The sequence below is a fragment of the Sturnira hondurensis genome, unplaced genomic scaffold (genome assembly GCF_014824575.4).
Source record: "Sturnira hondurensis isolate 20B ecotype Veracruz unplaced genomic scaffold, ASM1482457v3 Scaffold0020392, whole genome shotgun sequence".
Taxonomy (NCBI): domain Eukaryota; kingdom Metazoa; phylum Chordata; class Mammalia; order Chiroptera; family Phyllostomidae; genus Sturnira; species Sturnira hondurensis.
Window position 1 is genome coordinate 220,342 of NW_028093023.1, and position 72,089 is coordinate 292,430.

Sequence of the window (72,089 nt, forward strand, 5' to 3'; positions counted from 1 at the left end):
TGATGGGTGCCAGCCTGCAGAGAGGGCCTGCTTGTCACATTCTCAGGGAATTTCAGGATATTGTTTGAAATGAAGACTATCCCGCACATTCCAGCATATAGGTCACTCTCTTTTGAACCCCATCTTCTTTCTTCCCAGGTGTGCAGAGGCCATATGATTCTGAAACTGAGAACAGAGACTCTGGCCCCAGTCCACGAAGGCTGGAATCCCTCTGTCACTTAATAGCTATACAGGACCCTGAACAAATGACTTATCCTTGCTGTGCCTCATTTTTCTCACTTACAAAATGTGGAGAATAGAAAGGATCTGTATTGCAGAGTTGCGGCAAAGCTTTCAGGACAGTACCCAGCACAAAGAATGTGCTATTGTTACCATTATTACCAAACATCCAGTCAATTCTCAAGCACCTAGCTGATTGCAGGAGTCTCCAGCTGCTGTCATTTCTCTATGGATGCTGCGCACTTTCCCCTCACTAGTGTTCTTTGAAAAGCCTTTTCATCATGTTCTGTTGAGTGACTTGTCCCACACTCACTCTTGTTTATTGAGCATGTACTATGTGTCAGGCATTGTGTTGAGCAGGAATTTCCAGCATTTTATTCCATTCCCCTGCAAGGCAGCAGGCATTTGCATTCCCATTTCACACCTTACATGAAAATTGAAAAAAGAATATAAGGCCACTAAGGACAAATGGTTTGTAAGTGGCAGAGCTGGGTCCAAATGCAAAATCATCTGACTCTCAAATTCTCCTCTCTACACGCAGTCTCCCTGTGAAAGTTGCCACTCCTCAGCCCAGCATTGAGGGTTTGCAATGTCCAGCCCCTGCCGGCCCTTCCAGCCTGACCTTAAAAATCTCTCAAAGAACCAAAGAACAGCGTTAAGTGTCTAGCAGGCCCATCTGGCAGGCTCAGGGGAAATTGAGAAGCAAAGGCAGTTTAAATTTTTTGGCAAAGTAAAAAATGCATAACTATATTAAGACATGGAAACAGCATCAATTTAGTGACAAATATCTGCTGGAGTTTTATAAATATTTAGAGAAAAGGAGTGGGCAGGAAGTGGATCCCAGCAGAGATAAAGGGTTGGCTGAATCTTCAGTGACAGTCCAGATTTGGACAAAGAGAGGCTCTTAGTGTAAGACCTGATTTCATCACCACATCTTCTCTGACATTTCTCTGATCACCTCTATACCAGATGGCCCTTCATTCTGCACTCCCTGATCTATGCTTGCTCATTCCTTTCTGGGCACTTCCTCCCTTTCCCCCTTACCAGTTTGTAAGTGCCAGACAGCAGAATCCTTGTCTTTTTTATCTTTTATAGTCACCCAACAATACCCCTTCCTAATACCACACACAGATGCACACATCTAGCAACACAGCTAAAGGCAGCCAGTACTTGTATGTTGAACCAATTAAGCAAAAGTCCCAAAGTTCTCATCCCGGTTTAACAATTTCATGAGCTCTTTTGGTACCATTCCACCAGGCTGCACCGATCCCAGGCTGGGCCCTGCTGGTCCAAACAGGTCCCCGGAAGATTCTGTGATGTAGCTCCCTCCTCTGTGAAGAGCTGGGGGTGGCCCAGCTGCAGTTTCCTCCTATGCCTGCATAACAGTCATAGGAATCACCAATGAAGCTCATTAGAAGGTACATTCTCAGGATGGATCCTTCTCCCAGGGAGTCTGTCACAGAAGGTGGCAGCAGAAATCTGGGCTTCTGTATGTATCCCAGGGGACTCAGAAGCAGATGGTCACTCAGCTGCTCTCAGAGAATCCCTGCCTTAGGTGACCCAGGTAGTTTCTATCTAGAATCTAAAATGCAGTGCTGAAATTAAAAGGGTGGCAGACCCTGTGTTTGGGGCTGGTGAAGGCATCCGTCTGTGGACAGGCCTCTCTGAAGCACAAACACGTCTTAATTTTCAGAGCCATCCACTCGCAAGCTAATGACTTGGTTGGAGAGGAAGGCTGTGGGACAAACCAACATCAGGCCCCCCACCTGAAGAGATGGTGTTTCCCCAGGGCCTGCCTGCCTGCCTCACTGTGCCCCAGGGCTGGTTCTGATGAACTTCCCTGCTGTTTTTGTTTGTTTGTTCTTCACATGAAGGGGTTTTTCTATTTCTGCTGAGGACCCTCTGGCTGAGTCAAAAAGTTTGGGAAAGGCTCCATTTGTTAAACCCTGGGAGGCTCCAGAGATGGATCAATATCCTCATGGTCTGGGAGCAGGCCTTTGTAGTGTGGACTTGCTGTTTGTGTTTCAGGTTCTAAGGGCGGTTTGCTTCTAATTAAAGGCATAAATGCTTTAATTCTTGGCCTGAGGGCTTCCCATATTGCATTAGCATTAGCTATTAGGAAGGAAATGGATTATAATCCCTTTAATACAAACTTGAAGAACTCAAGGGCTTTTGGTTTGAGAGAAGAATTTCCTCCTGTGATTTAACAATATTAACACTCTGAATTTGCATAGACAGAAACTTAGGGCCCAGCATTCCCTCCAGGAAAAGCCAAGTGGAATCTTGCATTCAAATGATTGAAGGTTGTAATAATTAAACTATAGCATTCTAGACCATATGCCAAGTCATTGTGCATGTTTTTCTCCTTTAGTTTTCCCATTTAACACTATGAATATGTATTGGGCCAACTATGTTCTCAATAAAAATGAAGATTTGAAGGTGAATATCCTCACTGGAGGAATGAGGGGAGGATCTGGTAGAGAACCCAGGGTGTGCTCTATGCTTTGTATACACTGTATTGAATCCTGTCCACCAGTCTTTGTGTGTGCCTGTGCTTTTAAACAATGTTTGCTACACTGGAACCATGCTTTTATATATACACTCTTATCAGTTTCTACTACACAATTTAGATTATCTTACTCCACACAATCTGTACCCAAGTCTTGTGTATAATTTAGACCTAAAAAAAGCAGGATTTGCTTTCCGGTTTATTTTTAATCTTTTATAAATATTGAAAAGATCTGTCCTCACATGCTGCTGAGACAGCAATAACCATGAGCAACTTTCCTGTGTCCTGTGCTTTGGAAAAATAACGTTATCACACTGTAAAAACTTAAAAAGTGGTAGGTACACTGTGACATTTTGCAATTTCAGTGCAAACTTACAAAAGTTTATAACTATGCTGTTGTCTGGATGGAGGAAGCATTTCAATTTGGGGACACTGACTGAGGCTCCTGAGGAGGGTGGCTTGCCCATGCCGAGTAACTTTGTTCCTGTAGGTTGTTGCATGAACATTGTTGCATTAATTTGGAAGCAAAGAGATTCAGCAGAGACCCAATCACAGTGAAGGCAGCAAGCACAGGGGACTAAAAAGAGGTACACGGACCCCATGACCTTTTCACTCTTCTGGACTGATTTCCTCTCCTGCTGCCCTTGACTTCTCCATTAGGGAGGCTAAGGATGCTCTTTGAGGAAACAATGTAGCACAGGGCTGTGTCAGAAGCTATGGTGCCTAAAAACAATAAAATCTCTTTGTTAGCTTCGAATGCCACCCATATCACCAGCAATTTCATAATGTGTATCACATGTCTAGGGTGTTCTTAGCTACACATTGTTAGGGTGGGTGGGGATAGGAGGAAGCTCCAGCTGGACTTTGCCAAGAAGGACATCCTCACAGTAACCTGAGTCTGGGGAAGAGACCACCAATGCTGTATTGCTTCTTTGTTGAGAGGGCACCAATCCCCAGCTCCCACAAGGAGCCAATGAAAATAAAACCCCATGACATTCCCTGCTTGGGTGCAACTTCTGCAGCCTCATCCTGCAGACCAGGGAACCTCGCCAGGGGAACACAAACCCCAATAAAGCTCTTTATTGCCTACTTTATGGCTGATGGGCATTTCTTTCTCGGTGGAGCCTAAGAAAACCTTTCACACATCCTTTTACCCAGGTGTAAACTCACCTTCTTCACTTGGAAGCCACACAGGCTGCACAACTGCAATACCAAGGTCTTACTCCCCCAGAAGGTCCCACTTCATCAAAGGGCTGTCAACCCCCAATGACTCATTCCAAATATCTTATACCTCTCTGTCTTGTCCCTGCTTTTCCCTAATACTGATTAAATTCTTTTTTTAAAATTTAGATTTATTTAATTATTGTTCAAGTACAGTTTTCTGTCTTATATTCCCAATCCTGCCCACCACCCCCCAGTGCTCCCCACCTCCCTCCCATTCCCCCTCCCCAATTTAGTTATTGTCCATGTGTCCTTTATACTTGTTCCTCTGAATCCTTCCCCTTTTCCCCTGTGATTCTCTCCACTCTCCCCTCTGGTCCCTGTCAGCCTGTTCTGTATTTCAGTGTCTTTGGTCATATTTTCCTTGCTTGCTTGCTTTGTTGCTTAGGTTCCTGTCAAAGGTGAGATCATATGGTATTTGTCTTTCACCGCCTGGCTTATTTCACTCAGCATAATGCTTTCCAGTTCCATCCATGATGTTACAAAGGGTAGGAGCTCCTTCTTTCTTTCTGCTGCATAGAATTCCATTGTGTAAATGTACCCTAGTTTTTTGATTCATTCATTTATTGATGGGCACCTAGGTTGCTTCCAACTCTTGGCTATCGTAAATTGTGCTGCTATGAACGTTGGTGTGCAGAGGTTCTTTTGGATTGGTGTTTTAGAGTTCTTAAGATATACTCCTAACAGTGGAATTGCTGGGTCAAAAGGCATGTTCATTGTTAGTTTTATTAGAAAATTCCATACTGTTTTCCACAGTGGTTGTACCAGTCTGTAATCCCACCAACAGTGAACTAAGGTCCCCTTTTCCCCACAACCTCTCCAACATTTGTTGTTTGTTGCTTTGTTTATGATGGCCATTCTGACTGGTGTAAAGTGGTATCTCATTGTGGTTTTAATTTGCATCGCTCTAATAGCTAGTGATATTGAGAATCTTTTCATGTGTCTCTGGATACTGTATATGTCCTCCTTGGAGAAGTGTCTGTTCAAGTCCTTTGCCCATTTTTTAATTGGGTTGCGTGTCTTCTTAGAGTGGAATCGTGTAAGTTCTTTGTATATTTTGGAGATTAAACCTTTGTCTGAAGTATCACTGACAAATATGTTTTCCCAAACAGTTGCTTCTCTTTTTATCTTAATACTATTTTCTTTAGCCATGCAGAAGCTTTTTATTTTGATGAGATCCTATTTGTTTATTCTTTTTGTTATATCCCTTGCTCTAGGGGACATATTAGTAAAAATATTGCTGCGTGAAATATCTGAGATTTTCCTGTCAATGCTCTCCTCTAGGACTTTAATGGTGTCACGGCTTATATTTAAGTCTTTCATCCACCTTGAATTTATTTTGGTGTATGGTGTAAGTTGGTGCTCAATTTTTTTTTTTTTTGGCACGTAGCTGTCCAGTTCTCCCAACACCATTTGTTGAAGAGGCTATCTTTACCCCATTTTATGTTACTGCCCCCTTTGTCAAATATTAATTGACTGTAGAGAGTTGGGTTTATTTCTGGGTTCTCTGTTCTGTTACATTGGTCTATGTGCCTGTTTTTATGCCAGTACCAGGCTGTTTTGATTACAGTGGCCTTGTAATACAGTTTGATATCAGGTAGTGTGATCCCTCCTACTTTGTTCTTCTTTCTCAAAATTGCGCCTTCTATTTGGGGTATTTTATGGTTCCATATAAATTTTTGAAGTGTTTGTTCTATGTCTGTGAATTATGTTATTGGTACTTTAATAGGTATTGCATTGAATCTGTAAATTGCCGTGGGTAGTATGGACATTTTGATGATGTTAATTCTTCCAATCCATGAACACGGTATATGTTTCCATTTGTTTGTGTCTTCCTTGATTTCTTTCTTCAGTGTTGTGTAGTTTTCTGCATACAGGTCTTTTACCTCCTTGGTTAGGTTTATTCCCAGATATTTTATTTTTGTTTTTGCTATATTGAATGGGATTTTTTTCTTGATTTCTGCTTCTGCTGATTCATTGTTAGTATAAAAAAGTGCCTTTGATTTCTGGATATTGACTTTGTAACCCAGTGTTTTGCCAAATTCATTTATTAGTTTGAGCAGTTTTTTTGTAGAATCTATAGGATTTTCCATGTACACTATCATGTAATCTGCAAACAATGACAGTTTTGTTTCCTCCTTTCCGATTTGGATGCCTTTTATTTCCTTTTCTTGTCTTGTTGCTGTGGCTAAAACTTCCAATACTATATTGTTAATACTGATTAAATTCTATAGAAGTGATTTTCAACCAGTGTGCCAGAAAAAAATTAAAACATGTAATAACTGACCCTTCAGTCAGAGCTACTGACCTCTTTTCCCTTATGTAGTCAAATTAAAAATTTATCAAAATTATACCTATTTTTGTCAGATCAACAAAAAAAATATGTGTTTCTTAGTGTGCCACAAAATTTAAGTAATTAGTTTATGTGTGCCATGAGATGAAGAAAGTTGAAGATCACTGTTCTACGGAGTTTACTTCCAAAGCATGTCTTGGATCTACCCATGCTTCTCCATATCCACCTCCATTTCTTCCAAACTGCTCCAACCACCATTGGCACTCAGGGTCCTACAAACTCATGTCATGGGATTCTCTCATCCCCTTTAAACACACTGTTGTCCAACAGTGTGCTTTTTGATATGCACATCACACTGCATAGTTTCTCTGCTTAACCTCCCCAGTACTTCCCATTATTCTCAGGATAAAGTCAGCCAGCTAGACAAAGCCACTCTCCATCACCAGCCTCACCTGGAGCCACACTTGTCCCACCACACTTGGCTGTGGCAGAGCAGCCTCTCTCTTCCACACAAGACCCTTCTACCTTTAGCCCTATAACATCATACAGCACTTAGAAGTCTCCTTCCTATTTAGGACTGAGTTAAAATGTCACTACTTGAGGCAAGTCCTCCCAAACCAGCCCTCAATACTGGATCAGGTTCCCACACTCTGTATTTGTCCTTCAGGGTACTTGTCACAATTGTAATTAAAGACTTACTTATATAATTATTTATATAATATACTTTTCTCCAATTATACAGTAACTTCATTAAGACGGAGATCATTCCTTTTATCTCATTTCTGTAGACCCTTACACAATAACTGGAATCGAAGAGAGACTCAGAAATTATAGGTGATTATTTGAATGGAGCCATGTGACTTCACACTTTCATTTCAGGTGGATATTATATCCCTGTTTTACAGGTGATTCAATTAACTTTTGAAATTACATGATTTACCCAAAGACATGAAGATAGTAAGTCTTGGGTTTTGAAGTCAGGACTCCAAAACCTACTGGGTAATATTTTCCTGAAAAATATATCCTTAAGGCACAAAAATCATTTGTTATTACCTAACTGTCCCCTCTGCTTCTATGTCTGTGGCCATTCTGTTTTTACCCTGTTCTTTGCTATTTCTCTCAGTTTTATTAAATTAACAAGTACTTCTTAATCCCTAAGTTTAAGTGACATGGCACTAAGAGCTATATAAGTAAGGAAGAGCCTTTATATAGGATTCTACAGTTATTATGGAAAAAGACTACTTTAGTTCTACCACCTTGAACTTGTTGAGAATGCTTCAGCTGTAAGTTACATAAATGTAAGCAATTGAAAATTGGCTTTAGCAAGAAAATAAATATATTGGTTCACATAAACTGAAAATTCTATATGTAGTCAAGCTTCAAGCATGGTTGTATCCAGGCACTCAGTGTCCTGGTGATACAGTCACTGTCTATATCTATCTCTGGGGTCTTGTTTTCCCTGCTAATTTTATTTTTGGCCAACCTCCCTTCACACAGTGTGAATATGGCTTCAGGCAGCTCCAGGCTCATGTGGTCTTTGTGTCCACTCTCTCAGAGAGAGCCTCTTCCCCAGCAGTTGAGGATGATGCTCATTAGCCCAGCTTTGTTCATTAGCTTCTCCCTAAATCAATACTATAGCCTAGAAGACAGAATATTCTGGGGACAACGTGCCCATTCGGAACTGAAATGGTGTCAGCACCACCCAAACTATATACTTCCTAAAGAAAAAAAAAACCAGCATAATGCTTTCCAGTTCCATTATGCTGAGTGAAATAAGCCAGGTGTTGGAGGACAAATGCCATATGATCTCACCTTTAACAGGAAGCTAAACAACAAAACAAGCAAGCAAAATATAACCAAAGACACTGAAATAGAGAACAGGCTGACAGTGACCAGAGGGGAGAGGGGAGGGAATCTCAGGGGAAATAGGGGAGGGATTTAGAGGAACATATATAAAGGACACATGGACAGCAACTGAGAAGGGTGGAAATGGGAGGGAGAGGGGGAGCACGGGGGTGGGATGGGATGGGAGTAATAGACAGAAAACTGTACTTGAAAAATAATTAAATAAAAAAATTGGAAAAAAAGAAAAAAAAACAATTCTTGAAGTTCTCTACAGGGAAACTGGCTTCCTATCTTCATGCCCTCACCCACACCTTTCTGTTCCCTTCTTGCTTCAGGTAGTACTGTCTTACAGGCTTTGAACTTGCTGATTCCTGTGGTAGAATAACTCCTCCTCCAGGTCCTGGCATGGTTGACTCTTCCTATACTTCAGATATCTGCTTTCACAGTACCCATTCAGAAAGCCCTTCTCGACTCCAGTCTGAAGTGCCCACTTCGACTTCCATCCTTTCACATGTCACCATCTGCTGCAGGGTAGATGCTTATTAATTCTGCTTTGAGTTTAACTCTCATCAGAATGTGATCTCTGTGCAAACAGAGATTTCCACCTATTTTGTTCATTGTTGAATCCACAAGGTCTACAGCAGTGCCAAACACACATTAAGTGTTCAAAAAACATTGATTAAATAAATGAAAGGAGTCTCTGATGACATCTGGCAAGAGATCAAGAAGAGCTTCATGGAGAGGGGTGGGCTGAGATGGGAGTAGAAGACAGAGAACTGTACTTGAACACCAATTAAAATAAATGTTTAAAAAATACACAATAAAAAAAAAGAATAGCTTCATGAAGAAGGTGGCCCTTAAATAGAGTGGCACTTTAAAAATTGTAAATAGCATAATTTTTACCATTTTGGAAGAATTTTTATGAGTTTACTTGAGCCAAAACTGAAAATTGCTAGAAAGCATAGTCTCAAATGTTTCCCTCATTATGACCATTTTTAAGGCACAGTTTATTGGCATTAAGTACATTTACAATGTTGTATAATCATTGTCACCATGCATTTCCAGAATAAGTTCATCTTCCCACACTGAAACTCTATATCCATTAAACACTAACTCCCCAATCCTCTCTCACCTCAGCCCATGGTAACCACTATTCTTTCTGTCTTTACCAATTTGATGACTCTAGGTACCTCATAGAAGTGGCAGTGTAAAATTTTTGCCCTTTATGTCTAGATTATTTCACTTTTTAAAAAATATTTATATTTTATTGATTGTGCTATTACCATTGCCCTGGCTTTTCCCCCTTTGGCCCCCTCCACCCAACACCCTATTTCACTTAGTATAATGTTTTTCATGGTTTATCTATGTTGTAGAATGTGTCAGTACTTCATTATTATTTTTTTAATTAATTTATTTATTTATTTACCTTTAGAGGGGAAGGAGAGAGAGAGAAATATCAATGTTTGGTTGTCTCTTGTGTATCCTGTGCTGGGAACTGGCCTGCAACCCAGGCATGTGCCCCGACTGGGAATGGAACCGCGACCCCCTGGTTCGCAGGCCCGTGCTCAATCCACTGAGCTACACCAGCCAGGGACAGTACTTCATTATTTTTTAAGGCTGAATAATATTCTGTTGTCTGTATGCACTGAATTTTGTTTATCCATTCATCTGTTGAACACTTCGGTTGTTTCCATTTCTGGCTATTGTGAGTAGTACTTCTATGAACATGTGTGTGCAAGTATCTCTCCAAGCCCCTGCTTTCAATTCTTTTGGGTATATACTCAGAAGTGAAATAGCTGGATCATATGCTTAACTCTATGTTTAACTTTTGGAGGAACTGCCAAACTGTTTTCCACAACTGTTGCACCACTTCACATTCCCACCAAGAATGCTGGTTTCAATTTCAAGGGTTCCAATTACTCCATTTCCTCACCAACACTCCTAATGAGTGTGAAAGAGGGTGGAATTTTGACATATGGAAGAAGGAGATGAGGCAGCCTTTCAGGCCACAGTGGTCTGAAGGTGTTATGGTATGCCATAGATCTAATCACACACAGTCTGATGTTATAATTCACATGGGGTTCAGTTTGCCTCTGTCTCCTGGAAATAGACTGACTCTGTAGCCTGTTGGAAAGCCACTGTCTCATGGGTATCTTCTGATGCTGCTAGAATTCATGTTGGCTCAGGTGTGCTGGGACACCAGTGGCTCTTTGTGAGAAAGGGTGAGCCAGGGACAGAGGAACTGACATGCAGAAGGTTGGCCAGTCACCTAATCACAATGACCAGGGACTGTGACCAAAACAGCCCGCATCATATAGGTAAGGGTTCATCTCAAATACAGGTGTGGGTGTGGGACATGCAGCTGTCTCCAGGCAGCAGGGGCACCTGGAGTTGAATGGGCAAGAGCATCATTTTTCTCTTGGCAGAAGGACAGGTAGGTGCTGTGTGCACGGTGGCTGGTCCCCAGCACCAAGAGATGAGCTGTCCATACACAAAAAGAAGGGACACAGGGGCCTATTGAGGTCTGGCAACCACAACCTGCTGAATGGAGTAAGGCTTAGGGTGGGGTTCCATGGGAATGAGATAATGAAGGACCAATCAAGAACCTAGGGGTGCATGAACACAAGCTAGGGTGAGCTCAGGGAGTTCCCCAGTGCCCTGTAGTAAGGCCTCCCCAAAGGACTTCCCAGCTGGGAACAAGGGGCAGGGTTGGGCCTTCACATGCTATTGTTCAACTGGAAATCCAGAGCCTCACATTGGGGAAATCCAGCCCCACTGGATACCCCAATCTCTATTAGAAAACACGGTTTGTGCTCCTAAGTCAGGGTGCCTCTAACTCCTAGGCTTGCTTCCTCTAGGTAGTTCAGAGCCATGATTCAGTGGGATCTGTGTGCTGGAGTCAGCTCATCCTGACTCTGAGAGCCCATTCTGTGCACATTTTCAAAACTCTGCACTAGTGACATTGTGTTTAAAGCTCAAAATTGGCCATGGTAGAAGCATTAATACCACAGAAACTGGCAAATGCTGTAAACCTGGGCTTATTTGCTAATAACTGTTAAACATTAGCAACATTCCACTTGCCCTGCATGAGAGGCAAACCTGATGTTTTTGACAGCTCTAATTCCTTCTGGATCCTGCTGCAACCCCTTTGTCCCAAGGCCCCTGTCCAGCAGCTCACATATCCCTGCCGTCCTCACCAACTCCTGGATGGCTGAATGATGTACAGGGTGGAGCAAAGAGGCCTGGGAAGCTGTGCTTGCTTGCCACCAATTTGCAGACAGTGGCTCCTTTCCCTTCCTATGGCAGAAGCAGGGCTAACCAGTTTCTTTGTGTCTAGGTCATCTGCTATGGCAGGTGTGGTGTACCCCAAACAGGTGAGTGTTATGGATTTCTGTCCCCTGTGACCATCTCAATGTTGGGCAGCAAATAGGTCCAAGGTTCTTGTGCTCTTTGGGGCTCCCTCTGGTAAAAGAATACTAAGGGTTTACAATTGTCTGGAGGCTCCTTTATTTATTCAGTATGCATTTATTAGGCACCCTCAGTGTGTTGAGCATTCAGCTGGGTTTTGAGGCTGCAGGAATGCCTAAGATTAGGTCCTAAGCTAGTGTACTCATTAAATCAATTATAATACACCATAATAAGTGCTGTAGTGACGAATGCAAAATGTGCTATGAAAGCAGAGGAGAGAGTTTAATCCTTGAGTGGGAGATACATTTTGGGGGAGAGAGTTAATCTGGGTCTTGGACTTTGGGTTGAAGTTTGCCCCCTGGGTAGGAGTTTGCTAATTGGTGAGGTATGCAACTAGCATTTCCACCAGAAGATAAGAGAATGTGTGCCAGGCACATGTGAAGAGAGAAAAGAAGTGAGGCTGGAGGATAGAGGACTTCAAGGGCAATGAGGAAAGATGTGGGAAAGGCCAAGAGAGGCCTGATCACAAAGGGGTCCAAATTCCAGGCCACTGAATGCCTGTGTGTGGAATAATGAGATAGATCTCTTTTTCCCCTTGCCTTTAGGCCCCTGTGGATTTAGACATGTACCAAAGCTCCTACACAGTCAACTATAAACCCTATGGGAAGCACAAGTACTCCAGAATCACACCACGAGAGGTAAAAAGTAACTCAGTGTTGTATTGTCTTCAACTGCCCAATGTATACATTGGAGACACTTATTTAGAACAACATCTGATACCAAGAGATCTAAGAGGTGTTTTATATATGTGTGTGTGTTTTAAAATGCACATCAGATATCAGTCATGCATACAGAAGAATGTAAATAATATACACTTGATGCCTTAAATAGCACTGATAACACAAACACTAATGCACCCATTCTCAGGAAGCTCACACAGTACAGTAACAGGACCTCAGAGCCTGTGCGTGACCCTTACTGCTTATATGCTCCCCTACATCCAAAAGAGCTGCTTTTCTGAGTTCTGGGCCAATCATTCTCTTGAGTGTATGTGTGTTTTAAAGAAGAAAGAGTTTTACCCTGTATGGACATATACTGCTAAACAAATTGTTCCATTTTACCTTCTATTAACTTTATTATATGTTGGATCATATTTTTGGTACTCTTTTGTGACTTTTATTTGTTGCTGAACATTATAATGCTTTCTTCGTTTTCTGCGGCATAGAATTGCATTGCATGGAGAGGCCACCATATATTTGTTTTTTTCTCCCACTGGCAGACATCTGATTATTTACTTTTTTGTTACCCTGATGCCCCCAAATATTGCAGTGAAGATGAGGTACAGCCTCACATGCAAGAGTTCACCCATCTGAGGAGTTGAATTGGTTGCCACTGGAGTCATTACTGTTTTCCAAAACCTCGCATCAATGCACCTTCTCCCAAGCAGATGCTGTCATTCTTAATTCTCTAATCTTACTACTATTTGGCATTACCAGACATCTAAAATTTTTGTCAATTTGGTGCATTTGAAATAACATTTTTCTGTGGTCATAATTTTCATTTCACTCATTATTAATGCAGTTTAGCATCTTCTCATTGTTTATGAATATTTATTATTGTGTGAAATGTCTGTTCATGTCTTTTGACCATTTCTCTATTAAATTATGTATCTTTTATTAATTTGTAGGAGGCCTTTACATTCTGGATATCTTTCACTTGTCAGTTATATATGTGGCAAAACTCTTCTACAGTTGCTGCTTTGCCTTTCACTGTCTTTCAGGGAATAGCAATTCTTGTTTTAATGCAGCCAGATGTGTTAGTTGTTCCCTTTATCATTTGCTCTTTTAAAGTCTTATTTAAGAAATTCTTTTCTATCTTGAGGTAGCTCCATTAAAAATAATAATAAGTGTATACAAACAAAAATGGAACAACTTCTGAAATAAATTATTTAGTGGAAGCAAAGTACAGAATTCAATTGCAATGTGCATTGTTTATGTATAAAACAGGGGTGCAGATATATACAATTATGTTTAAATGTACAGAAAATATTTATAGAAAGATACAGAAAACGCTCACGACAGTGGTTACCTCTGGAGATGGGGACCAAGGGAGGAGGAGGGTGGGAGAGAATTTTTTCTCTATTTTTTAATAGTTTATTTTTATTGTATTTTCCAGTACCATTTATCTCCCATATACCCTTTTCCACCTCCAACCTCTCTACCCCCTGTAATCACCACCCTGCTTCCCATATGCATGAGTTCTTTTTTTTTGCTTGATCCCTCTACCTTCCCCAATGACCCCCAAAGACACTTTTCACTCTTATCCCTTTTGTATTATTTCAGCATTTTGCTCTATTGTATTCAATATATATTACTCTTCAAAAACTAATACATTTTTAAACAAAAAAAAAGTGTGTTTTGCCTTGGATACTTCCAACCAAGGAAGCTACATTGCCTTTCACTCATGTGTGATTTGTTCCCGCAGCAAGTGAAGATAGAGACCCAACTTCAGGAAAAAGAATTTTATATGTGCATACCCAGTCCCAACCCCAAGCTAGAGGATGGATACCCTGCCTTCAAAAGACCCTACATGAATGCCAAAGACCTGGGACACCCCGGCTTCTTCCCATCAGTGGGCCACATGAGCACAGTGAAGGATGAATGTAGGTTCCCCAGCATCTGCCCTTCTGTGCACCCAGTTTCCCATGCTCTGTATGTGGCCCAGGGCAATCCAAACCAGGTCCACCAGAGTGCCAGCTTTCTGTGCCTCATGGAGCCAGAGCACCAACCTTCTGCAGAAGAAGGCAAAGGCTACCTTCTACTGCCTGGTTGCTTCTGTCCTCATCACTGCACAGTCAAGGTCCCCATCATAAACCGATGGGGCCCTCTACTGCCATTCTACCAGTAGAAAGGATAAGAACACCTTTGAAGGTCACTGTGGAAATCCTTCACTCTCACAAGCAGATCTCTGCTCTGGTTTTGGATTACAGAAAGGAGGACTGAGAATAAAACCTTGGAAAGATGTTGCAGCATGACTGGGAGTGTAGTTGTTTTGCCTTACTGCCTGGCTCACCCTAGGACATAGCATCCCCACCACAGGAAGAGAAAGGGAGAGGAAAAAAAGAAAGAAAACTGGATGTATGGAGGGCCAGACCTTGTGTGGTGTTTCATTATAAGTAAGAATCTTGCTGTAAATATTCTTACTGTTTTAGACATTTACTTACAAACTAGGAAAAATTATACTTCCCATAATCATCTGAATATTAAGTGTAACAGTGAAACTTGAAATGCTGTTAGCTCACTTTTCTCCTCACTACTCTGGTACAATCAAGAGTAACCATTTAGAAGCCATCAGTAGGGCTTTTATAAACATGTTCATGTATGAACCAGTTAGAAAATAAGCTAAGCTGCTGTAACAAAGAGAACCACAATAGAGCAACTTGAACACTATGAGGTGGGCAGTCAAGGAAGGTGTGGCATCTTTTCTATGGCTTCCATTGCTGGGTCTAAGATGGCTGTTATGACTAAACTGTGTGCTCCCCTCAAATCTATATGTTAAAACTCTACCCCCCAATGTGACTTATTTGGAGATAGGGACTTTACAAGTTAATTAAAGTTAAATGAGGTCATAAGTGTGGGGCCCTAATCCAATAAGAGTGGTGTCTTTCTAAAAAGAGAAAATTTACTTTCAATGGTCTAATAAATAAAGTGTTGGTGGAATAGAGGAATAGGTGAAACAATCCCAGTGGCAAAACAATACAAATTGTAGCTGGGTGATGGGTACATGGAAGTTCATTATCCTATTCTCTCTACTTTTGTGTGTTTGAAAATTTTCATCAAAAAACATTTAAAAAGGAGTGAAGGATAAAGGAGGGCAAAAAGGAAGAAAGGAAAGGGGGATAAAAGATGTGCTCCTTTAGATTACCATTAGCCATTTTAAGTGCATCTAATTTATAATATTCTTCTCATCCTTGCTATATACATTAAGAAAAATAAGGAAGGAAGGAAGGAAGGAAGGAAGGAAGGAAGGAAGGAAGGAAGGAAGGAAGGAAGGAAGGAAGGAAGGAAGGGAAAAGAAGAGAGGGTGTGGGAGGAAGAGATAGAGACAGAAAAGGAGAAAGAAAGAAAAGTCTGATAGTTTGATCCCTGGTGAGGGTGAATAATTCTGCAAATGATCTTCATCTCTTCATCAGTTGTAAAATGTTTCCTCATCAGTGTGTTCCCTTCTTCCTTAACTGTACAATCTTCAGTGAATCTGTTTTATGCATAATTCCTTCTAGTGTGTCTACACAAGAAAGTGTCTATGAACTAAAGTTCACAAGCTCTCAATGCCTGTTAATAAGTAACATTTTTTTAGCGTTGGGTCATGTTGACATTTTTAATACATAGATGTTTCCAAAAATGATTTAGTTGAGCTGAAATCATTAATAATAACAAGAACTGCTCTTTGTTGATCACTTAGCACATACCAGGCTCTCTGTGCACATATCACAAACATCCTTTTATCCTCACACATGGCTGCAGAAACTGAGGGTCAGGGAGCCCAAGGCTACACATAGCAGAGCCAGAGTGTGAACCCCAATATATCTGATTCCAACTCCAAAGCCTCAGTCATTTTTAGAATGTTATGTTATTTTTATTCCAAATAAATTATTGGAATTCCTTCAGTACAATAGCTCTCTTCCTCCTAATGTCCATGTTTCATTGAGTGAACATCCATTGGAGTGAACAACAAGCTGGACCATGAAGATGGGCTGGAGTCAGAGTCCTCCTCCTGGAAGTCTTAATCTGAAGTGTTCGGGAGGTCATAGACTTCATCACTGACTTACGAGGGGCATGACTGTTTATGCTAAAGATATAAAACATCACCAAAATGTGCCTGGATACCAGCTTAGGAATGGCCAGAGCAAGAAGGCTGGCTGTAACCTGGGTCTCTTGGAGCAGGAGAGGACAGCAGCAGGAGAGCCCCAAAAGCAATTACTCAAGAGGGGGATGTGAGCTGAAACCCCCACAACACTCTGCATTTCAGGCGCTTGCTGAAGCCTGGAGTCTGGGGAAAGGGCTGTGCCTGCAAAAAAGCCATTGAAGTCCAGATTGTGCCTCAGAAATCTCTGTCCAGACCCCAGTGCAGCAGGCTTCCTCTGTTGGCATCCAGGAGCACCCTGCAGTTTCTCCCCATGTTACCCTCAGGGGAACCCACACACATCTGATTATTTTTCATCTCCTTACATCACTGCCCATCTTCGGCCCTTCGAATATGACACAATCCTTTCAACTCCACCACTCTGCCTTCCCTACATGTGCATTCAACAGTTCCCATCTCTGTACCTTTGCATTTGCTGTTTCATTCTTTCTGCTAGGAAGCTGTTGTTCTGCTCCCCACTGCTGAATCATTCCTTCTTTTGACAATCCCTTGTCCCTAACAGTTTTCTCTTCCAGGTGTTCCCAAAGATCTTCATTGCTACATCTCTTAGCAGGGTGCTGTGAGGATTACATGAATGAATACCTATAGCCTGGCAAATAGTGGGGGTTCAATAATTATTAAATCTTTAAAAGTTTTTATTATTTTTAGAATTATTATTGTTTTATTTATCTCAAAGAGTGTTTTATGTATCTTTGCTGCTCCTGGAACCTGGTATATAGCAGGTGCTCAAAAACTACTAAAGAAATGAATGGGGGTGTGGCAGAGAAAGGGCTTTTTAAGGGAAGGCACAGGAATGGGGTGGCCCAGCTCTGCTGCAGGCATTTTCTGTAGCAGCTCTCCAGGCCTTTCCCATTAGCAGCTGCAGCCTCTTGCTAGGGTTGTGCATGCAACTTCAGCCACGGAAGTCCTCTCTCTGTACCTGACAATGTCAGGTGAAGGGACTTGGACAGATATCCCCAAGAATGGCCCACAACTTTGCACAATGAATTCTACTCTCTACCAATTGGAGTCACCTGTGGGAACAGGCAGAAATGATGGTGGGAATTCCAAAATGTGTTGTCACCCTTCCCCCTCAACCCCAAGTGCCTTCCTAGTCCCAACTTTGGCCGGGCTTAACATCCATGTTTAATCAAGTAGATCCAAGAGCTGCCTGATTTGGTTGACAGACATTTTAATATTCTCAGGAGATGACTCTTAACTGCTTGCTCAGTTTATTCCTGGGACACAACATGGCTAGATGCCAAGCAGAGCACTGACCTGGAGCAGCTGTGGAGGTGGACCTGAGGTGCCACCAGGATGTGCAGGTCCATGTCAGGCACACCACAACCATTGAGTTAGTGTAGTTTGCACTCCCATTGTATAGCTGAGGAAATCCGGGGGTCAGGTGATTGGGCCAAATGTCACAGGATTTCAAGCTTCTTTTTTTCCCCCATGAAATCTCACTTCCATAAAACCTTCATTTTTCTCATTTGTAAATTACACCTATCTCATAAGGTATAAATAAAAATGTATGTAAATATACTTACTTTTTTAAAAGGTAAATAAAGTATTCCTTTCAATTATTAACATAAAAGAGAATGAGCTGACACCTCTGTGGCTGCACTTGTGGATTTGCCAGCACTGTGTCCCTGTGCACTAAAGGGGTGTTTTTGTCATTTCTTGGTGAAAGTGAGTATGGGTAGAGTAGGGAGATTGAAGGTGGGCTGATAATGAAGTTGCAGAAACTGGACTGAGAGGCTCCAAGATAATGCAGACAGCCCTTACATGTGTATATTTTCAGAGCTTACAAGATAAAGTCAGAGACAGTATCTTTTAATTCTTCTTTCATCTCTGTGACAAGAATTCATACCCCCATTTCACAGAGGGGATAAGTTACTAAGGCTGACTGGGGATGCAGACGCCAGGCCTGCACTTCTGGATCAAGCTACTGCCCACTGTGGAGCACTGTCTTTGGAAAGCTGTCTAGCAGGGGAGCACATGAATGCACCATGGAAAATGCTGATGACTTAGCTCTACCAGATCTGCATGGAGAGTGACTAGGTCTGGAACAAACTCCAAGAATCTGAATTTTTATCCAGTTCATATGGAGGTTTGGGCTCTGAATCACACTTTGCAAAGTAACAAAGGAGTATACAATATTCCTAGGAGCCTTCAGCAGACAGCAGCAAATCTCTGCTGGACAAAAAAAAAATAGCTGGGAGTGGTGGAGGTGAAAGGCAGTCTTTGGGGAGATCAGAGCATGCATATATGGAAATATATCAAGAATGTTTTGGCCAAGCAACATACCAGAATGTGTATATTAATTTCAAAACTTTAAAATATATACCTTTTTAAAAATTATATTTTATTGATTATGCTATTATAGTTGCCCCAACTTTTCCCCCTTTGCCCCTCTCCACCTAGCATCCCCCACTCTCTTAGGCAATCCCCACACCTTTGTTCATGTCCATGGGTCATGCATATAAGTTCTTTGGCTTTTCATTTCCTACACTATACTTTACTTCCCCATGACTATTCTGTCACTAGCTTCTTAATCCCTTCACCTTTTTTCCTACTTCCCCAAATCTCCTTCCCATCTGGCCACCATCAAACCATTATCCATATCTATGATTCTGTTTCTGTTCTGTTTGTTTGGTTAGTTTGTTTTTCAGCTTCAATTGTTGATAGATATGTATTTATTGCCATTTCCTTGTTCATAGTTTTCATCTTCTTTTTCTTAAATAAGTCCCTTTAACATTTCCTATAATAATGGTTTCACGATGATTAACTCCTCTAGCTTTTTCTTGTCTGGGAAGCTCTTTATCTGCCCTTTGATTCTAAGTGATAGCTTTGCCAGATACAGTACTCTTGGTTGTAGGTCCTTGCTTTTCATGCCTTTGAATATTCCTTGTCAATTCCTTTTAGTCTGTAAAGTTTCTTTGGAGAAATCAGCTAACAGCCTTATGGGAACTCCCTTGTAGGTAACAACCTGCTTTTCTCTTGCTGCTTTTAAAGATTCTCTCTTTATCTTTAACCTTTGGCATTTTGATTATGATGTGTCTTGGTGTGGGCTTCTTTGCATACAACTTGTCTTTGCTTCCTTGATTTGTATGCATAGTTCTTTCACCAAAGTTTTTTTCATTATTTTTTCAATATCTTACTCTTTCTCTTCTCCTTTCAGCACCCTTATGATGTGAATGTTGGTACACTTCAAGTTGTCTCAGAGGCTCCTTATACTATCTTCATTTTATTGGATTCTTTTTTCTTCTTGCTATTTCATTGTTTTTGTTCATTTGTTTGTTTTGCTTTCTTATGTTACAAATCATTGATTCAATTCTTGGCTTCATCCACTCTACTGTTGATCCCCTGTTAATTGTTCTTTATTTCAATTAGTGTATCCTTCACTTCTTACTGAACATCTTTTATGCTGTTGAGGTCCTCACTAAGCTCCTTGAACATTCTTATAATTGGTATGTTGAATTCTGCATCTGCTACATTGCTTATCTCTATTTTGTTTAGCCATTTTTCTTAATACAACAGCAATCAAGGCTCAACTACAAGAGGAGGGTATACTCAGCCCACATGGAGGGTGCACCTCAAGCTCCCAGCTTGGGTGATAGGAGAGGCTGTATCACTGGACCCTACAGGACACCTACTACAATTGGCCACACTACCAAGACAGGGAGTGATAGCAGCTCTACCTAATACACAGAAACAGAGAGGCCACCAAGATGAGGAGACAAAGAAGCATGGCCCAAATGAAAGAATAGATCAAAACTCCTGATAAAAGTATATCTTTATTGTACTTATGTGAAGTACCTAGTGAAACCCATAGAGACAGGAAGTAGAATGGTGGTTGCCCTGGGCTTGGCAGAGGGGTGAATAGAATGATGAAAAAGTTCTGGAAATGGATGGTGATGATGGTTGCACAACAATGTGAATGTACTTTATGACACTGAACTATAGACTAAAAAATAGTTGAAAGAATAAATTTTATGTCGTGTGTATACTTTATCACAATTATATTTATGCACACACACACAAGGAATCCTCTATAAGTATAACATAAGATCTAAAAATTATAAATTTACAATGACAATGTTACCTGCATAATAACAAAAATTTCTGCAAGGACAACACTACCATAAACAAAATCAAAAGGCAAATAATAAACTGGGAAAACATTTGCAACACAAATGACAAAACCATCTGAATCCCTTACATGCCAGAAGAAAAAAACAAACAATGCAGGAGAAATATTATTTTAAATTTAAACACTGGCCTATTTGGCAAATATTTGTTTAATACTTATGTGCCAGGCACAAATCTAAGTGCTGGAAATAGAGCAACAATGAAAATAGAACAAAGAGATTCCATACCAGTTGGGGAAAACAACAATAAACTAAAGAAAGTATATAATATGGTGGAAAGTAGTAAGTGATATGGAGAAAACTAAAGCAGCACAGAAGCTAAGAGAACTACGACACAGAGATTGGTTAAATTGGCTTGTCAAAGCAAGTCTCACTGAGAAGTCATAGGCAAATCCCTGAAAAGGAGAGAGATCTTCTCAAAGGGAAGGCTGGGGCCTACTGACCAGGGAAAGATCCTCAGGGGTATGGGCCTAGGAGGCCAAGTCAGGGCAGCAGAATGAGGTCAAAAGAGTCACAGGGAACTGAAGGGCTGCCTATGGACTGTTTAGCCATTGCAAAGGCTCCAAGTCTTATCCCAAATGAGATGGAATCCATTGGAAAGTAATGAGCAAAGGGATGAATCAACCTGATTTCTATTTTTAAAGAATGCCTTTGGCCACCTGGCTACAAAAAGATAGAGAGGGCAAATGTCAAAGCACAGGAGTGGATTAGGGTAATGTAGGTGGAAGTTGGTGGCAACCTGGACCAGAGTGGCCATGGTGACCTGGACCAGAGTAGTGCATGGTGGAGATGGAGCCTATGAGAAGTGGTGGGCTTTGGGGGTGTATGCAAAAGTACAGCCACTGGTATTCCCCACAGATTGGTGGGGATCATGTGAGAGAAAGACCTGAGGGGGCACTGGTGGCTTGTACAAATGGGAAGGTGAGCTGCTTTTCATTTAGTTAGAATGGATGACAGTCAAAATGGGTTTTGAAGGAAGATCAGCTTAGTTTTGGAAATGTTAGGTTGAAAATATCTAGGAGCAGATTTTTAAAATTACCTACCTGCACAGGGGGGAACAGGAGAGAGGTTGGGCCAGCTGAGAGATAGGAACTTGGTAGTCAACAGCCTATGGATGGTATAAAAAACCAGGGAACCTGACCCCATTGCCAGGCATGGAAGTGGTCCAAGGACTGACATCAAGGGCAAGTCAAGGTTGAGAAGTCAGGGAAATGGGGAAGAGTTGAAAGATAAAAAGAAAACCAGGGGTATTCTGGAAACCAGTTGAAGAGAAGTATCAGGGAGGAGGGAGCCATCACCAGATGAGCAGGTCCAGATAATTCTGGGCCAGGAAGCATGTGGACTGAGCACTTACCCCTAGAGACAACAACAAGGTTACCAGTGACTTGACAAGAAACCTGAGGGAAAATGGAGGCAGGAGAGGGCATCAAGAGTGAATGAGACAGAAGAAATGAAAAAAAAACATTATGGATAGTTGTTAAGAAGTTTCTCAGTAAAGGGGGTTCATGAAAATGGACAAAGATGTGGAAAGTTCACAGAAAAAAAGTACATGTGCTTTTAATCACATGGGAAAATTCTGAAGTTCACAATAAGTCCATGTAAACAACAAAAAGGTACCTATATCTACCACATTTAGGAGAGGTTAAAAAGTTGGTGCTATCCTGTCAGAAGGGCAGAAAAATCAACTCATATCCACTGTTGTTAGCAATGTATTTGTGGGGCTTTATGGTCAGTAAAAATCCAGTTACACTTCAGCCCAGCAATTCTTCTCCTAGAAATACATCCCAAGGGACAAAGACAAACAGGTACTCAATGACTATGTATAGGCATATTCACATCACTATTATTTGTAATAGCAAAATGCTGGAAGAAATCCAAGTGTCTTTCATAGTGTGGCCAGAAATACAGCAAAGCCACTATAATAGGTACAGATGTGGCATAAGTGTGTGGACTAGTGAACCAAAACACTAAGTGTATATCCTCTCTTCTCATTTGTTATGAGAAGGGATACCTATGTACCTGCCTAGACAGGCCTGAGAAATTTATGGGAACATAGACTAGCAATTAAAAACAGGGATGAACTGAGGAGGACTGAGGTTAAAAGGTGGGTAACACATTTTATTTTTTTATCTTTTGTACCATTTGAAGTTTTAATTATGAACATCTTAAATTTAAAATAAAACTTATACAGTGGGGTCACATCCTGTAGAGTTAGAGGGGACCATCAGGTCATCTAACCCAGTGGTTCACACCCAGGACTGCTGTGAGATTCTATACCTAGGACCCAGTCTGGAGAGTCAACGAGAGTCCCTCAGGCCACTCTGAAACAACAGGCAGGAGAGTGCAGTGGGCATGCTCCCCACAGTGTTTAATTCCCTGGAGAAACTGAGGGCCTTATAGAGTCAAGCACTGTTCTGGGGGCTGTTTTCCAATAGTGAACAGACAAGCAAGAAGATTTCAGACCTTCCCTGCTGTAAGAAGAGACAACAGATAAAATGATATAATAGCTCAAATTAACTATTTTATAGAAAATAACTGATGCTCTTAACAATGCTGTGAAAACAGGTACCATTGTTATCTTCATTTTATATGAGAAATAGAGGCACAGAAAGCTCACACAGCCAGTAAGTGGTTGAGCTAAGATTTGAACACCAGCAGTCTATTTGTTAAGATGAGAAGTATAATATTTTAAAAAAATGATTTGGACTGACAAGAGATTGAGTGAACCTCTGAGTTTGGTGTCCTCTCTAAGATCTAAACTACAGGGGAAGCTCTGGGGCTGAGAAACTCATGGAGAAGACATCTGGGGGTGCTCCTGAAACAGGAAGACCAGCATGACTAGCAGTGGGGATGGAGAATGAATATTTGAAGGGCAGAGTGAGTGAAGGTCTTATGGCCTCAGCACTGTCCTGCTGTGACTCTTTCTGCAAGTGACTGGAAGCACACTGCCTGTTCTCTTATGTGACAATTCTGCTCATGAGGGGACTTTTTTTATGGTTTGAGCTCTTCTAGATTTACCACAATAGTCATTCTCTCTTCTAGACTAACAGAAACCCTCCTTGTTTCAGCCAGGACTATTATTACATTTCCCAGCTTCCCTTACATAAAATGTGGTGACTAAGTTCCAGATAATGAGTCATAAGCAGAAGTGATACGTTTATCTTTTCCTTCTCCATCCTGCAGCTTGGACAAGTCATGAGCCAAGTTGGATCTGGTAGATTGGAATGACAGAAGAGAGCTCAATTCCTGAATGGTACACAGCAGTCATATCAGCTCTGGAATGTCCCATGGTAGAGAAATAAACCATCAGTGGTTCTCAGCCTTGACTGTACATAAAAATACCCTAGAGAGCACTAAAAAAATATTGTCTTGGCTGGTGTGGCTCAGTAGATTGAGTGCTGATCTTAGAACCAAATGGTCACCTGTTTGATTCCCAGCCTAGGTTGCAGGCCAGGTCCCCCCAGTGGAGGGCGTGTTAGAGGCAACCACACATTGATGTTTCTCTCCTCTTTCTCCCTCCCTTACCCTCTCCCTAAAAATAAATAAAACCACAGGAAAAAACTAAATTAAAATATACATATAGATGACTGCCCTCTCCCCCTCAATTTCTGATATAATTTGGTCAGCAATTGCCTTTGCAGTGGATATTTTAAGTTTCCCAGCCAAGGCTGAGAACCACTGGTTTATGGCACTATTGATTTGGGTTTGTGTTACCCATATCCTAACTTGTCCAAATTCAAGTGGGTTTGACTCTTAAAACTGTGCCCAGGGAACAACCATACTGCTCTCACTGGACAGGTCTTTAAATCCAAAGTCAGGTGACACACTTCCCCCTAATGACATCTCTTTGGGATGAGAGATGATCAGGTGGAGACTCACAGATACCATAATTTTGACACTTAACCCAGAATGGGGAGTTTCAGAAGGGGAAGGTTACCAAGGGTACAGGGAGTAGAGACCAGGTGATAGAGAGGTTCAGGAACATGGCAGCTTGGAGGAAGATTTGTAGTTCAGTCATTATACCTGAATAGAAAGTGTACACATGCTGTTTATCCAGAATTGAAGTCTAGCTGGATCATTTGGTGGAAAGCCTTGTGTGCCTAGCTCATATGGATGAAAAAAGGGCACTGTAATAAATCTAATTGAAAAAAATCTCACAGGGTGATCTGATCATAGATCCCTAACTGGGCAGGTCAGACTGGGTAGTCACACCCCAGGCATATGACTTCAGCAAAAGGTTTATCTTTGTCTTAAAGCAAGCCTTGTCCATTGGTTTTGTGTATCTAGATTAACATATTTTTGAAATGTCTCTTCTTCAGACCTCTTTGAAATGTAACCATCGTCAAGAGAGTATATAATTTTGTTAACTATCCTATAACACAATCCCTGACTTGCTTTCTCTTGCCTTCATGTAATATTCCTGGTATTCCCTCCTTAATTCAAAATGTATAAAAGAAACTGCATTCTCTGGAGCATGTGATATCTCACTCTTGCCATTGGTGTCAGTGTGGTTCAATTAAATTCTTATAAAAATTCTATACAGGTTTGGACATTTCTTACATTGATATTTTTAAACATTTCATGCTTTTTAAAAATTGTTATTCAACTACACTTGTCCCCATTTTCCCACCATTACTCTCCCTACCCACCCACCCCCACCTCCCACATTCAATCCTCCGCTGCCCCTGCCCATTGTCTTTGTCCATTGGTCCTTTACACATGTTCCTTGACTTGACCCTTCCCTCTCTTTCCCCAATTATTCCCCTCTCCCTTCCCTTCTGTCACTGTCTGTTCTTTATTTCCATGTCTCTGGTTCTATTTTGCTCATTTGTTTTATTGATTAGGATCCACTTATAGGTGAGATCATATGGTATTTGTCTTTCACCGAATCGCATAGCTTATTTCACTTAGTGTACTGCTCTCCAGATCCATCCATGCTGTCACGAAGGGTAGGAGTTCCATCTTTCTGTTGCATAGTATTCTGATGTGTAAATGTACTACAGGTTTTTGACCCACTCATTTATTAATGGGCACTTAGGTTGCTTCCAGCACTTGGCTATTGTAAATGACACTGCTATGAATATTCTGGTACATAGGTTCTTCTGAATTGATGTTTCAATTCCACTGCTGACATTTCTTGCATTGATGTTTACTTGGTGTAGCCATCAGGACGCTAAAGAAGCCCACTCAGGATCACCTTCTGGTACCAGCAGGGTCTTACTATGTTCCACCAACCCCATACATTATATTAGGTAAACTTGAGAGAGCTTTCTCTTGGATTCCTAGACCTCTCTGCTATAAGTAGCAAATTTTTATCTTATTTGAGCTGTTCTTAGAAAATCCTCAAGGTGAATAAGGGTTGCAATAACCCAGGAAAGGGGAGAAAAATGGGTTGCTGCTTTTAATTTTAGTTTTTATGTCATTGCTTACTAAGAGTTTAAACAAACTGGTTAAATGAAAGACTGAACTTTTACCTTCAAAGCAGAGGATATTTGCTTACTCAACCCAAATCTTGGGTATTCTTAGGTGGCTAAGAGTCTTTCTGGGGTTGCTTGAGGAAAAATTTCTGTGGAGTGTGAAGCATTCTTATATGGATATTAATCACATTTGTCTTGTCTGGAGACATAAACATAAGACATCTGTAGAAGTTTGTTCAGTCTCTACAGATCTCAAATTAAAAACTAAAATTAACAGGGGAAATTGTACTTCTAAAACCAAAAAGTCCCCAGACAGTCCACCTTTTATTAACTTTAGCTTCCTGCCAAGGCAAAGCAAACTCCATACTTAGAAAGCAGTAGACTCCATGTGCATCAAACTGGCTGTGCTGAATAGTAGATCTCCCATTTGGACAGACCTTTGCTGAGATCTCCTGCCCAACACATTCATCATGCTGCCTAGTGTGCCAGCATCGTATCTATTGTCTTTTGAGTAGAGAACTTGCTGCCTAAATATTCATATCGCAAAGGAGGAGCCACATGATGGCTCACCTTGTATCTGGTACAGATAATGATTTTTCATTAACTTCCTAATTAAATCAAAGAAGAAAATCAAGCAAATAATCCTTAAAAAAAACCTCCTCTAACACTTTCTGCAGTGTTAGCAGTTCAGAAACATTTTCCAAAGAGGGCTAGCTGGCAAAGGAAGCTGGAGGGAGAGCAGTGTCATTGTCCCAGCAGACACACACTGACCCATAGTGGCTCCATGAAGCCAACACCAGAGATATCTCCCCAGGCTTGGCTTTAGACTGAATTACATTCTGTAAGATTCAATGTCTTGGGGGTGTATTCTAGTTCACGTCAACATCATAGTATTTCTCACTGTGAAAAACATAGGCTGGTTCCCAAGTACAGTATTTACTGGGCATCTGAGCCAACAAAACAAAGAGGTAAAGGAATAAACTGTCTATCTCACAGTTGTGTGTGTCTGCTTTAAATATATACATTATATATTTAATATACAACATACATTATATGTGTGCGTATGCATATTTAGGAAATCTTCCTGATCAAATCAACAATAAAATATTTTTAAAATTAGAAGACTATAATTCAACATATATGCATAATACAATCTAAATTCATAGAGAGTTTTTAAAAAATGTAATCAGCCTATATCTGTGGTCATTTTTAACTTTATGTAAGCAATTTCCCATACCTTTTGATATCTATAAAATGTATGTGTCATTGCTGCATAGTATTCCTTCTAAAATCTTGTACATGAATGACTTGCTTCTATTATTCCTTTTGCCATCTTCTTCCAGCCACCATATCACCACTTTTTTCTCTGAAAGTAGAATTTATCTGTAATCATCTCCAGTCACCTTCAAAATCTAGAATTATTCACTGAATTTTCAGAGCCCTTACTCTTCTTTGTTTTTCTCTCAGGATGTCAGCCACATCATACCATGTCTTACTGTCTTTGTTCCATGTGGAGCTTCTCCCAGGCCAACGGCTGCACACATAACAAATCAGCCCTTAGCACAACAGCACTTGGCATATGCTAAATATTCATTATTGATCTGAAAAACACTAGGAATCTAAATGAGTTGCTGTGGCTGAGAAGCAAAGTTCTTAATCAAAATTCATTCTCTTCTCTGGGCCCAAAACTGGACTGCCTCTCCCAGCCTCATAACCACAGGACAGTGTTATTCTTTGCCAATTCAAGAGGAAAGAAATTTAATTGCAGACCTGGCTTGTGAAATCCTCTCACATGTGTTTCTCATGGATTCCCCATTTCTGATGGATGTGGATGGCTTGGAGGTCTTTGGGATGAAGTCACATAGTAGAACTTTGGTTTCCTCAGTGACCACGTGAAAAAGTGCAGTCTCTTCAAGCTCAACACCCACTTAACACTAATATTTGCAATCATATGTAGTGGTGTGCTGCTGAAATTATGGGAGTCACATGGTTATGTAGCATAACCTAAAATGTAGGCACAGTTCAGGTGGCTGCTCCAATAGCCTTTTGGCACCAAACACAGCCTTGATTATGGACAATAGCTAATAAATTCTGAGGCAGAAAGATAGATTGCCTCCTGTTAGGGTGGGGAGTAAACATTCAGCAGGAACTGTCTGCATCCATAGTTTTCTTCCATTACAACCACAGGAATCTCCCTCTTACCTGTGCCTGTAAAATCCTGTGTTTTGGGCTCTGTATAGGGAACTTCAATATTAAGGGAAGTAGTAGCTTTGCCTTAAAGCACCGTGTGAACCCAGATGAGTCACTTCCCATCCTTGGGACACATCCTTATATTGACCATGGTGGATGCAAAGGTGACATAGCCCATAGAATTCTAAAGACCCAGTTTTCATCTGTTTCACATCTATTTCATCCTCCAGTAGTTGCTGGGTCTCAGTTTCTTTGGAGGGGAATGACTATCCCTCCTCCCTTGGTCTGCACAATTATGCAAGGCTGAAACCCTGTCTTGGCTATAGGGAAGGAGAGTTCTCAGAGACATTGAAGCTCCTCTACCCTTGAGGAAGGCCATAGAGTGCTCCTGACACCCCCAAAACACTGGTCACAGGAAGATGGAACCCTGGTCCACCTCCAAGTTGGATGCGGGTTTTAGCAATTCTTTGCCCAACACACAACTATACAATTGGGAAAACTGAGGATTTGACAGATGCAGGGACAGCCCAATACCACCCAAAGGCAGAATCCCTAGATGAAGGGAGAATGTGGGTCTTTCAGGCCAGGGCTAAACTTCACCCACGGGATTGATTAGCTTTGGGAGAGGGAGCCACCAGGAACCCAGACCACTCAACCTTGTGAGGGGTCTTTTATGCTAGAGGTCCACACTGGTACACATACTACACACAACCGCTCACATTAGAGGAGGGGATATTATGCATGGTGTCAGAGGAGACATGAAGTTTGGGCAGGTGACTAAGCCAAAACAAGTAAGAAGTTGGATACAGCTCTGCCATTGGACAGTAGCAACTAGTCTCCCAGAACATGACCACAGTGCACAGCATGGGGTGGGGGAAATGTCAGAATGATGGGTATGGGAAACCCCATGGCACCAAGGGACTGCCTGTGGGGGGACTGTGTCCAGGACAGGCAGGAGACTAGAGAGATTGGCATCTAAAATCCATAGACCTGGGTATTAAGTTTTTGAAGACCATATTGCTATGTAAAAAGCCCTGCTTAAAAATGCAGAACCACCCTGGCTGGTGTGGCTCAGTGGATTGAGTGCAGGCCTGTGAACCACACAATCGAGGTCCCATTCCCAGTCAGGGCACATACCTGGGTTGCAGGCCAGTTCCCAGCAGGGGACTTACGAGAGGCAACCATACATTGATGTTTCTCTCCTTCTCTCCTTCCCTTCCCCTCTAAAGATAAATAAATAAAATCTTTTTTTAAAAATGCAGAACCAGTGTGATTCACATACATTTGCAGAATTCAAGTACACATTTGATTTTGTTAAGGAATATGATGAATAAAAATAGGTGAGATGGGATGTAAATATGCACACTGATACTTAGTTAATTTAAGAGACAAAATATATTAATACAAGAGCCCTGGATGGTATGGCCCAGTTGGTTGAGCATTAGCCTGTGAACCAAAAGACCGCTGGTTCAATTCCTGGTCAGGGCAATTACCTGGGTTGCAAGCAGGTCTCCAGTTGGGTGGTACAAGAGGCAACCAGTCCATGTTTCTCTCACACATCAATGTTTATCTCCCTTACTTTCTTCCTTCCTGCCCTCTCTAAAAATAAAACAAATAAAATCTCTAAAAATGTATTAATACAAGAGAAAAGTTTTACTTCAATCATGTAAATCATGAACACTGGCATATGTAAGTTATAAGAGTAGAGGGGTAGAGACAACTAATTAGACTAAAAAAAAGCAAATAAATGAGTTGTACATGTGGAATTCTTAATGAAACTTTATTTGGTTTGTTTGAGAAGAATGTGCTACTGTTAATATTCTATGTAAAATGTACAACATAAATAAAACATATAAGAAAAATAGAAATAAACATGGGAAGGGAAAAATCAACTGGCAATCACCTTGTTACACTTTGTCATAAGGTCTTTAAGCTAGACATATTAAGGGGAAAAATTATTCTCATGTTTTATTACCAAAAACAGCTAACAAATAACGTCTTTTCATAAAGACAAATTTCTAAATTTTAGCTAACCTTGACATAACAATGACTATTATATCAACACTTCTAATTACTATGTGCTAGGCAGTGTTTTAAATTCCTTAAATATACTTATTTAATTATTATATAGCTTGATAAGATAGTTTATAATCATTCTCTATGAAAATAACTGAAGTGCAGCAAGGTTAAAATAACTTGCTAATGGTCACCTTGCTAGTAAGTGATGGTGCCAGGATTTGAATCCGGGCTCCGGAGTCTATGTTTTCAATCACTGTACTATACTACTCCTTTCAAACAAGCAAAACAAAACAAAAACAAACAAAAAAGTGTGTGTGTGTTTTAAATAATTTACATCGAGTATATTTTTTTAAATTTATATACATGTATACTTCTGGAAACAGATTCAGTAAATAGCTTTCTACCCAGTCTGTTCTTTTTTCTTTAAACATTAACAAGAATATAAAATATTAGTTACTCGAAGCTTAGTTGGCTTTTTTCCTAAAGGCTAAACAAAAATTAGGACTTTAAAATGTGAAAATAAATCCTCATGTTTAATTAATATTCAGTAAATGAATGAAACCTTCATTTTCTGTAGTGGCAGTTATTATATATGACTAAGATATCTTATATAACCCTATTACTCAAAAAGGCTGAAAGGCATATCTTCACTATCACCCACATACAGCACTTATACATCCTTACCACTTGGTTCAGAATTTCTAGGGGGGAGGTAAAACTCATTTTAGCCTGTTACATACACTCCCATAAATAGCCCCTTTTGAGACTAATGATTCAATTATTTAAGGTAACTGGCAAGGTGTAAGATAAAAATCAGTGGGGCTAAAATTTGTAGTTTTTCAGTAAGGAAAAGGTATACACAAAAAATCTTGAGTAGGGGAAAAATTAGAAAAGTTTGCAGTTCAAGATAAGTAACAGTAAACATGCATTAACATCTTCTTAGTTAAATACCACCAGAATGGAAACATACACACACACAGAGATAGCAGGGCTGGAAGATAAAAGGGGCACAAAAATAACACCAGAATCATAACAAATTTTGAAAAACATAAAATATACAGTATAAAGGTAACAGAGCTAGCAGGCTTACAATTCTAGGCAAGCACATAAAGAAAACACCTGCCAAAAAATAGCGTGTGTGTGTTTTTTATTTAGCACAATCACAGAACACTCTTGAAATTATGAATTGCAGCTACTGAGAAATGTAAATTCATAGTGGCAGTCAGGAAATTAAATTAACATGAAAAGAGTGCTGAACCCATTTTTCAAGCCAGGAGATTCCATTTTTGTCCCCAGCTGATGTATGTGATTTACAGAGGCAGCCTAGGAAGCAGAAATCAAATAACAACCCAGGTAACGACGCTCTAGCAATAGGAGAGCTTCCTCCAAGGTCACGAAGGGAAATTCCCCAAACACAGAACTGAAGATTTACATACAGCTTAAGAAACAATTATTTGGTAGAGAAGTGGCTTCTAAATATATAGGAGAAATAACAAAGGAATCAACAATAGCATTCAGCCGAAATTTCTGACTAAGAATGGCAAAAGATCCCAAAAGCTTCCATGGAGGCAACCTACCAAAAAAGAATTAAGAATCAGACCCAGTTCAGATTTCTCAGCTACAAGACTAGATTTAAAAAATATTGTAGATTTTCTGCAGCCAAGTGACTTAAAACATAGAATCTAATATTCAAGTATGAGGAGAGAGATATTTTCAGAAACCCCAAAACAAGTGTCCAAATTATGTTATTTTGAAGGACTTATTCAAAGACATACCCCACTAAAATGTTTAATTCACAAGAAAAAATTTAATTTGCATAAACTATTTCAAATAGATAAAACAAACAAAAACGTTGTCCTAGTTAAGACCAACAAACTGTCAGATGAATTTGAAAACACTCTTTGATCTGCCTTGGAGATCCCCAGAGATCTACCCCACCCACTTATGGGCCCACCCAAGCTGCTTTTCCATATGAATGGTTGGTCTTGGCTCATGCTTCACAGCTTTCTAAATACACTTAAATAAGCAACAGCTGGCCTCATTGAGCCCCAGGCCTGGCACTAGCAGCAGCCAGACTAGATCCACAATTTGGCTTTGCCTAGTAATCTCCAAGCCCAGCACAGGGCGCAGCCATCTCAGATTACATTATAGTTCAGACAGGATAGTCCCGGGCAAAACACAGGTTGGGGTTGACATTGAGCTGCACCACTCAGGAAACCCCAGGGCCAGTACACCCAGTGGACAGCTACAGACCATGTCAGAGCACCATCACCATGCCCCTGCACAGCCAATTCTACACAGAGGGAAGAAGTTGGTGGTAAGTGGGTGCAGTCAATCCTTGCAGCTAACTAACCTGGGTAAATCCCTCCCATTGATCTGCCAATAGCAACCAAGACTCAAAGAAGAGTGCATAGTCAACTCGCTCAAAGGGTGCATCCCAAGTACCTAGCTTGGGTCATAGGGGAGGCTGTACCACAGGATCATACAGGACACCTACTATATTAGGCCATACTACCAAGACAAAGAGTCAAAGCAACTCTACCTAATACATAGAAACAAACACAGAGAGGCCACCAAAACAAGGAGACAAAGAGGCATGGCCCAAATGAAAGAACAGATCAAAACTCCAGAAAAAGAGCTAAACAAAATGGAGATAAACAATCTATAGATACAGAGTTCAAAACACTTGTTATAAGGGTGCTCAAGGAACTTAGTGAGGACCTCAACAGCATAAAAAAGATCCAGTCAGAAAAATAACAATTTACAGGGAAACAACAGTAAAGTGGAGGGAGTCAAGAATTAAATCGATAGGAAATGGTGATGGAGTAGGACGAAGCAACTCCAGTTCTCGAACCCTTGGGAGAAAATCCTGGCAGATCTACTGAGGAACAGTGCAATCAATTCCTGAACCAACAATTCCCCAGCATTTATGAAAATAAGAGACCAGAGATAGTCACGGACCAGACAGCTACAGGTCTGTGGGGTCTCAGGGACATGAGTAAGGAGGGAGGCAGCCTGGCCCGCAGCCCTGGGCCATCGCATAATGGCCTTGGAGCCACTGCTGCGGTAGCGGTGGGGGCCTAGAGGCTTCCGTCTGCACCCAGCAACAGGAGCATCTGCCACAGAGGACTCATCGGGAGCCTGGCACCCCAGAGTAAAGCCAAAAGCAGCAGTGGCAGGACGGGTGGCCCTCGGCCAGCACCTAACGTCCTCCTCGGAGCCACTGCTGCTGCCGCAGTAGGAGTGTAGAGGCTTCCCTCGGCAGCCAGCATTGGGGGCCTCTGCCTCAGAGGACTCATCGGGAGCCTGGAACCCGCTGAGACTTGGGCTGGCTGTGGGGTCCTTGGAAGAGAGCTGGCTCCCTCCTTCCCCATCTAGGCAGGGCTGGGTGGCACCGGGCAGAGACCTCTCTGCCTAGGTTTGCAAGGAGGATGGCAAGGACAGCTGGCCGTGTTCAGTTGCGATCTCTGTGGTCGCCAGCCTGCCAGTCCGGGAGATTTGAGAGGAGCATTGTCCTAACCCGTCGGGTTGGATATTGAGCTGGGCTGAGAGGCAGGCATTCTGGAGAATTTTTTATTGGAAAGTGGACTGAGGTGCTCTCCTGCAAACCCAGCCACAAGACTGGGAAGAACCACTACAGATCCCGTAGGACCCAGGCAGCCTGTCCAGTGGGCGGGCATCCAAACCCCAGTCTGGTAGCCTGGCTGGCACCTGGATGTGCACCTGCACCTACAACCCAGCCCACAAAGGGGTCCTGCTGAAATCAGAAAAACCAGATTGGACAGTTCGAAACCAACAAGAAAGGGTGTGGTTTGTTTTGTTTTTTTACTTTTTTAAATGTTTTTCAGTAATTGTATATATTTTTCATTTTATTATTGCTTTATCTTTTATCTTTGTTCCTCCTCTTTCTTTTTTCCTCTTTTAGTCCTTCTTCCTTTCATCCCAAACATCGCATTTTCCTCCCTTCTCCTGCCCTTTATTTATGTTTGTTTGTTTGTTGCTTTCTATACCACTGTAAATACTTCACAACACATCTCTTGGGTCTTTGCCCACTATACAGGTTCCTGAATTCTATTCTGTACTGATTAACTCTACTTGCTCACATGCTACACCTATTTACTATTCTTTACTCTCACCTTACCTCAAAATTAGACCGCCCAAAACCTCACTGCTTTCTAGATACAACTCACAAGCCTTCCCTCCCCAACAAGAGACTTATCTTTTGTACATCCTTTCTTAAAAGTGGCAAGTTCGTTTGAAGATTATGGTTAACACTATATATAGCCTAAAGATCTTCTATCACTACTCTACTGGCTGTGACTTTAAATATCATTAAGTACTCTCCTGCTGTCATAAACCATTCTGCCTCCCCCTCCAACTGATCACACACACACAAAGAAAGGAGTAGGTGGAAGTGGAGAACATCAAGATACCTGCAGGAGACTGCACCACTGAATCTTACAGGTATTCTACCACAGAAGTTCACACCATAGACCCAGGGAGTCAGAACAGATCCATTTAAGAAGCTGAGGCAAACAAGATGAGTCTCACAAACAATGGGCCGAGAAACAATGCCCAAAAGAAAGAAAAGGTAGACGTCTCAGAAAGAATGTTAGATGAAAGAGAGGCAAGTCAACTATCAGATATTGAATTCAAAGCACTAGTTATCAGGAAAATCAAAGAGCTCACAACGAGCTACCAGAAACTAGAGGGGAGCTACAATGAACTGTATGCAAACTGTATCAACATGAAAAATAAAATAGAAACTATCAGCAAAGGCCAAGAGGAAATGAAGAATACAATTTCGGAACTGAAGAACACAGTAGAAGGAATGAAAAGCAGGATCAATGACGCAGAAGATCAGATCAGCGAGTTGCATGACACAGTGGAAAGAATCTTCCAGAAAGAGCAAGAAAAGGAAAAGGGGCTCAGAAAGAATGAAGAGTGATTAAGAGAAATGCAAGACAATGTGAAATGTAATAATATCTGAATAATAGGAATACCAGAAGGAGAAGTAGAAGGACAAGGGATAGAAAACCTATTTGAAAGAATAATGATAGAAGATTTTCCTAATTTGATGAGAGAAAAAGTCACACAAATCCAGGAATCACAGAGTCCCAATCAAGAGGAACCCAAAGAGGCCCACTTCAAGACATATCATCATTAAAATGGCAAAATTCCAAGACAAAGAGAGAATCTTTAAGGCAGCAAGGGAGAAAAAGGAAGTAACATACAAGGGAGCCCCAATAAGGTTAGCTACTGACTTCTCAATGGAAACACTCCAAGCGAGAAGAGAATGGCAAGAAATATTCCAAGTAATGAGAACCAGAATCCTACAACCAAGGCTACTTTACCCAGCAAGGCTGTCAATCAAGATAGAAGGCCAAATAAAGAGCTTCCAAGACAAAAGAAGTCAAAAAGAATATGCCTCCATCAAACCAGCTCTGCAAGAGATGCTAAAACGACTACTTTAAGGAAAGGAAGGAAAAGAGGGAGACAGAGAGGAACACAGGTACAAAAATGGCAAAGAATAAGTACTTATCAATAATAATCTTAAACATAAATGGATTAAATACTCCAGTCAATCAAAAGACATAGAATAGTTGAATGGATAAGAAAGCATGACCCACACATATGCTGCCTAGAGGAGACCCACCTCAGGACAAAAGACCATCACTAACTAAAAGTGAAAGGCTGGAAACAAATTTTCCAAGCAAACAGAGAAGAAGAAAAAGCTGGAGTAGAAATTCTAATATCAGACAAAATAGACTTCAAAAAAAGAGCCAAAAAAAGCGACCCAGAAGATCACTTCACAATACTCAAGAGAAGAATCCACCAAGAAGACATTACCATCTTAAATATACATGCACCCAATATAGGAGCACCCAAATATATAAGGAAAATCTTAGAGAACTTCAAGAAAGATATTGACAGCAACACAATTATAGTAGGGGATTATAACACCCCACTGTCAAAAATGGACAGATCTTCCAAAGAAAATATCAACAAAGATATAGTTGCACTAAACAACACCCTAGATGAAATGGACTTGACCGATATATATAGAGCCCTTCATCCCGAAGAAGCTAAATACACATTCTTTTCAAATGCACATGGAACATTTTCAAAGATAGACCACATGATAGGACACAAAATGAGCCTCAACAAATTCAAGAAAATTGAAATCATACCAAACATTTTCTCTGACCACAAGGGACTGAAATTAGAAACCAACCCCAAAGGAAAAAACCCAAAACGTCCAAAATCATGGAGACTCAATGGTATGCTATCAAACAACAAATGGGACAAGAATGAAATTAGCGAACATATCAAACAGTTTCTGGAAACAAATGAAAATGAACTCACAACAACCCAAAACTTATGGGACACGGCCAAGGCAGTCCTGAGAGGGAAGTTCATAGCAATACAGGCTTACCTAAAGAAGACAGAAACATTTCAAACAAACAACCTAACCCGACGCCTATAAGAGCTCAAGGAACAACAACAAAGACAGCCCAGAGCAAGTAGAAGGAAGGAAATAACCAAGATCAGAGCAGAATTCAATGGCATAGAGACTAAAAGCACAATTCTAAGGGTCAATGAATCCAAGAGTTGGTTTTTTGAAAAGATAAACAAAATAGACAAGCCTTTAAGTAGGCTCATTAAGAAAAGAAGAGAGAGGACACAAATAAACACAATCAGAAATGAAAGAGTAGAGATTACAACTGATACCACAGATATAGAAGGAATTGTAATAAATTACTATGAAGAACTGTATGCCAAGAAATTTGAAAACCTAGGTGAAATGGACAAATTTCTAGAAAAATATAATCTTCTAAAGCAATATACAGATTCAATCCAATACCTATTAAAGTACCAATGGCGTTTTTCACAGATATAGAACAAACACTTCAAAAATTTATATGGAACCATAAAGACCTCGAATAGTAGCTGCAATGTTGAGAAAGAAGAACAAAGTAGGAGGGATCACAATACCTAATATCAAACTGTATTACAAGGCCACTGTCATCAAAACAGCCTGGTGCTGGCATAAAAACAGGCACATAGACCAATGGAACAGAACAGAGAGCCCAGAAATAAACCCAACTCTCTACAATCAGTTAATATTTGACAAAAGGGGCAATAACATAAAATGGGGTAAAGATAGCCTCTTCAACAAATGGTGTTGGGAGAACTGGACAGCTACGTGCAAAAAAATGAAACTTGAGCACCAACTTACAACATACACCAAAATAAATTCAAGGTGGATAAAAGACTTAAATATAAGCCATGACACCATTAAAGTCCTAGAGGAGAACACTGGCAGGAAAATCTCAGATATTTCATGCGGCAACATTTTTACTGCTATGTCCCCTAGAGCAAGGAATATAAAGGAAAGAATAAACAAATGGGATCTCATAAAAATAAAAAGCTTCTGCATGGCTAAAGAAAACAGCATTAACATAAAAAGACAGCCAACTGTATGGGAAAACATATTTGCCAATGGTACCTCAGACAAAGGTTTAATCTCCAAAATATACAGAGAACTCACACGACTTCACTCTAAGAAGACAATTAACCCAATTAAAAAAATGGGCAAAGGACTTGAACAGACACCTCTCCACGGAGGACATACAGAGGATCCAGAGACACATGAAAAGATGCTCAATATCACTAGCTATCAGAGAGATGCAAATTAAAATCACAATGAGATACCACTTTACACCAGTGAGAATGGCTATCATAAGCAAAGCAGTAAACAACAAATGTTTTAGAGGTTGTGGGGAAAAGGTGACTCTAGTCAACTGTTGGTGGGATTGCAGACTGGTATAACCATTATGGAAAACAGTATGGAATTTTCTCAGAAAACTAAAATTGGACCTGCCTTTTGACCCAGCAATTACACTGCTAGGATTATATCCTAAGAACCCTAAAACACCAATCCCAAAGAACATATGAACCCCAATGTTCATAGCAGCACAATGTACAATAGCCAAGAGTTGGAAGCAACCTAGGCGCCTGCCAGTAAATGAATGGATCAAAAAACTATGGTACATATAAACAATGGAATTCTATGCAGCAGAAAGAAAGAAGGAGCCCCTAACTTTTACAACAGCATGGATGGTACTGGAAAGCATTATGCTGAGTGAAATAAGCCAGGTGTTGAAGGACAAATACCATATGATCTCACCTCTAACAGGAAGCTAAACAACAAAACAAACAAGCAAGCAAAATATAACCAAAGACACTGAAATAGAGAACAGGCTGACAGTGACCAGAGGGGAGAGGGGAGGGAATTTCAGGGGAAATAAGGGAGGGATTTAGAGGAACCTATATAAAGGATACATGGACAACAACTGAGAAGGGTGGAAATGGGAGGGAGGGGGGAGGATGGGGGGTGGGATGGGATGGGAGTAATAGACTGAAAACTGTACTTGAAAAATAATTAAATTAAAAAATTGGAAAAAAAATATTCCAAATGTTCACTAAAAGAATGAAAAAATGAGTTATTTTGCACAATGATATACTACAGAGTAGTGAATGAATGAACTAAAGTTTGATTTAATAACAAGGATTATTCTAAGAAACAAATGTGTAATGATAAAAGCAAGTCACCCAAGAATATACATAGTATAGCCCTGGCTGATGTGGCTCAGTGGATTGAGTGCTGGCCTGTGAACCAAAGGGTCACAAGTTCGATTCTCAGTCAGGGCACATGCCTGGGTTGCATTTCAGGTCCCCGGTAAGAGGGCATGTGAGAGGCAACCACACATTAATGTTTCTCTCCCTCTCTTTCTCCCTCCCTTCCCCTCTCTCTGAAAATAAATTTAAAAATTTTTAGCCCTGGTGTAGCTCAGTGGATTGAGCACAGGCCTGTGAACCAGATGGTCATGGTTCGATTCCCAGTCAGGGCACATGCCTGGGTTGCAGGCCAGTTCCCTGCAGGCCAGTTCCCTACAGGCCAACTCCCAGCAGGGGACGCATGAGAAGCAACCATACATTGATGTTTCTCTTTCTCTCTCCTTCCCTTCCCCTCGAAAGATAAATAAATAAAATAAAATTTTAAAGAATATATATGGTATAATATAACTCTGACAAACCTTAGGAATAAGCAAAACAAAGCAAGTATGCTGTTTAGAAAGATATACAAGGTCTGTCCAGAATGTATCCAGCCATGTAATATGAAAAACAGACACATTTATTGAAGAAGATACAACAAACTTTATACATAGGACAATGATGCCTCAGTCCCCAACCTCTTCAAAATTGGCACCTTGGGATCTCACACAGTTCTCCCAATTGCCATCAGCTGCCCAATCATACTTTACTGAATCTCATCAGCAGTTTGAAATCTGTTCCCTTTCTAAGGTGATTTTACTTTTGAGAAAAGCCAGAAGTTGCAGGATGCCAAATCTGGGCTGTAGGTGGGCTAAGTCACCTGAGTGATTTGATGTTTCACAAAAAAAGTCTGCACAAGACATGATGCACTAGCGGGCATGTTGTTGCAATAAGTCTGCCAGTTACCCGTAGCCACGGCCTTCTGAGTCATCCAAATAGTTTCTGCAAAGGAATGTTCAAATTTAATGCAAATGTTGCATTACTCTCTTGGTGTCAGTCATTTTTAATGCAACAGCCACCAGTACACATGCTCACTCAACTTTATCTACCGTCCCCACTGACTACTACAGTGAAGTCGTCATTATTCATGTATGTGCATTCCAGTCTACTCTTCTTGGCTATCAGGTTATATCAGTGCTGTGCAAACCATTCTCAGTATATTAATGATGTCTGGACTTTTTCCAGACAGGCCTCATAGGTGATAAAGTGGTATTTTGTTTTAATTAGGAAATAATAAACCCAAACTACAGCACAGTGATTACCTAAGGCAAGAAAGAAACAGGGAAAAAGGTATGACAAGTAATAAAACCAGGAGCTACCCTGGCTAGGTAGGTCAGTTAGTTAGAACATTGTCCTGATACACCAGGGTTATGTGTTCAGTCCCCAGTCAGGGCACATACAAAAAACCACCAATGAATGCATAAATAAATAGGACAATAAACTGATGTCTCTCTTTCTCTCTCTCTCTCTCTCTCTTACTCTCTCTCCTCCTTCCTCTCTTGAATCAATTTAAAAAAACAGGAGCTGACAGTTCATGGGTGTTCATTGTATTAGTATAAAACAATTTATACCAATCTTATATACATATATTACTTTGTACATATCAAATATGATAAAAATTTTAGGCAAATTAATTGCTTAAAAAAATCAAAAGTGAGTTCTGTTCCTGAAAAAAGTTGGTTAGGTTACCTTGGACCTAACTTTTCAATTAAACAAATGGAAAAGTTGACAAAATATTTTTTTTAATATTAGTTGGAAGGTAACAGAGAGCTGCCAAAGCAGTGAGAATTGGCAGGGCGAAGTTTCAAATGAGGAGAGAAATCAAGAGATTTGAGTTTGGTGCCAGGATGGTTTTTCACATATAAATGATAACTAATTATGAAGGTGAAATAAGCTAAGCAATGTGTTCACCACTATCATGGAGCTGGGCAGGAAAAAAAATGAAATTCTGGGCCTAAGAAAGAGTAGAGCCCTTGTTAAACACACTAAACTTTTGTATGTATCCAAAAATATACACCCTAGACATAAAGGTGACCGGAAAAAGTATCAGCCTGTCAAAAACTAAAGCCCAGCTTTCAATCATTGCATTATTTTTTTAAAGGCTTTTATTTATTTTTTTTTAGATTTTATTTATTTATCTTTAGAGGGGAAGGGAAGAAAAGAGGGAGAGAAATATCAATGTATGTATGGTTGGGATGGAGGGATATATGACACACAATGTATTGTGTGTCCCCTGCCAGGAACTGGCCTGCAACCCAAGCATGTGCCCTGACTGGGAATCGAACTGTGATCCTCTGGTTCAATCATTGCATTCTTGATTGGATAAAGAATCCAATAGCTCAACTGCCTTTCAGAGACAAAAATAATCTCTGGAACATTTGTAAAGTTGCCCAGAGCTTCAAGTGATCCCTTCAATTTTTTTTAATAAAAATTCTACTACTTAATCAAAAACAACATGTGTGCAAGACAAGATGACCAAAAACAAGAAAAAAATAGATGAGGAAAAAAGCCACAGAAATCCAGATACTGAAGCTAACAAACACAAACTTTAACATGATTAAAAATGTTCAAGAACTAGATGACAAGATAAAGAATTTTGGAAGGGAAATCAAAGCTATATTAAAAACTATAAGGAATTTTCCAAGACAGATGCAAAGTAGATGGAAGCTGCATCCATTTGTTGTCGGCTCCAAACCAGATAAACAACTAAATTACAGAGCAATCACTGGAACAAACAACTGAAAGCTAGCTGATATGAAACATTATGTTGAAGGAGGACAGAAGATGCTTCGTAGAGTCTGGTAAGAAGGGTTGAGACACTACAGGGGGAAGCTCCTGCATGTAGGTGCAGTGGCTAAGAAGTTGGAGAGATATTATGGCTGTGAAATCCCCTACCTCTAAAAGCAATGGGGTCTTTTCCCCACAAAGGGATCTGCTACCTACAGCAACAGAGATGGGAAGAGGATCTGTGTATGGAAAGTGGAAATTAGTGAGAATTCATCCTGCCTGGGAGACTCAGAATGTACCCTCCCAGGGCAGAACACTCTTATTGTTACAGTACCAACCAGGAGAGTTCACAGTCAGATGCTGGTGGAAGGATCATGCTGATTATTTAGGAGGGGTATGCTGACTACACCCAGCAGTGACTTTAGGGGGCCTTATATTTGGGGGGGTATTTAGCAAAAACCCAAACAGTGACTTAATTGTGTGACTTGGGAAAAATAACTGGTCTCCCCACCTCAAGTGCACAGTCAGTGGCATTCCTTACACCTGTTGAGACACTCCTGCTGCTGAATTCAGAGGTACAGAGATGTTGTGCAGGGCTAAGATTTTTGGTTTGTCCTGCATGTCACACCAAACTGCAACTTTAGGTCATAACCTGCTGGGTCAAGAGCCCTTGCTGAGTGGAGACTTTTGGCCCTGCCCTGCTGTAACCAGCTGTGTGGAGAGATCAGAGTGCAGTACTGTGAAGGGCTGGGATTTTCAACCCAGTCCTGCTTGATTTGGCAGAGCTAAGTTTTTCAGGTTGTGTCTTCTAGGGAGGCTTTTGTCTGGAAAACAGACAGGCAAGTTCTAGGCTCTATGGCTACACAGTGGGTGGACAAATCCAAAGTCCCCTGTAAGTTCTGCCTATGCTACCCAAGAAGGGGAAGAAGTGCCTACCCCCCTCCTACAGGTTTTTCAGCCTCATCCCCAATGAGAAACTGTTTAGATCAGCCCTGCCAAGTCTTGAATAACCCTACTAGGTGCCCTTCTTTGGAGGAGGGGAAAAAAGCATCTCAGAATGGGGACGTTCAAACTGTGAAACCCTTGAAGGCTATTGTCTGGGAACAAGACAAAAAGCTTAGCCTCCTCCTGCAGGCTGAGCTGGCATCATCCCCAGTGAGAGACTCTTTCGATCTATTTTTTTGATCCCAGTATGGCTGAGCCTGCTTCTGCAAAAGGGAAGGCTGGTTGTATATAGCCTGAATCTGTAGTAAACCCCTCTGGGGAAACTAGAGTTGAGACTCTGGCAGAGACTGAGGGATTTGGCTTTGAAGCAGTGGCTAGTGTCCTCTCATTGAGTGCCCAACTTACTTTGTGACCCCAAGCAGGGGACCACGTAGTCTTACTTCAGCTAGTCTGAGCTTATCCTACAGCCACTCATTGAAAGGCTTCAGAGGAAGACCAGGCAACCTCAGGAGGAGGCAAAGTAGGTAAAAGGAGGAGGTGGACCTCAGGGAGCCTCGGTCCTTTCACAGATATCCCTCCAGCTGTAAGCAGGAAAAAGATGACCCTTTCACACAGATTAGACCCTCACAAAAACAGAAACATTGAACAGTGTGGTAGCTACAGATAGGTAGTTCGAGGCCGGTTACACACTATGTCTGACAACAACCTGTACCTGAACCCCACCAAAGTGGACCCAGAACCAATAAAACCACTGGTGGGCTTCCAACTACACAGAGCTCAACCTACCTAGCTACTAAACTGGCACAAAAAAAGATGGATTCCTGCAGGCACCCAAACCTGCTGGGAACAATGCTGCCTCAAGGAGCAGCCCCTGCACAGCATCTCACACATAGTGGTCAAGGTTTACATTCTATTCTCCCAGCCTGAAGGTTAACTCTACCAACAAAAAGATTAATAGCATTCAAGACTCAACTATAACAGAGGGTACAAATACCCAGAAGAAACACTTCTGGAGATGGAGATCAGGTAATGTAGAAGACTGTGCCATTGAGCCCACTATCTTCATCATAAAACTATCCGAACAACTTTGGGAGGCATAGCAGATATATGTAAAACAGAGAGGCAAAATGGGGAGACAAATAAAAATGGCCTTCAAAATGTCCTTGTCCTTCAAAAAAGAACAAGAGAAATCACCAGAAAAATAATTTTAAAAATAGAATACAGAATTTAAAATAGTGGTCATAAGGATGCTCAAGAACCTTAGAGGAAGGATGGATAATCTCAGTGAGAACTTAAACAAAGAGATAATAAGCATTAAAAAAAGTATAAAAGGTGTAAAAAAGAACCAGTCAGAAATGAAGAATACAATATCAGAAAGGAAGAATACAATAGAAGAAATCAATGGCAGGTTAGATAAAACATAGGACTGAATCAGCAAATTAGAGAACAAGATAACAGTATCCATCCAAAGAGAAAATGAAAAAAAGAGAGAGAGAGACTTAAGAGAAATGAGGAAAGTCTAAGTGGCTTCTGGAATAACATCAAGCATAACAGCATCCACATCCAGCAGGAGAAGAGTATGATTAAGGAATGGAAAACCTGTTTTAAAAAATAATGGCAGAAAAATCCCCAACCTGGTGAAGAAAAAGTCACACAAGTTCAGGAAGCAGAGAGAGAACCAATCAAGATGAACCCCACCAAAATACATCATAACTAAAATGGCCAAGGCTAAAGACAAAGAGAAAATCTTAAAGGTAACAAGAGAGAGATAGTCAGTTACCTACATGAGTGTTCCCATAAGGCTGTCAGCTGATTTCTCAACAGAAACACTTCAGGCCAAAGGGGATAGGCAAGAAGTATTCAAAGAGATGAAAAAATAAGGACATACAATCAAGACAACTCAGTGAGGTTATCACTTAAAATTTAAGGTGAAATAAAGAGCTTCCCAGGCAAAAGGAAGCCAAAGGAATTCATTACCACCAAACCAGCATTGCAAGAAATGTTAAAAAAAGACTGTTTTAATAGAAGAAATAGAGAGAGAGGAACATATGTATAAAGAAAAAATGGAAATAACTAAGTACCTATCTATAATAATCTTAAAGGTAAATGAATAAATGCTTCAATCAAAAGATAGAGGGTAGCTAAGTTGATAAGCAACCTCTTAAATGACCATTATACATGCTATCTACAAAAGACCCACCTCAGATCAAAAGATTCAAACAGTATAAAGTTAAGGGATGAAAGAAAATAATCCATGCAAATGGAACTGAAAAAAATGGCTGGGGTAGCAATACTTATGTCTTACAATATAGACTTCAAAACAAAGGCCATAATAAGAAACAAAAAAGTCACTAAATAATTCTAAAGGGCTCAACCCAACAAGATATAACCCTTATGAACATATATGCACCCAATATAGGAACACTTGTATGTACGAAGAAAATCTTGGTGAACTTTAAGGAAGAGATAAAAGCAATACAGTTGTTTAGGGGATTTTAACACCCCACTGCATTCAATGGATAGATTTTCCAGACACAAACATCAATGAGAAAGCAGAGACCTTAAATGATGCATAGAACAAATGGATTTAATTGATATTTACAGAACACTTCATCCCAAAACAGCAGAATATACATTCTTCTCAAGTGAACATGGGATATCCTCAAAGATAGACTACATGTACAAGTACAAAATAAGTCTTTACAAATTCAAGAAAATTTAAATTGTGTCAAGCATTTTATCAGAGGCAATGGCATAAAACTAGAAATCAACTTACATAAAAACACCCAAACACATGGAGGCTAAATAGCATGTTATTAAGTAATGAATGGGTTATCAATAAAATCAAAAGAGAAATTTAACAATACCTAGAAAAAATGAAAATAAACACACAACAACCCAAAATCTATTGGGCACAGTCTTGAGAGAGAAGTTTATAACATGACAGACCTACCTCAAAAAGCAAGAATAAACTCAAATAAACAATCTAACCATGAACCTAAAAGAACTGAAAAAAAACCCAATAACAAATAAAGACCAGAGTAAGGAGAAGGAAGAACCAATAAAGGTCAGAATGAAATAAATGATACAGAGACTAAAAACATACAAATAATCAATGAAACCAAGAGCTGATTCTTTGAAAAGACAAATAAGATAGACAAAGCTGTCCCAGACTCTTCAAGAGAAAAAAGGACACAAATAAATAAAATCAGGTATGAATGAGGAAAAGTAACAGCTGTTATCACAGAAGTATAAAGTATTATAAGAAAATACTATGAACAACAACATGCCAAGAAATTGTACAACCTGGGAGAAATGGATAAATTTCTGGGAACATATAATCTTCCAAAACTGAGTTAAGAAATTTTTTTTAAAAAACCTGAACAACTACTAAAATTAAAGCAGTAATCAAAAAACTCCCAACAAATAGAAACACTAAACCAGATTACTTCACAGGCAAATTTTACCAAATATTCAAAGAAGAACAAACTCCTATCCTTCTCAAAATATTCAAAAAATTCAAGAAGAGGAAGACTTTTAAGTTCTTTTAATGAGGGTAGCATTATTCTAACTCCAAAGCCTGATGAAGATACTACAAAGAAAGATAATTAGAGACCAATATCCTTGATGGACATAGATGCTAAAATCCTCCTCAAAATATTGGCAAAACAGACTAGAAATATATTAAAAAGATCATATACCATAATCAAGTGGGAATTATTCTGGGGATGCAAGGTTCATACACTATTTGAAAATCAATAAATGTGATACATTATATAAAGAAAATGAAAAATAAAAATCACATGATCAACTTCAGGCCAAGATGGAGGCATAGGTGGAAACACTGTGCCTCCTTGCACAACCAAGTTTAAAGACAACAAAGATTCAGTAACAAAAATGCAACCAAAACAGACAGAAAATTGAACTGTATGGAAGTCCGACAACAACGAACCATTCACCCAGACCGGTAAGAGGGGCAGAGTCAGTGGCTGGTGGAGAGGGGTTGAGTAGGAAAAAAGCAGCCAGACTGACCCAGGTGCACAAGCAGCAGTTGGCAGATCCCAGGCATGGGCTGGCAATGAACAGACCCAGTGAGGTGCAAGGCAGCTGACTGACCGTGGTCACACATTCACACGCAGGTAAACCAGGTGAAAAATGGACAAAAAATGGACAGTGAAACAGATCGTGCAATGCAGGGCCCCAGCAATGGGAATTAAAGCCTAAAAATATTAATTGGAAAAACTTTCAGGAGTCAAGATGCTGGGAGAGGCTCCCAGGCTCACAGAGAGTTTGCTGGAGAGACCCACAGGGTTCTGGAGGGTGCACAAGCCCACACACTCAGGAACCAGCACCAGAAGGGTCCAATTTGCTTGCAGGAAGCAGCAGAGGGGACCAAGGTCTGAGAGAGAGCAGAGCAAATGCCATTGCCCCTCTCTGACCCTGCCCTCACATACAGCATCACAACTCAGCAACCTGGGTTGCCCCACCCTGGTGAACACCTAAGGCTTCGCCCCTCATAGGTAACAGGCACAAACAGACCAAAATATTATGGATCAAGAAGGAGAACAGCTCAAAGCCCCAGAGCCAATACTTCTAAGTGACCAAGAGATAGCCAACTTATCAGATGCACAGTTCAAAACACTAGTGATCAGGATGCTCACAGAACTGGTTGATTTTAGTCACAAATTAAATGAACAAATGAAGGCTAAACTAAGTGAAATGAAGCAAAATGCACAGGAAGCCAATAGTGATGGGAAGGAAACTGGGGCTCAAATCAAGGGAGTGGACCAGAAGGAAGAAAAAATGACCAAACAGAAAAGAATGAAGAAAGAATTCAAAGAAATGAGGAGAGGCTTAGGAATCTCCAGGACATCTTTAAACGTTCCAACATCTGAATTATAGGGGTACCAGAATGGGAAAGAGGAACAGCCACGAGTGGAAAACTTATTTGAACAAATAATGAAGGAGAACCTCTTCAATCTGCTGAAGAAAGTAGACTTCCAGAAAGTCCAGGAAGCTCAGAGAGTCCCAAAGAAGTTGGACCCAAGAAGGAACACACCAAGGCACATCATAATTACATTAGCCAAGATTAAAATGAAGGACAGAATCCTAGAAGCAGCAAGAGATAAGGGGACAGTCGCCTACAAAGGAGTTCCCATCAGACTGTCAGCGGATTTCTCAAAAGACACGTTACAGGAAAGAAGCAGCTGGAAAGAAGTATTCCAACTCATGTAATCCAAAAACCTACAGCCAAGATTGCTCTACCCAGCAAAGCTTTCATTTAGAATGGAAGGGCAGATAAAATGCTTCTCAGATAAGGTCAAGTTCAAGGAGTTCATCATCACCAAGCCCTTATTATATGAAATGTTCAAGGGGCTTATCCAAGAAACAGAAGCTAAAAAATATGAACAGTGAAAGGACAGCAAACTCACAGTTATTAACAACCACACCTAAAAAAAAATCAAACTAAAAGGACAGCTGGATCAGGAGTGGAACCATAGAAATGGAGATCACATGGAGGGTTAGCAACAGGGGAGTGGGAGGAGGAGAAGGGGGAGAAGGTACAGAGAATAAGTAGCATAGACAGTAGGTATAAAATAGACAGGGGGGAGGCCAAGACTAGTATAGGAAATATAGAATCTAAAGAACACATGGACATAAACTAAAGCGGAGGGGAATGGTGGGGGAGGGGTTTTCAGGGTGGAGGGGAATGAAGGGGGAAAATGGGACAACTGTAATGGCATAATCAATAAAATATATATTTTTAAAAAAATCATATGATCATGTCAATAGATCCAGAAATAAACTCAACATGGATAAAAGATTTAAATGAGTCATATTACCATAAAAATCCTAGAGGAAAACATATGCAGTAAAATGTCAGATATCTTTCATAGGAATATTTTTGCTGATACACCTTCTAAAACAAAGGAAATAAAAGAAAATAAACACACCTTACACCTGCCAGAATGGTTACCATGAGCAAATCAACAAACAAGTGCTGGTGAGAATGTAGAGAAAGGGGAACTCTAATGCACTGTTGGTAGGAATGCAGACTGGTGCAGTCACTGTGTAAAACATTATGAATGTACTCAAAAATTTTAAGTGGAACTGCTTTTGACCTAGAGATTCCACTGCTGAGAATATGTCCTAAGTATCCTGAAACACTAATTCAAAAAAATAGGTGCACCCCATGTTCATAGCAGCATATTTACAATAGCCAAGATCTGGAAACAGCCCAAGTGTCCATCTGTGGATAAATGGATAAAAAAAGCTATGATACATTTACAAAATGGAATACTACATGGCTGTAAAAAAGAAGAAACTCTTCCTTTTTGTGACAGTATGTATGGTCCTGGAGAGTATTATGCTAAATGAAATAAGCCAGTCAGTGAAAGAAATATACCATATGACCTCACTTACATGTGGAATCTAATGAACAAGATAAACTAATGAAAAAATAGAAACTGAGGCATAGGTATATGGTGGAACAGACTGACAACTGTCAGAGGGGTCAGGGTGACTGGAAGGAAGAAGGTGAAGGGATTAGCCAAAGAAGATATATGCATGACCAATGACATGAACAACAGTGTGATGATGGCCTGAGGGAGGAGGTTGGGAGGGTTGGGAGGGTGTAGGATAAGGGGGAGAAAGTGGGAACAACTGTAATAGCACAAACAATAAAAAAATTTAAAACTATAAGGAAATTATAAATTTAAAATATATAATAAGTGCATTTTCCAATTCAATGCATGGCCTTAACAGAAGTTTAAACAAATCTGAAGAGAATTAGTGAACTCAAAGATAGGTCAGAAGAAAACAAAAAGTGAAGCATGAGCAGAAAAAACATCCTAAAAAGATGTGTCAGACATCTGGGTCACAGCAAAATAAAATGTATGCTTGCAGTGTGCAATTAGAACTGCAGAGAAAAAGAGGAAATGAAACAAACAGTCTTGAAGAGACAGTGTCTGAAAATTATTCAAAACTTATGAAAGACAAAATGCTACCCAATCAAGAAGAGTTATAAGACCAAAGTTTTGGTAAATATAAAGAACAAAACACATAGATACATCATAGTAAAACTGGAAACAAATACACAATAGAAAAGATTAAAAGCACTTACAGCATAAAGACAGAAAACCTTCAAAGGAACTAGTCTTGCAGCTCACTTCAAGAGGAAAGGTAAAAAAAAAAAGGAAGATGATGAAATAATATTTTCAAATTATGGGAGGAAATGTCCCTACATTGAGAATTCTAAACCTGAAAAATATATCATTTGGAAAATGAAGACAAAATAAAGACATTTTCAGACAAATAAAAATAGAGAATTTATTAGCAGTGATCCACACTAAAAGAAATACTACTTTAATTCTTTAGGTAAAAAGAAAAGCATTACATAGATAAAAAGGAATGAAAAACAAGCGAAAGGAGCAAATATGTTGGTAAATCTAGATAAATATTAACTGTATAAAATAACAATGGTAATGGTCCTGTGTGAACAAGAACACAAAAAGCATCAAGAAATAAAGGGAATAAAGATATTCTAAGGTTCCTTAGAACCCTGAACCTACTGTCCTGAAAGTTTAAAACAAACTAATTAATATTGGCCTTCAGTATTCAGTGGAGCATGTTGTAATCTCTAAGGCAACTAAAAGAATAGACAATTGTAAAATTAGTCAGTAATGGTTATTTTAAGCCAAACATTCCTGAAGAGGATGATGATGATGAAGTACACGGAAAAAAACTTGAAAAAAAGGCAAAAAAGAGGAAAATGAATATGAAAATAAGAGGACAAACTGAAAAATGAAAGTCAGATGGCAAATTAACCTAAATCACTATTCACATTGCATGTAAACAAACTATTCTAATTAAAAGACAAAGTTGACAGAATGTATGTCAAAATTTGATTCAGTATATTGTTCTATAAATGACATTTAGATGAAAATTTCAAGTCCTCTATTAGTTACTATTAGTCCATCTTGCCCCCAAATGAGGGAGTGAGATAAAAATGTTCACTATCACCACTTCTAAGGATTTGAAGGTCCTGGTTAATGCATAAGGAAGAAAAAAAAAGCCTTACAACTAGAAAAGAAAAAAACAAAGCTGTTATGAAAAAATGATATAATTGTAAACCCAAAAGAAGATAAAAATTAACTAATGGAGTAAAAAATTGTTTTAACATGAACATAGGGTACAAAGTCGATATAAAAAAGAAGCAAATTCATATCAATATACCAATAATAAGCAATCAGAAAATTAATAAATATTAAGCCTGGCTGGTGTAGCTCAGTGGATTGAGCACGCGCCTACGAACCACACGATCCCGGTCAGGGCACATACCTGGGTTGCAAGCCAATTCCCAGCAGGGGACTCACGAGAGGCAACCATACATTGATATTTCTCTCCTTCTCTCATCTCCTTCCCTGCTAAAGATAAATAAATAAAGTCTTTAAAAAAAAGAAAATTAATAAAAATTATATTATTTACAATAGCACCCTCCATAAAATGCCCAGGACCATACTTAAGAAATATAAGCAAGACCTCCATACTACAATTAAAAAATTAATATCATTACCCAGAGCAATTAACTACTACCTAAGACACACACCATCTGCATGAAATGGAAAGTTTCAGATTATAATAACATGTCAATAGAAGATGGTATTAAAATGATAAATATTATCTAAATATATGATTCAACACAATCCCTAGCTAAATTCCAGCAAGGTGTGTGAATATGTTGTGGTGAAGACCTGATAACCTGATTCTAAAAGTGAGATAGAAATGTAAAAAGCTAAGAAAAGCCAAAATATTTTTAAATATATTTTATTGATTGTACCATTACAGTTGTTCTATTCCCCCACTTCATTCCCCTCCACCCACACACTCCCTCCCCCACCATTCTCCCCCCTTAGTTTATAACCACGTGTCTCAAGTTCTTTAGATTCTATACTTTCCCCTACTATTCTCGCCCTCCCCCCTATCTATTTTATACCTACTGTCTATGCTATTTTCTGTACCTTCTCCCCCCTTCTCCTCCTCCCACTCCCCTGTTGCTAACCCTCCATGTGTTCTTCATTTCTATGGTTCCACTCCTGATCTAGCTGTCCTCTTGGTTTGCTTTTGTTTTAGGCATGGTTGTTAATAACTGTGAGTTTGCTGTCCTTTCACTGTTCTTATTTTTCATCTTCTTTTTCTTATATAAGTCCCTTTAGCATTTCATATAATAAGGGCTTGGTGATGATGAACTCCTTGAACTTGACCTTATCTGAGAAGCATTTTATCTGCCCTTCCATTCTAAATGAAAGCTTTGCTGGATAAAGCAATCTTGGCTGTAGGTTTTTGGATTTCATGAGTTGGAATACTTCTTTCCAGCCCCTTCTTGCCTGTAAGGTCTCTTTTGAGAAATCCGCTGACAGTCTGATGGGTACTCCTTTGTAGGTGACTGTCCCCTTATCCCTTGCTGCTTCTAGGATTCTCTCCTTCATTTTAGTCTTGGCTAATGTAATTATGATGTGCCTTGGTGTGTTCCTTCTTGGGTCCAACTTCTTTGGGACTCTCTGAGCTTCCTGGATTTCCTGGAAGTCTATTTCCTTTGCCAGACTGGGGAAGTTCTCCTTTATTATTTGTTCAAATAAGTTTTCCACTCGTGGCTGTTTCTTTCCCCCTTCTGGTACCCCTATAATTCGGATGTTGGAACGTTTAAAGATGTCCTGGAGGTTCCTAAGCCTCTCCTCATTTTTTTGAATTCTCATTTCTTCATTCTTTTCTGGTTGGATGTTTAGTTCTTCCTTCTGGTCCATTCCATTGATTTGAGTCCCAGTTTCCTTTCCATCACTATTGGTTTCCTGGACATCTCCCTTCATTTCCATTAGTTTAGCCTTCATATGTTCCTGTAATTTGTGACTATAATCAACCAGTTCTGTTAGCATCCTGATAAACAGTGTCTTGAACTGTGCTTCTGAGAAGCTGGCAATTTCTCGGTCGCTTAGAGTTATTGGCTCTGGGACTTTGAGTTCTTCTTGCGCCATCTTTTGGGCTGTTTGTGCCTGTTCCATAGCAGGATCAGAGCCCTAGGTGTTCACCACAGCAGGGCAAGTAAGTCGCTGGGTTGTGATTCTGTATGCGGGGGCGGGGTCAAAGAGGAGCTATGGCGTCCCATCTGCCGCCTCCTGCCGGGGCCCCCACAGGTGCGGCAGCTGCCACCATCACCGGGGCCCTCGAGTTTCATCCCACTGCACACGAGTGTGCCACCGCTGTCAGCCCTCCACCACTGGGTTTGCCCCCTGGGGCCTGCGTGGTCCGTCTTACTGTGCACGAATGTGTGACTGCGGTCAGTCTGCCCCGCACCCTGACTGGGTCCAGTCTACCTGCATGCCTAGGTCTGGGGACCTTTTCTGCCCGATCCTGCTCACTGCTGGCTCTGCCCCTCTTACTGTCCCCGTTGAACAGTTAGCTGTAGTCGGACTTCCATATAATTCAATTTTCTGTCCTTTGGCTGTGTCTTTGTTCTCCAAACCTTTGTTGTATTCAAACTTGGTTGTGGGAGAAGGCACAGTGTTTCTACCTATGCCTCCATCTTGGCGGAAGTCCCGAAATATTTTTGAAGAAGATGATGATGATGAAGTATCAGTACTAGTAGCAATAGCAATAGAATAGGAATAGTTACACTAATGACATTTAGAGGACTTAAACAACCAGATATCAAAACTTGTTACAAAGATTAAGATAGTAATAAGCAAAAAAAGTATAATATATACATATGATTTAGAAAAAGATAATAAAAAGCAATGGGGAATCTTTATAATCTTGGGTTTGGCAATGCATTCTTAGATATGAAATCAAAAGAACAAGCAAAAATTGATAAATTATACTTCATCAACATGTAAAACTTTTGTACATGAAGGGATATTATCAAGATAGCGAAACCATCAATAAAATGGAAAGTCAACACAGAATGAAAGAAAATATTTACAAATTATGTATATGTATGTGATTAATATCCAAAGTACATAAAAGAAACTCATACAGCAAGCCCAATACCAAAAATCCCCAAATGATACAATTAAAAAATAGGCAGAATATGTGAATAGACAAAGAAGACAAACAGATGGTCAACAGGTAAATGAAAAGGTGCACAATGCTAATGATCAGGGAAATGCAAATCCAAACTACAATGAAATATCACCCACTTTTGTTAAAATGACTACTTTTCAAAAGACAAAAATATAAAAAGTTTTGGGGAAAATGTAAAGAAAAGGGAACACTTGCGCATAGTTGGTGGGAAGGTAAGTTTGTACAAGCATAAAAATAGTATAGAGGTTCATCAAAATGTTAAAAATACAACTACCAGCCCTGGCTGGTTGGCTCAGTTGGTTGGAGCATCATCCCATACACCAAAAGATTGCAGGTCTAATTCCTAGTCAGGGTGCATACCGAGGTTGTGGACACATTCCTAGTCAGGACACATATGGTGAGCAACTGATGGATGTTTCTCTCACACATTGATGTTTCTCTCTCTCTCTCCCCACCCCCCCTCCACCTCTCACTCAAATCAATAAAAAACATACACCCTTAGATGAGGATTCAAAAAAACACAACTACCATGTTATCCAGGAATTTTACAACTGGGTCTTTATCCAGGGGAAATGTAAACACTAAGTTGAAAAGATATCTTAACCTCCATGCTCAGTGCAGCATTATTTACAAAAGCCAAGCTATGGTAACAGCCTAAGTGTCCATCAATAGATGTTGCATTGAGGATCCAAGGTGGCAGCAAATTAGGTGGAAGTTACACTCACCTCCTCCCAGGACCAAACTGGTTTTACACAAAAAGCATAGAACATTCAACTTGAATAACCTAAATGAAGACCAGTTAAACAGAAGTCTTATAATCAAGGATTTACAGAAGCCACAGAGGCTGGTAAGAAGGGCAGAGACATGAAGTGGGTTGGCTCTGCACCCATGTGTAACAGCTGAGAATGTGAAGGAATACCTCAACTGCAAATGTTCCACCTGAGAAGTGTGGGGTCTCAATCCCGTGCTGGGATTCCCAACCCAGGGCACCAGGGCTGGGATGAGGTGCACATGTGATATTTGGCTATAAAAATAGTAGGGATTCTGTTGACGTGAAAGAAACAAGAGTCTGCTAGAGACATAGATGCTCTCTTAAATGGCCAACTCATAAAATGTCATTCACAGCCACCCACCCTTGGCTCTGGTACAGGGAAGGCAGAGCAGACAAGAGTTGTGTGAGGAAAGATTGGGATATTGTGGCTTCAGAGAGAGAACTGAAGAGACAGCCACCAGGATCCTTGTGCTGGGTCCCTCTTCCACACTGCAGATGCCATCTTTCTTGGGTGGAGCACTCCCCTCCACATGGCATCAGCCTAGGGGAATGCAATAGCCTCACTCTCTAGACTCCCTGTCACCCCGCCTTTGGAGTACATGCTCTAAGGAACAGTTGGCTGCCTGGGACCAGGGTGTAGAGGTCTGGACACACTCAGAGGGTGTCAGTGACTGAGCTGTGTGTCTCTGAGGCAGAGGGGCAAGAACACTCACATGCTCCCTACATTCCTGAGAGTGTGAAGGGCACCTCTCCCTCAGGTAAAATCCACTAATCCTACCCTCCTGACTCCCTGCAGCCCTACCCTGCAAAGCACAAGATCTCCAGGAGGTCTGGACAGAAGCCAGGACATAGATGTGTAGCTCTAGGAAAGTAACCATTTTTTCCCTGCATGTCCACCCAGTACAGAGTCTTCCATTATAACAGCCAAATCTTGGTCAGTTTGGGCCTGATGAACTTTGCTGGCCTTACCATGATGACCACCTGAGACCCTGCCAAATCACAAAGGTCTGCACAAACCCAGCAGGGGGAAGCTAGCCTTGGTATTTCCAGGGAATTTTGCTAAATAGCCTCAGACCAAAGGACAGCCAAAGGGAGACCATGGCAGTCACTTGCCAGACCCCACTGAGGTAAATTCCACTTTGTATGGTCAGCACCCGCACAGAAGCTCATACCCTGTGGTCAGGGGTGATCTTATTGTCATCCAATTTGAGGGCCTACCCCATTCACAGATGGGTCAACAGCAATGAGACTCAACTACAAGAACATTCACATAACACACACAAGGAACATTCCTGGGGAACCCAACCCAGGCGATCAGGAGACTACACCACTGAGTACCACAGGCACCTAATATATAAGACTACCCTATCAAGACTGGGAGATACAGCATATCTACATAATTCAAGGAAACAAACACAGAGAGGCAGCCAAAGTGAAGAAACAAAGAAACACAAACCAAGTAAAAAGAACAGAAGTCCCCAGGGAAAAAAAAACTAAATGAAATGGAAGCAAGAAATCTACCAGATAACAGACTTCAAAACAATGATTTTGGATGCTCAAAGAACTTTGGGAAAGTATGGATGAACTCAGTTAGAACTTAAACAAAGAAATAAAAGAGGACATAGAGGCCAAAAAAAAGTACCAGTCAGAAATGACGAATAGAATATCCAAAATGAAGAATACACTAGAAAGAATAAATAGTAGTTTTGATGAAGGTAACAACTGAATCAGTGATCTGGAAGAGAAGTAGCAAATAACCAAACAGAAAAGCAAAAAGAATTTTAAAAATTGAGGACAGTTTAAGGAACTTTTAGGACAACATGAAGCATAACAACATTCACATCATTGGAGTACCAGAAGGAGAAAAGAAAGAGCAAGGGATTGAGAACTTATTTGACAAAATAATAACCATAATGTGCCTAATCTGGTGGGGTGCAAAAGACACACAAATCCAGAAAACTCAGAAAGTCCCAAGTAAGATGAACCTGAAGAGATCCACACCAAGTAACATCATAATTAAAATGTCAAAGTATAAAAGTAAGGGCAGAATTCATCAAGAGAAAAAGTTACGTACAAGTAAGTTTCCATAAGACTGTGAGCTGAAATCTCAATAGAAACATTTCAGACCGGAAAGGATTGGCATGAAATATCCAAACTGATGAAAAGTAAAGACCTACAACCAAGACTACGTTTAAAATTGAAGAATAAAGAGCTGCTCAGACGATAAAAACCTAAAACACTCTATTACCACAACACCAGTATTACAACACATATTAAAGAGTCTTCTTTAAGAAGAAAGGAAAAACAACAGAAACATAGTTATAAAGAATAAAGTGGTAATCAGTACATACTTATCCATAATCACTTTAAGTGTAAACGGCTAAAATGCTTCAATAAAAGACATAGGGTAGCTGAAATAAGAAGACAAGAGATAGGCTTTAAGTAGTCTATTTAAAGTCTAGCGGACTTCCACCAAGATGGAGGCATAGGTGGAAACACTGTGCCTTCTCTCACAACCAAGTTTGAATACAACAAAGGTTTGGAGAAACAAAGACACAGCCAAAGGACAGAAAATTGAATTATACGGAAGTCTGACTACATGTAACTGTTCAACGGGGACGGTAAGAGGGGCAGAGCCAGCAGTGAGCAGGGTCAGGCAGGACAGGTCCCCCGACCTGGGCGCGCAGGCAGCCCGGAACCAGTTGGGGTGCAGGGCAGACTGATCGCAGTCGCACATTCGCGCACAGTGAGACGGACCACGCAGGCCCCAGGGGGCGAGGGCTAACGGTGGTGGTACACTCGTGCGCAGTGGGACAAAACACGTGGGCCCAGTGATGGCAGCGCCTGTGGCACCAGTGAGGGCCACGGCAGCAGGCGGCAGACAGGATGCCATAGTCCCTCTTTGACCCCGCCCCCACATACAGCGTCACAACCCAGCGACTTACTTGCCCTGCGCTAGTGAACACCTTAGGGCTCCGATCCTGCTATGGAACAGGCACTAACAGCCCAAAAGATGGCGCAAGAAGAACTCAAAGTCCCAGAGCCAATAACTCTAAGCGACCGAGAAATTGCCAGCTTCTCAGAAGCACAGTTCAAGACACTGTTTATCAGGATGCTAACAGAACTGGTTGATTATAGTCACAAATTACAGGAACATATGAAGGCTAAACTAATGGAAATGAAGGGAGATGTCCAGGAAACCAATAGTGATGGAAAGGAAACTGGGACTCAAATCAATGGAATGGACCAGAAGGAAGAACTAAACATCCAACCAGAAAAGAATGAAGAAATGAGAATTCAAAAAAATGAGGAGAGGCTTAGGAACCTCCAGGACATCTTTAAACGTTCCAACATCCAGATTATAGGGGTACCAGAAGGGGGAAAGAAACAGCCATGAGTGGAAAGCTTATTTGAACAAATAATAAAGGAGAACTTCCCCAGTCTGGCAAAGGAAATAGACTTCCAGGAAATCCAGGAAGCTCAGAGAGTCCCAAAGAAGTTGGACCCAAGAAGGAACACACCAAGGCACATCATAATTACATTAGCCAAGATTAAAATGAAGGAGAGAATCCTAGAAGCAGCAAGAGATAAGGGGACAGTCACCTACAAAGGAGTACCCATCAGACTGTCAGTGGATTTCTCAAAAGAGACCTTACAGGCAAGAAGGGGCTGGAAAGAAGTATTCCAACTCATGAAATCCAAAAACCTTACGCCAAGATTGCTTTATCCAGCAAAACTTTCATTTAGAATGGTAGGACAGATAAAGTGCTTCTCAGATAAGGTCAAGTTCAAGGAGTTCATCATCACCAAGCCCTTATTATATGAAATGCTAAAGGGACTTATATAAGAAAAAGAAGATGAAAAATAAGAACAGTGAAAGGACAGCAAACTCACAGTTATTAACAACCATGCCTAAAACAAAAGCAAACCAAGAGGACAGCTAGATCAGGAGTGGAACCATAGAAATGAAGGACACATGGAGGGTTAGCAACAGGGGAGTGGGAGGAGGAGAAGGGGGGAGAAGGTACAGAAAATAGCATAGACAGTAGGTAGAAAATAGATAGGGGGAGAGTGGGAATAGTGGGGGAAAGTATAGAATCTAAAGAACTTGAGACACGTGGTTATAAACTAAGGGGGGAGAATGGTGGGGGAGGGAGTGTGTGGGTGGAGGGGAATGAAGTGGGGGAATAGAACAACTGTAATGGTATAATCAATAAAATATATTTAAAAAAATAAAATAAAAAATAAAGTCTACCTACTACATATGTGCTGCCTACAGGAGTCCCACCACAGAACACAAGACACACACAGACTTAAAAATAAATTGATGGAGAAAGATATGTCATGTAAATGGGAAGAAAAAAAAGTGGCACAGCAACACTAGTAGACTTTAAATAGACAAAATAGACTTTAAAAAAGAGGCTATATTAAGAAACTTTCAGTCATGGTGGTGGTAGAGGTAAACAACACTGACCTCCCACAACCTCATCAAAATTACAACTAAACTACACAGCAAACATCATTCAGAACAGCCAGAAATTCAGCTGAGTGGAAATCTTACAACTACAGAATTAAAGAAGAAACCACATCAAGACTGATAAGAGAGTCAGGTATGTGGAATAGGCTGGTCCCATACCCATGTGTGCTGGATAAAAATAGGGAGGGATATCTTGGCTGCAGAGGTCCCAACTAAGGAGTAGCAAGGGGTTGCATCCCCATACCCTGTCCCTGCCCAGTCCAGGATTCCAGTACTAGGAAAAGAAATCCCCATAACTTTTGGTTGTAAAACCAGCAGGGATTGAGTTTGAGAAAAATAAAAGCTTCTGGAGTCCCAGGCAGTTTCTCTTAAAAGGCCCATGCATGGATGTACTCATACTCACTCCCTCTGAGTTCCAGTATGGGAACAGCAGCTTGAAAGGCACCAGAGATATGAGGAGTCTAGTATCAAGGTGAGAGCTGTGGGGAGAGCTTTCTCCCAGACAGACATGCTGGCAGAGGTCATTATACCTTTAATGAGCACTCTGCCCACAGAGCCAGTAGGTGGGGACCATATCTGAGTCCATCAAACTGACTCACACTTTGTCCCATTCTGGTGATTCCCTAAGATTCTTCCACGCCCAACTTTTGGGCCCACTCAAGGTGTTTCCAGTGTCTTTTCCATTTGAATGGCTTATCTTGGCACGTGCTTCAGATTTTTTTTTAATTCTCTGAAATAAGAAGCATCTGGCCTCAGTGATTCTGGTACCTCTTGCTAAGTGGCCACAGGGCTGGTACTAGAAGCTGGCAGCCTAGGTTCACAGCTTGAGCTTTTCTGGGCACTTACAAGCCCAATAAAAGTAGTAGCCACCATCTCCAGATCACTTCGTAGTTTATGTCAGTTGGCTCTGGGCAGAAAAAGGCAGTGGCTGACCTTGGCCTATATCTCCTGAATGGGCCCAGAGCCAATATACCCAGTGGAGACCTTCAGACCACATCAAAGCAGCACCACCCAACTACCTCCATAAGCAACACTGTCAAGGAGCACTCAGTGGTCACAAGAGCCCTGCTGAAGTAAGTCCCACTCTCTGGGTGGGCCACTACACAACTAGCTGAAACTCCATGGTGGTCAGAGGTTGTTGATCAGCCTGGGTAAATTCCTCCCCTTAAAATGTCAAGAGCACTCAAGGCTCAACTACAAGAAGAGGGTGTACATCCCACATGAGGCAGAGCACATCTCAAGTACCCAGCTTGGTGATAGGGGAGGCCATACCTCTGAACCCTACAGGACACCTAGTACATTAGGCTACTCTATGAAGCCTGGGAGATGTAGAAGCTATACCTAATACATAGAGACAAACCCAGGGAGACTGCCAAATGAGGGGACAAAGAAACATATCCCAAATGAAAGAACAAAACAAAACTCCAGAACAAGAACTAAACAAAATGGAGAAAAGAAGTGTACTAGATGCAGAGTTCAAAATATTGGTTATAAGGAAGCTCAATGAGCTTAGTGAGAACCTTAAAAGCACAAAAAAACAACCAGTCAAAAAAATGAAGAACACACTAATTAAAATGAAGAACAATTAGTGAGGAATCAACAGTACAGTGGATGAAGCTGAGAATCAAATCAATGATTTGGAATATAAGGAGCCAAAAAACATCCGATTAGAACAACAAAAATAAAAAAGAACCCCCCAAAATGAAGATAGTGTAAGCATTTTCTGGGACACCTTGAAGAATACCAACATTTGCATCATGAGGGTGCCAGAAGGAGAAGAGAGGAAGAAATTGAAAATCTATTTGAAAAAATAATGACAGAAAATTTTCCTAAGTTGGTGAAGGAAATAGACATAGAAGTTCAGGAAGCACAGAGTCCCAAACAAGATGAACCCATAGAGGTCCACGCTAAAACACAGCATAAGTAGAATGCCAAAGGATAAAGACAGAGATGATCTTAAAAGCAGCAATAGAAAAGCAGTTAGCTATCTATGAGGGAGTTCCCATAAGACTACCAGCTGATTTCTCAACAGAAACTTCTCAGGCAGAAGAGATTGGCACAAAATATTCAAAGTCATGGAAAGCAAGGATCTACAACCAAGAAAACTACCTAGCAAAGCTAACATTTAGAATCAGAGGACGGATGAAGAGTTTCCCAGGCAAGCAAAATCTAAAGGAGTTCATCACCAAACCAGTATTACATGGAATGTTAAAGGGTCATGGAAGAAGAAGGAGAAGGATGGGGGAGGAGAAAATAGCAATAAAGAGAAATCTACCCACAATAGAATCTAAAAAAACAAAATAAATGGACATGCAGAACAGAAACAGAATCAGAGATAAAGAGAATATTTTGAGGGGTTCCATATGGGAAGGGGGTTGTTGGAATGGTGAAAAGAGTGAAGGAATTGAGAAGTACAAATTGGTTGTTATAAGAGTAGTCATGGGGATGTAAAGTACAGCATCAGGAATAGTCAATAATAGTCTAATGACTATGTATGGTGTCAGATGGGTGCAAGATCATCTATTTAGGTCACTTATTGAGTTATGTAACATCAGATCACTAGGGTGTACATCTGAAACTAATAAAATAATGTATTTCAACTGTAATGAAAAATTTTAAATGACCAAAAAATAAAAATAAAATAAAAGCTATAGGAAGAGACAAAAAGACATGACATAATAAAGGAATCAATCCAACACAAGCATTAACCTTTGTAAATATTCATGCACCCAACAAAATATAGAAAGCAGTTATTTGTCTTTTTAATTACCACAAAGATATATTTTTATTGATTTGAGATAGAGAGAGAGAGAGCAAGGGAGAGAGGAATATTACTGTGAGAAAGAAACATCAATTGTTGTCTCCCATATGTGCCCCAAACTGGAATCAAAACCACAAACTTTTGGTACATTGGGACAGTTCTCCAACCAAAAGAGCTACTCAGCCAGAGTATATAAAGCAATTCTTGATGGACACAAATGAAGAAGTTGACAGCAATATAGACATAGTAGGGGATTTTAACACACAAATTGACATCAATGGATAGATCTTCCATACAAAATATCTGCAAGAAAATTTCAGCCTTAAATGAGATGGGATTGTGTTTTCTTATTATTAGAGGACTTGGAAAGTATATTTCTTCTTTTTAATGTTTTACTGATTATGCTATTACAGTTGTTCCATTTCCCCCCTTTGTTCCCCTCCACCCTGTGCACTCCCTCCCACTTGCATTCCCCTCCTTTAAGTTTATGTCCATAGGTCATCTATATAAGTTATTTGGCTTCTACATTTTCTATACTAGTCTTAACCTCCCTGTCTATCTTCTACCTACCATTTATACTACTTATTCTCTGTACCTTTTCCCCCTCACTCCCTACCCACTCCCCCACTGATAACCTACCATGTGGTCTCCATTTCTGTGATTCTGTTCCTGTTCTAGTTGTTTGCTTAGTTTGCTTTTGTTTTGTTTTGTTTTGTTTTTTCAGGTTCAGTTCTTAATAGCTGTTAGTTGGTTGTCATTTTACTGTTGATATTTTTTATCTTCTTTTTCTTAGATAAGTCCTTTTAACACTACATATAATAAGGGCTGGGTGGTGATGAACTTGACCTTATCTGGGGAGCAATTTATTTGCTCTTATATCTAAATGATAGCTTTTCTGGATAGAGTAACCTTGGATGTAGGTCCTTGCTTTTCATGATTTTGAATACTTCTTTCCAGCCCCTTCTTGCCTGTAAGGTCTCTTTTGAGAAATCAGCTGATAATCTAATGCGAGCTGCTTTGTGTGTAACTCTTTCCTTTTCTCTTGCTGCTTTTAAGATTCTCTCATCTTTGATCTTGGCTAATGTAATTATGATGGGCCTTGGTGTGTTCCTCCTCGGGCCCCACTTCTTTAGGACTCTCTGAGCTTCCTGGACTTCCTGGAAGTCTGTTTCCTTCAGCAGATTGGAGAAGTTCTCCTTCATTATTTGCTCAAATAAGTTCAATTTCTTGGTCTTCCTCTTCTCCTTCTGGCACTCCTATGATTTGGATGCTGGAATGTTTGAAGATGTCCTGGAGGTTCCCAAGCCTCTCTTCATTTTTTTTGAATTCTTGTTTCTTCATTCTTTTCTGATTGGATGTTTCTTTCTTCCTTCTGGTCTACACCATTGATTTGAGTCCCAGTTTCTTTCCTGTCATTGTTGGTTCTCTGTACATTTCCCTTTATTTCACTTAGTGTAGCCTTCATTTTTCATCTAGTTTTCGACCATATTCAACCAGTTCTGTGAGCAGCCTGATTACCAATGTTTTGAACTGTGCATCTGATAGGCTGGTTATCTCTTCATCATTTAGTTGTATTTTTTCTGGAGCTTTGATCTGTTCTTTCTTTTGGGCCATTTTTTTTGTCTCAGAGCACATGTTATGTAATAAGGGGCAGAACCTTAGGTGTTCACCAGGGCAGGGCAACCCAAGTGGCTGTGTTGTGACACTGTATGTGGGGGAGGTGTGTGAGAGGGCACACTGCTGCTTGCTCCACTCTCTGCTGGTTTTCAATCACTTCCCTCGCTACCCACAATCAAATTGGGCCCTTCTGGTGCTGATTCCCAGGTGGGTGGGCTTGTGTATGTTCTAGGACCCTGTTGGTCTCTCCAATGAACTCTCCAGCAAATCTGGGAGTTTCTCCTGCTGCTGCCTCAAGCCCTATTGGTGTTTTCCATCAGAGGTTTGAGGCTTTATTACCCGAACTGGAACTCTGGGTTATGCAGCCTGTGTCGCACACCAGTTGTTCCTCCCAGTTCATCTGCATGTGAATGTGGGATTGTCCAATCCACAGTTCATGGCCTTGCTGGGTCGGCCAGCTGCCACCTTGCCTGCCATCCATAACATTGCCCACCACAGTCCTCTAGCCTCTGTCTTGCAGCAAGTCCTCTCCACCTGGCTGCCTGTCTCTGCCATTCCTACCAGTCTGGGTGAATGTTTCTATAGGAGACCATTCTGTGTGGCATGGGCCCAGCTTCCACTTGGAAAGGCCAGTGGAAAATGAAGTCTGGTACACAGGACCCACACCCACGGATAGATTCTCCTATGGGGAATCAGGCCTGAATTGTACCTAGGCCACTTTGAGACTTGCTTTTTGCTAAAACTCCCTTGCCCTGAATTGAGGCAGAAAATGTTTACTGCATATCTTTAAAGTAACTTTCTCAAATCTGTGCTAAACCTTCCAAGGATGAGTGTAACCAGTTCAACTTTTTCCTTTACATTTGCAAATATTCTTCTTTATTGATGTAATTAGCACCATCCTCTCCTTTGTTTTCTGTAAAAGTAACCACCTAAAGTGTTCCTGTGCACAGTAAATGAGGACCATCTTCAATGTAATGTGCCCAAAAAAGCCATAAAAGCTTGTCAAGGCAAGGGTCTGGGCACTCTTTTCTTGAGGGAGTGGCTGAGGTGGTCTCAGAGGTGGTCTGGAGTGGCTGGAGTGGCATTCAGAGGTGGTCTCCCCTTGAAAGAGTGGCTGTGCCATTCCTTTTCCTGCACAGGAGTCAGTAGTCCTAGTGAATTTGTCTTGTCTCATCTACAATGCCACGGACACTGGTGGCCAGTGACTGCATCAGTACCTGAGTCTGAAATTTCTCCAGAAGGGACCTCAAGAGGTTTTTAAAGCCCACCCACTTCATACTGGAGGCGGATCTCAAAGAGGGATGACAGACTGAGTGGGGAAATTAAAATACTCCCATAGGGGCAAGTAAACTACCTTAGAATTCCAAACTCAATTAATTGGGTAAGTGTGTCTCCACATGTCCATTCTAGCAACAATTGACCAGCCAGTGCCTGTTAAGCAGCTTTAGGCAATGTTGCTGCTTAGAATGATAGTATATACATGCCAAAGATGGGAGTGACTCATTCTTACAACTATACTTAGCAATGGGACTGTTAGTGACCCTGAGATAGATATTCTGGGTAGAAAGGCAGCAGGAACCCTTCCTATACAAAAGGCAAGTGGGATATGAATGCAAGTATAAAGGCCAAAAGTCAACCAGGTAAGACAAGTGTAAAAGACTAGCTGTCGGCCTGATGAGGAGACTGTAAAAGGAAGTCATAGCTCGGCTGAGGTGGTGACTGATATCCCATATGGAGGGTCAAACTATGCTTTTTGAGGGAGTGGCCATGGAGTGAGGCAGTGTCTTGTGGTTTTCACCATGTGCCTGACTGGTGTGTGGACATTTTCTTGCACCAGGCAAGGGCTAAGGGTAGGCCCATTCCAATCCCAGGTTATCCTATCATGGGTGTCTTCAAGCGGCGGGAACCCCTGTGGGTGTTAACTGCCCAACCTATGCCTGCAATTTAGCAGCCAATCTTCCATCAGGGAACACGAGACTCGCCAAAATGGAATAGATGGCAATGGAAAGGGAAATCCTTGGGTGTCAGGGCAGCAAAGGCGGCTTACCACTCCAGCGTCTTCTCCTGGCTGGCTCACCAAAAACTGTCACAGGTGGGTACAGGTAACCAGATTCTTGGTAATTGGGACAAAGAATTGAACCGAACACCCAGAATTTATAGTAGAAAACATGGGAGCAGGCCAATTCCAAGCAGATATTGACCTTATGGGCTGGAGGGATTCTATTCTTATGGGGCATATCTTTCCTGGCTAGTTTTGGCGGGCTTTTATTGCACATATACAAGTAGTTGTATTACTTTAAAGCTACTGTGCATCTGGTCTCACATCATTTTCTTTGACCACCAGAGAAAGGGTCGCACAATGTCGCCAAATGGACCCCCCCTTCTCCTGGGGTCCCTGTGAACTAGGTTTACCTTGGCTGTTGCCAGGGAATTATAGCTCTCTATGTTAGAGATTGGTGTAAAGGAAAGAATTTATTTATTCAAGTTATACAGACTTAAGAGTAATGAATTAATGTCTTCATTAAAATTCCAAAGTCCCTTAAAACACCCACAATCACACACATTTCTTCCTTCCCTCCTTTGCCCAGTCTGGGGTATCATACCTCAGGGAAAAAAATGGAAGTGCATGGCTCAGGCAGCCCCTGGTTCTTCCCAGTAAACTGTGCTTGGCTGGTAGGCCTCCCTCAGTTCCCAGCACCATCAGCTGTATAGCCGCTGTGATCTCCAGTTCTTAATCCAAAAACCACACAGCACCTTCTCATGACCCACCAGCAAGAGTCCTTTCACCCCTTTCATTTCCACAGTATCTCTCCTGCATTCTTCCAAACTGCTAAGAGAGAGCTCTGCATTGCTGCTACATCTTGCTTTCCAGCTTCCTAAACTGCAAGGCAAAGCTGTGTGATTCTTCCCTGCCAAAGCTGCATGGTTCTTTTTGTCATGGCTGCTGCACCTGGGTTTAAATCCCATGCCTATCTTCCTCTGCAGCCCCATTTCCAACTCCTCCCACAATCGGCTACACTTGCCAGCATTCCCATATTTTTCCAGCTTTTCTGGACTGCCATAGTAAGTCCAGGCAGGCATGGCCCTGTATCGTGGAGTCAATCATCTCCAAGCTCTTATACAGTAGGCTCTGTAACCAGGGGCAGTTGCTTCCCAGTTACATGCTGGGTGGAAGTCACTCCCATCTCCCTGTCTCAAAGCATGGCCACAGCTATTTAACATGTCTATGAAACCAGTTATAGCTTATAGATATGTCAAATGACTCTTCTAGATGCTATCTGCAAAAGTGTTGCTAAGCAAAACAACTCTCAATGACCCTGCTCCATGTGTCCCATCCCCTGTTTAGACTTGTAGGACAGCCTATATTTTTAATATTTCCTGGACACCCTGAGTTCTGGGCCCATTACAAATCCTTTTGGGGGGGACCCCTCACTGCACTCTCTTACAGTACCTTGAATTTTCAAATGTTTTCAGGGTTCTTCTACCCTAAATTTGAGCTTCTTCAGTGTTTTCTTCCCTTTTTAAATTTTACCCTTTTCCTTATTTCTCTGGCCTTTACCAGTCATCCATTTGCCAAAGAGATTTTGTTGAAATTTTTTTTGCTATAATCTCTTCTCTTGTTACTTGTCCCATTTAAAAGATGTTTTTAAGGGTTTCAAGAGTTAGCTGAGATAAATACATGTTATACACACACGTTTATCTTAAATTTCTTGACACTATGGTTAGGAGATTCATCCTTGTATCTTCAGCTAAGTTGGAGAAACATGCCATATTGGGAAGTGTATTACATACTTTCTCATGCTGAGTAACAGTTAAGAATTTCTTTTTTCTCCTTTGTTTTATTTTCTGCTGCAGAATATATACCTTTATGTTAATAGCTCTTGTGTATGTCGATTTAATACAAATAACATGTTTTAAGGAAGTTGAGATGCATCTTAAAATTGTTGGTGTGTCACTGTTTTATTTATTTTTTTAGGGACACTAATATGTATTTCATTCAAAACAAGTACAGTGAGAGATGAAACTCCTGAATTTATCTTGTGTGGGTGGAGAAGGGAATAAACTTCAGATATATTTGACAGACTCCATTTGAAATGACTAAAATAACTTTGTTTTTATTTCCATTTTATTGTATTTTTATTACCATTTATACCCCCATACCTCTTCCAACTTCATCCACTTCCCTACCCACTGTAATCACCACACTGTTGCCAGAGTCTATGACTTCTTTCTCTTTTCTTCTTTTTTGCTTAATTCCCTCCATAACTTAATTCCCCATAACTCCCCTTCTCTGAGATTGCTCTCTAGCTATAAGTCTGTCTCTATTTTGCCTGTTAGTTCATTTTGTTCATTAGATTCCACATATGAGTGAAATCATATGGTACTTGTCTTTCTCTGACTGGCTTATTTCACTTAGCATAATGTTCTTCAGGTTGATCAATGCTGTCACAAAGGGTCATTTTTTTTTCTTTTTGTGACCGAGGGGTATTCTTTTGTGTAAATTTACCAGAGCTATTTTATCCGCTCATCTACTGGTCAATACTTGGGCTGCTTCCAAATCTTAGCTACTGTAAATAACACTGAAGTGAACATGAGGGTACATATATATATATTTTTGAATTAGTGTTTTTGGGTTTCTTTGGATATATTTCCAGAAGTGGAATTTCTAGGTCAAAAGGCAATTCCATTTTTAAATGTAGTGAGATATCTCCATACTGCTTTCCACAATGGCCGCAGGTCTGTATTTCCCCCAATAGCACCTGAGGGTTCCCCTTTCTTCACATCTTCACCAGCACTTGTTGTTTGTTGATATTTGTGCTGACAGATGTGAGATGATATCTCATGGTGATTTTGATTTGCATTTCCTGATGATTAGTGATGTTGAGCATCACTTCATTTGTCTATTGGCCATCAGTATGTCCTCTTTGCTGAAGTGTCTATTGGGTCCTTTGCTCACTTTTTAATTGGATTGTTTACTGTTGTGTAAGTTCTTTATAAATTTTGGCTATCAACCCCTTATCAGATGTATTGATGAATATGTTCTCCCATTCAGTGGGTTGTCTTTTCACTTTGTCAATAGTTTCTTTTGCTCTGTGAAAACTTTTTAGTGTAATGTAGTACCATTTGTTTATTTTTTCTTTCCTTTCCTTTGACCTAGGCAATGTGTCAGAAAAAATTTTTTTTTAAATGTCCACAATTTTACCGCCTATGCCTTCTTCTAGTATTTTTATGGTTTTGAGTCTAATATTTAAGTCTTTAATCCATGTTGAATTTACTATTGTGTGTGGCATAAGAAAGAGGGGTAGTTTCACATTTTTGCACATTTTCCCAAAACCATATATTCAATAAACTATCCTTAGCACATTATATGTTTTTGCCTCCATTTTCAAATATTATTGTCTATAAAGGTGTGAGTTTATTTCTGTGCTCTCTGTTCTGTTCCATTGAGCTACATGCCTGTTTTCATCCTAGTACCATGCTGTTTTAATTAGTATAATCTTGTAGTATAGTTTAATATTAGGTAGTCTGAGTTCTAAAATTTTGTCCTTTTATCTCAAGATTTTTTTTTATTTGGGGTCTTTGTGGTTACATATAAATTTTTGGAATATTTGTTCTAGTTCTGTGAAATATACCACTGGTATCTAGATAGGAATTGCATTGAATCTGTGGATTGCTTTGGGTCTTATGAACATTTTAATAATGTTAATTCTTCCTATCTATGAACACAGTGTATGCTTCCATTTATTTGTATGTTCCTCAATTTCTTTCTTCAGCGTCATAATTTTCTGAGTGCAGATCTTTTACATTCTTGGTTAAATTTATTCCTAAGTATTTTATTTTACTTTTGAAGCAATTATGAATGGGATTGTTTTTCTAATTTCTCTTTCTGATAATTCATTATTGGCATATAAAAATGTAAATAACTGATTCCTGGATATTAATTTCATATCCTGTCACTTTACTGAATTTATTTATTCTAGTGGTTTCTTGGTGGGATTTTTAAGGTTCTTTATATAGAGCATCATGTCATCTGCAAATAATGGTAGTTTTACTTTTTCCTTTCCAGTTTGGATGCCTTTTATTTCTTCTTCTTGTCTGATTGCTGTCACTAGGACTTCAGTACTATGTTGTATTAGAGTGGTGAAAGCAGACATCCATGTCTTGTTCCCCATTTTAAGGGAAACATTTGCAATTTTTTGCATGAGTATGATGTTGGCTGTGAGTTTCTTATATGTGGCTTTTATGATGTTGAGGCATGTTCCCTCTATCCCCAGTTTGCTGAGCATTATTTATAATTAATGGGTGCTAGATCTTATCAATGTTTTTCCACATCTATTGATCTTATCAATGTTTTTTCCATCTAATGAATGAAAAGGTTTTCATCCTTCATTTTGTAAAACGTGATTATATCATGTTTATTGCTTCATGGATATTGTACAAACCTTGCATCTCTGAAATAAATCCCACTTGATCATTGTGTATGATCTTTTTAATCTACTGCTGTATTGGATTTACTTATATTTTGTTGAAGAATTAACATCTATGTTCATTAAGGATATTGGCTTATAATTTTTTTCTTTGTAGTGTTTTTATTTGATTTTGGAATTAGGATGTTACTAGCCTCATAAAATGAGCTTGGGATTCTTTTCTCCTCATGAATTTTTTGAAATAGAAGCAGAAGTGGTTGAGCAGAAGTGGTTGATTATTCTCTGGGTGTTTAGTAAAATTCACTCTGTGAAGCTATCTGGTCCAGGGTTTTGATTTGTTGGGAGGTTTTTGATTACTGCTTCAATTTCACTAGGTGTAATCTGTCTATTCAGATTCTCTGATTCTTCCTGATTGATTTTTGGAAGATTTTATCCATTTGGGGGATTTTACGAGCTTTGGGAAATTTATCCACTTCTTTCAGTTGGTCCAATTGGTTGGCATGTAATTGTTCATAATATTTTCAGACAATCTTGTGTATTTCTTTTGTGTCAGTTGTTACTTCTTCTCTTTCATTTCTGATTTTTCATTTCTTTCATTTCTTTCTTTCATTTCATTTTTCATTTCTTTCATTTCTTTCTCTTTCATTTCATTTCTTATTTATTTGGACCCCTCTCTCTGTTTTTCTTGATGAGTTTGGTTACAGGTTTATAAGTCTTGTTTATATTTTCAAAGAACCAGCTCTTGCCCTGAGAAGCATGGAATGGTGAGATGAGCATTTTACTACAAACCAAGATGCTGCTTGTTCAGTTTCTGGTTAAGGCACATTCCTGGGTTGCATGCAAGAGGCGAATGACTTATGTTTCTCAGGCACATTGATGTTTCTCTCCCTCTCTCTTATGAAAAATAAATAAATAAAATTATTAAAAAATAGAACCAGCTCTGGATTCATTAATATTTTCTAATATTTTAGTCTATATTTTGTTTAGTGCTGCTGTGATCTTTTTATTGGATAATATGATAATTTTATTTTCTTAATTTTATTATTGTTCAAGTACAATTTTCTGTCTTTTACTCCCATCCCAGCCCACCCTCCCAGTGTTCCCCACCTCCCTCCCATTTCCACCCACCTTAGTTGTTGTCCATGTCCTTTATACTGGTTCCCATAAATCCTTCCACTTTTCCCCCTGAAATTCCCTCCCCTCTCCCCTCTAGTCACTGTCTGCCTGTTTTCTATTTCAGTGCCTTTGTTTTTATTTTGCTTCCTTGTTTGTTTTGTTGCTACCTTCTTGTTAAAGGTGAGATCATATGGTATTTGTCCTTCACTGCCTGGCTTGTTTCACTCAGCATAATGCTTTCCAGTTCCATCCATGCTATTGCAAAGGGTAGGAGCTCCTTCTTTCTTTCTGCTGAATAGAATTCCATTGTGTATATGTACCATAGTTTTTTGATCCATTCACTTACTGACGGGCACCTAGGTTGCTTCCAGCTCTTGGCTATTGTAAACTGTGCTGCTATGAACACTGGGGTGCATATGTTCTTTGGGATTGGTGTTTTAGGGTTCTTAGGATACAGTCCCCACAGTAGAATTGCTGGGTCAAAAGGCAGGTCCATTTTTAGTTTTCTGAGAAAATTCCATAGTGTTTTCCACAATGGTTATACCAGTCTGCAATCCCACCAACAGTGAACTAGGGTCCCCTCTTCTCCACATCCTCTCCAACACTTGTTTGTTGCTTTGTTTATGATAGCCATTCTCACTGGTGTAAAGTGGTATCTCGTTGTGATTTTAATATGCATCTCTCTGATAGCTAGTGATATTGAGCATCTTTTCATGTGTCTCTGGATCCTCTGCATGTCCTCCCTGGAGAAATGTCTATTCAAGCCCTTTGCCCAATTTTAATTGGGTTGCCTGTCTTCTTAAAGTGGAGTCAAGTAAGTTCTTTGCATATTTTGGAGATTAAACCCTTGTCTGAGGTATCACTGGCAAATATGTTTTCGTTACACTTGGTTGTCTTTTTATTTCAATACTGTTTTCTTCAGCCATGCAGAAGCTTTTAATTTTGATGAGATCCCATTTGTTTATTCTTTTCTTTATATTGTTTGCTCCAGGGGACATAGCAGTAAAAAAGTTGCTGCGTGAAATATCTGAGATTTTCTTGCCAATGTTCTTCTCTAGGACTTTAATGGTGTCACGGCTTACATTTAAGTCTTTTATCCACCTTGAATTTATTTTGGTGTATGTTGTAAGTTGGTGCTCGGGTTTCTTTTTTTTGCATGTAGCTGTCCAGTTCTCCCAACACCATTTGTTGAAGAGGCTATCTTTACTCCATTTTATGTTACTGCCCCCTTTGTCAAATATTAATTGACTTTAGAGAGTTGGGTTTATTTCTGGGCTCTCTGTTCTATTCCATTGGTCTATGTGCCTGTTTTTATGCCAGTACCAGGCTGTTTTGATTACAGTGGCCTTGTAATACAGTTTGATATCAGGTATTGTG

The 72,089-nt window shown here is 40.3% G+C and overlaps 1 protein-coding gene across 1 annotated transcript; it reads left to right on the forward strand.

Annotated features, from left to right (window-relative positions):
- The first annotated feature begins 11,434 nt into the window (after positions 1-11,434).
- SPMIP9 (sperm microtubule inner protein 9) lies at positions 11,435-14,402 on the forward strand. Its single transcript, XM_037029638.1, has 3 exons — positions 11,435-11,461; positions 12,101-12,193; positions 13,980-14,402. Exons 1-3 carry the CDS (start codon positions 11,435-11,437, stop codon positions 14,400-14,402), a joined length of 543 nt encoding a protein of 180 aa, XP_036885533.1.
- The last annotated feature ends 57,687 nt before the right edge of the window (positions 14,403-72,089 follow it).

Coding starts and splice junctions, on each gene's coding strand:
- SPMIP9 (XM_037029638.1), top strand. CDS start 11,435: ATGGCAGGTGTGGTGTACCCCAAACAG. Junction 11,462..12,100: donor GTGTGGTGTACCCCAAACAG/GTGAGTGTTATG, acceptor CCTTGCCTTTAG/GCCCCTGTGGATTTAGACAT. Junction 12,194..13,979: donor CCAGAATCACACCACGAGAG/GTAAAAAGTAAC, acceptor TTGTTCCCGCAG/CAAGTGAAGATAGAGACCCA.